The sequence below is a fragment of the Camelus bactrianus genome, chromosome X (genome assembly GCF_048773025.1).
Source record: "Camelus bactrianus isolate YW-2024 breed Bactrian camel chromosome X, ASM4877302v1, whole genome shotgun sequence".
In the NCBI taxonomy this organism is placed as follows: domain Eukaryota; kingdom Metazoa; phylum Chordata; class Mammalia; order Artiodactyla; family Camelidae; genus Camelus; species Camelus bactrianus.
In genome coordinates, this window is record NC_133575.1 from 79,902,944 (window position 1) to 79,975,032 (window position 72,089).

At 41.5% G+C, this 72,089-nt stretch overlaps 2 protein-coding genes across 2 annotated transcripts; one reads left to right on the forward strand and one right to left on the reverse strand.

Moving 5' to 3' along the window:
- The first annotated feature begins 2,393 nt into the window (after positions 1–2,393).
- On the forward strand, positions 2,394–26,945 carry SRPX2 (sushi repeat containing protein X-linked 2). Its single transcript, XM_010969654.3, has 11 exons — positions 2,394–2,772; positions 4,509–4,738; positions 9,115–9,195; positions 17,983–18,174; positions 20,252–20,428; positions 20,710–20,836; positions 20,996–21,117; positions 22,209–22,388; positions 22,735–22,868; positions 25,240–25,361; positions 26,415–26,945. Exons 2-11 carry the CDS (start codon positions 4,657–4,659, stop codon positions 26,593–26,595), a joined length of 1,398 nt encoding a protein of 465 aa, XP_010967956.1. The 5' UTR covers positions 2,394–2,772; positions 4,509–4,656; the 3' UTR covers positions 26,596–26,945.
- Positions 26,946–29,825: 2,880 nt separating this feature from the next.
- On the reverse strand, positions 29,826–55,254 carry SYTL4 (synaptotagmin like 4). Its single transcript, XM_045507008.2, has 17 exons — positions 55,231–55,254; positions 53,373–53,551; positions 52,909–53,124; positions 52,654–52,763; positions 52,327–52,429; positions 44,761–44,862; positions 44,208–44,283; positions 43,782–43,872; positions 43,565–43,668; positions 42,952–43,047; positions 41,687–41,865; positions 41,305–41,407; positions 40,627–40,788; positions 36,757–36,865; positions 34,370–34,469; positions 33,402–33,610; positions 29,826–31,473 (listed from the first exon to the last, which is right to left on the reverse strand). The coding sequence occupies exons 2-17, from the start codon at positions 53,480–53,482 to the stop codon at positions 31,325–31,327; spliced, it is 2,019 nt and encodes a 672-aa protein (XP_045362964.1). The 5' UTR covers positions 53,483–53,551; positions 55,231–55,254; the 3' UTR covers positions 29,826–31,324.
- Positions 55,255–72,089: the final 16,835 nt, after the last annotated feature.

The window sequence follows — 72,089 nt, forward strand, 5'->3', positions numbered from 1 at the left end:
GGTGCTGAAGAGGTGTTGGGTTTTTTAATCGACCCCACTTGTTTTGGGTAAGATCTTCATTTACTCATCCCAGTGCTTCATAGGGATACTGTCCCTCTTGTCTCATTTAACCTCTTACTTTGATCTCCCTATGATTTCCATAATCTTCCCCTTCACTTTCTTCTTTAACCTCTCTCTGTGACCCCTCTGTCCTGCTCCTTCCAGCTTTAAGTGGGACACAAGGCTTTATGCAGCCTCCTCATCTTAGCACGTGCTGGGCTCTGTGTTTGGTGCTAGGGGAATGAAGAAGACGAAGGCACAGTCCCTGCCCTTTGGGGACTCAGAGTCTAGTAGGGGATAGAAATGAGTCTGAGATGAACAGACTAGTATAGTAGGAGACAGAGCTTATCATTGATCAACAGTGACAATAAGCATGATAAATCCTATAATTGAGACATGCATAAAGTGATATGGTAGAAAAGGAAGGTGAAGTAAACCAGCTCTGGCTGGCGTGGGCTGAGGGAAGCTTCTCAGTAGCAAAAATGGATATAGTTTCAACAGGCCAGGGAAGAAGGGAAACGGATACAGGGTAGAGTCAATATGTCTCGTCCCAGCCGCCATTGTGTGAAAGGAAGAGCAAGAAGTTCAGTGTGTCCAGAATGAAGAGTTACGGGGTGAATGTTTGAAACTAGGCTGAGGACGTAGGGCAGGTTTGCTTGTACAGGGTATGGAATGCCCTGCTAAGAGCTCAGACTGTCCTCTTTGCCAAGGGTGAGCTAATGAAGGGCTTTTTTAGAACGAAAACAATCCAGGTAGAATTTATCCCTCTGCTTAGTCACTCTCCTCTCTCAACCTCTCTCTGTCCATCTCTCTCTCTCTCTCTCTCTCTCTCTCTGTCTCTCTCTCTCACACACACACATGCACTTAATCGATTCACTGTTTTCTAATACATAAGTTTAATGTAAACTCCTATATCTGATTTGAAGGGCCCCACAATCTGGCCCTATTATATTTATTCAACTTGGTTTCCTCCCCCCACCCCCGAGCCCTCTTATTGGTTAGCCTGCCTTCCCTCTGAGCTAACAGTGAGCACCTGTTGATGTCATCTCCCTTGCCTGAGAGCAGGCCAGGGCCCATGTCCACCAACAGAGTGCTCACACAGTCCTCATAGCATATTCTTTATCTGGTCTTGTACAATTTTCTAATGGTTTGTGCCCCCCTCCTCTCCCCTACTGGAACATAAACCCTCTGTGAGCTGGAGACTAAACTCCATAAGATCAGGAATCACACAGTTCTTACTCAGCATAGTCCCCTGGTTCTTAGCTTATAGTAGAGGCCTGATGAAAGTTAGTTCAATAAACACACACAATTGTAATTAAGAACATTTTTGTTGAACGTCTGTCTCCTCCATTCCAGGAGGGCAAGGATTTATGTCCATTTTGCTCACTGATGTCTCTCAAGTACCTCGAACAGTGCGTGGCATATAATAGATGCTCAACAAATATTTGTTGAATCAATTATGGATTAGGATGTCAGGGACTTCGTCCACCATTATTAACATAGTAAATGCTTAATAAATTTATTGAATGAACGAGGCCAAGACCATGTCTTTGGCTTCTTTATACAATGATCACTCAGTTGAACATGTGGTAGATACTCAATATATATTTGTGATGGGTGGACTGGAAATGAAGCATTTGCTACTGAAATTTTTATTATCATTAACACAAATCCTCCCTTCATAACTGAGAAGGGGTTACCAATTTTCTTGCACACACAAGGAAGAAATCCTTTCTATAGCAGCTAAAAAAAATTTTTTTCCACGACCACTGCCTTTTCAAGGATGGAAATGCAACTCTGAGGGGAGGGAATGTATCAGGAGCTGGTCTTCACCATGGTAGAACAGTCTCATTATCAGATACTAAAATGAAGAAAGCTTGCTTAGTGAAGAGACTCAGCTCTCCATCAGAGATCACCGGGAAACATGTCAGCAATGCCTATAACCTTGCCATGCCCAGACAGATCATCTAGATTTGCTTAAACAACCTCCTACTAAAGCCTCTTTCAGCATGCTTTCTCTCCACGCTTATGACAGGCAATCAGTTTTGATTCTGCAGGCTAGAAGCACATGGTATTTTTTATTGTCAACAACATAATCTTATCAGAAACTGAAGTCCATAGAAATTAGGTCATCAGAGAGGGTTTCAAAGTGGGACCCTGTGCCTGGGGATGGCAGAGCAACTCAGAGATGGAGGCACTCAGGAATGACAGGGGAAATCTCTGGGGAATGACAAAATCAGCTCCAGTCTTCCCCTCTCCTAGGAGTTGGTGGAATTCCTTTTCATTTAATCCTGATGTCATGCTGAGTCATTTAAAAAAATATGTTCTTCAGTGCGCCACATCTCTGGAGGCCCCTTAGCCGGCCTATTAGTCATTACTATACGCACAGGCTTGGGGCCAGCACCATTCACACATTACCCTGCTCTGCAGCAGACGGACAGAGTTGCTCTCATCCTTGTCTCCCTTCTCCCCTACTTCTCCAAAATCCTTCTCTGTGGGAGGAACAGCTATAGCTTTAGGGATAATATAGCTTTAAGGAAACTTTTGGCAGATGCCGATGTCCTAACATCTGGGCAGTGTTAACGGGATCCCGGAGGCCCGGACAGACCAGGAGCCACTCGTTCTAGGAATGTTAAAGTAAAAGTTTTTCCTACTGATGAGAGGAGCAGAAAGGAAGGAGAAAGAGCAAGAGAAGGAGAGAGAGCCGGACCCCTCCTCCACAAAATACAACAGGTAAGATGTGCTACTTCGCCCCTCCACATCACACTACCCCATTTCACAGCCTTGGGGGGTACAGGGGTGGGGGAGAAGTTATTTTATGAAACTGGATCATTTGAGTCGTGACCTGGCTGCAGACACACGTTCCCACTACCTTCCCAGCCTGCAGCAGAGGAATGGCTGACTCCGGTGGTGAGTCAAGTTGTCAGTCTGAGACTGGGGAGGAGGTGGGCAGGGAAGGGGTCACAGACTCAGAGCACTGGGTCTGAAAAGGAAAGCCCCTGTTCCCAAAGCAAGGAACTGGATGGAAGCTGCATGTGGGAGAGGGGTCGATGATTCGTGCATCTGAGCTCTTCATTCTCCTGAATCTCTTTAATCTCTCTCTCATCCTTTTTGTTCCTTCTTTCTGCTTTTATCTCTTGACTTTGGCTCTGGCAGATTTTCTTTTCTTGTTAAGCTTCCTTCCCACATCGTTTCACTTTCCTTGCCTCCCTCGCTTGCTCTGACTGTTTCTCTATCCTGCTTCCTCGCCATTCTCTAGACAAAATCTGAAGCCAGGTAGCAAGGCATTGGAAGATGAATGGTGCCATTCTTGGCCTTTTCACATTTCTTTGGGGTTCTGTCCAGAATCTGCCATCTTTTTGTTTCTCCATTTCTGGGACTGACTCCTTCCCTCAGCCTGGCATTTCATTGAAAGCATGTGGGTGAATGGGTGCCTGCTGAGAAGTCCAGTGGCCAGCTTATACCCATAGGCAGCAAGTTTTAATACTGTCATTTATGAAGTATTTGCTTACGGGGAACCACAAAACTCTCATCCCATTAGAGTGAGGACAGGACGGGAAGTGAGAGGGCACTTGGAGCTTGCTTACCCTCTCCTCACGTACCTCAGTAAGTTCTTCCCAACCTCACCAACTTCCCGCTGGCTCAGCAGGGTAAAACTAGAAGGTTAGGCTGGACCTGAAAGCCAGAAGTCACTACCAAACCACTAAGCCTCAAAACCCAAAGCTAAGAACAGAGCCAGGGTATAGTTACTGCCTGAGAGACTAGAGAAAGGAGACCTCCAGTCCTGTTCAAGATGGAGTTGGTAATAATAATAATATCTATTATATACTGATTGCTTCCCTATGTGCCAGGCAATAATCTATTCTATAAGGTAGATGCTATGATTATTCCCATTTTATAGATGAGGAAACTGAGGCTCAGAGAAGGTAAGGAATTTATCTAAGGCCTCATTGCTAATAGGGACAAAATCGGATACACATCCAGGTCTGTGTAACCCCAGAGTTCAAGCTCTCAGCCTATATATGCTAATGCTTTACCAGATGAGTGGTTAGGAAATACTAGTTAAATGAATGGAACCATCCACTGGCGCCTTTAAATTGCAGGATTCACTCTTGGTTCTGCATGATTTTATGTTGGCCCTTTCCTGGTCTTGGTACCTCAATGTCCCTCTCTATAACTTGGGCCATGGAATATTGGCATCAGATATCACCAGGGTCAATTGGTAATTGGTTGTTTTATGTCCCCTTCCTCCTAGGAGGAAAAGAGACCATAAATAATAAAGAGAGTCTTTTTATCCTATAAAGTGGGAGAGCCTTACAAGGCGCATGATGATACAACAGGCATTCACTAATTTTTTTTATGGCAGTACTACCCAGTGCCTCGTGCATGCTAAGCCTACACTCTACCACTGAGCTACACCCACCCCCTGTGGCATTCACTAATTTAAAAATCTCTTTTCTTCCTTGCAGATCCCACATTTCTGCTTCCCCTCACTTTTGGAAGTTTATTGATGGCCGATTTCTGAAAGTCATTCTCCTTTGCCCTGGTACTTCTGGCCACATACCTCTACTCTTGTCTCCCTAACCCACCCTTCCCCAGCTTCCCTGCCTTTCAAGGATGGCCATTCAACTAACTCGAAGAGGAGCTCTGTGTCTGCTGCTCTTCCTCACTCCAGTAGTGACACCAACGTGGTACGCAGGTAAGTTCTAGAAGCCGTTGCCCATCATTTCTGGGGAGAGCAGGGCCTAGACCAAGTCTTGGAGAAGGGAAGAGTTAGAATGCAATAGGAGGCACTTAAATTAGATACAGAGAGGAACTATTCTCAACAATAAAGATGTTTAAACACTGCAACAGGCTACCAAAGGAGGCTTTTGAGGCAACTGATAAGAGCTATTTGAAAACAGGCTGCATCCACAGAAAAATGAGGTTTAGTCAATATATCCTTGTAGCTTATTTGTACCACACAGGGAATATAGCAAATATTTTATGCTAACTATAAATGGGGTATAACCTTTAAAAATTGTGAATCAGTATATTCACATCTTTAATTTATATACTTTTATACTTCAATGATACTTCAATAAAAAAAATAAAATGAGGTTGGTCAACATGGCTTTTGAGGCCACTGTCTTACCTGCTTCTCCACTTAACTTTCCTCTCTCTCTCTCTCCCCCTCCCCACCCCAACCTTACTTATAGGATGAGATTTTTATAGCCCCTTTCTGCCAAAGATTGTTAATGACAATTCAGATCACATTCTCTTAAACAGGAATCCCTCTGTTTCTTCTGGCTTGTTTCTTATTTCAGAAGGGATGGAGATTTCAGGATTCACGAATGTTCCATCCTTTGCCCCTGGAGACCTAGGGAGCTCAAGAGAACAGACTTCGAGGAGAGGGGAAGGAGGAGGGGGAGGAATGAAGGAAGGATAATGAGGTGGCAGACAGAGGTTTTTTGATGGGGCCCGGCTGGCATTCCAAGTGCTAAGAATATTCTGCGGCCTGCAGTGTCTGCCTCCACCGGGCTGAGGGAGTAGGGGGAGGAGACCAGCCCAACTAACGGAGTTAGAAAAACATCCAGAGACGAGTAAATAACAAACTGCTTCCATCACAGCTGCAGTCATTGTAGCTAAAATTTTCCACATGCCCTTAGCTCCTGGTGGAGGCCTCTGGCAGGATCTCTGTTTGGAACAGCTGCATCAAGCTTTTAAACAAATATGCGAACTTCTTCCCCTCCTTGGCTTAACCTGGCTTTGTAGGGGGTGAAGCAGAAGGGCTGACATTAAGATGAAGAAATTCAAGTCAAGCCTTTGGCAGAGTACACACTGTTTGGGCTTGAAGGAACCCCGAATCCTCAGGAGACAATACGCACAGCGGTCCTCCCCAGCCTCCCCTCTAGCTTCAGTTCAAGTGCAGGAGACCGAAATCCAGCCAAAGACCGCAAGACTATGGAGCGGATGTTAGATGGCTCAAGCCCAATTTTGAACGCCTGTAAGAAACCCCATGGTATGCAAAGGTCTTTATGTTTCCCAGGGTGGGAGTTAGAGCTATCGGAGTCTTGAGGACAGTGCAGTTTAAAAAAAAAAAAGGCAAAAACAAACAAAAAACAAACCAAAAAATAGATTCATTTGAGGCTCTCAAAGGGCCATTTGCTAAGGTGGCCCCTCCCCACTTGCTACAAGAATCCCCATGCTCACCACTCGAGCCCAGGCTGATGAGGTCTCTGACAGTCCTGCCAACCCCCTGGTTCTGCCCTCTTCTGTTCTTAGGAGGCTATGTCTTGAGAGAAATTTGGAAATTTCCCAGTAATCCTCCCCTCCATCACTAGCTCAGCTGCCTGAGCTGGCTCTGTTCATTTGTTCATTTATTCATTCAGTAGATATTTAGTGACCACCCGGCACTATTTTGTTGGTGGCCATAGCCTCGTCCTCAATTGGGAACAGTACAAGGAAAGCAGCCAAGTGTGGATTCAAGGCTAATCAGAAAAAGGATCTAAGAGTAATCAGCAGGGGGTAGGAAGGGTTAAGAATACAAATAAAGCCAACAGTGGGTTAAAAGTGTTGGCATATCTGTGCAATTCAGGAAGTCAGACTGTATTTCTTATCATAATCCAAGCCTTAGTGTGGAGTCCTAAAATAGTCATCAACTATCAGTTACATTCCCAACCACACCTTTGCAAAGGGTAGTACTTAGAGGATCTGAGTGTAGTATGGAAGTTGGAGGAACCCAGACCACACAGCATCTACTGATTGACCAAAAGGAACCCCAGAATGTTGCCCAAACCTTTCCCGGCCAGGGCTGAAGGGGGAGAAGGAGATAGAACAAGGTGGGAAGGAGGCCCCTCTAGCCTCTTATATCTCATCTCAGTAACATGATCTGCAAAAAATACCCAAAGACAGGCGAAGAGGGGAAATGGAAAGGCTCACGGTGGTAAGGTGGCCCTAACCCATTCCCACCACAAAAGCAGACAGGGCACTGGGCCAGCCACCTCTGTACCATGGTATAGACTCTAATTATCTGACTGAGTCTTCCCCTCAGCTTTCCCACATCCCCTGTAATTCTGGAATGATGTGAAATGCTTGGTGGCCTTCGATCCCCCCCACACAGAGTAAAAACAGCTGAATTGCAAGAAAGTGTGGATTTTTATATCTGCTGAATGTTGTCCAGAGCTCTCCTTTACTGCCATCTTTAGTGGCATGTGTCTGAGTTTGGTATTGAGGGGCTTAAAGAGCCCTGGGTGGGAATGGCCACTCTGCTCCTTACTAGCTGGGAGAGCTGGGGCTCCTCCCTGCACAACTCTGAGCCTGTTTCCTCATCTGTGTATTGGAGAGCAATAAGGTTGTCTACCTCACTGAGATGTCAGGGTGATCTAATGAGATTACGCATATAACGTGCTGAACACAGAGTACATGCTGGACGATACACGCCGTCGTTGTGGTGGTGGTGGTGGTGGTGGTGGCGGTGGTGGTTCTTATCCAGACATGGGCCTCAGACACTCGTGTTCGCTCGTCTGGTAAACAGAGGCTTGCGCCCTGCTGGGCATCTCTTCACAAGCCAGCTCTGGAACAAGAGTGCGGGGAACAGATCCTTTAGAGAATCACGCACATCTGGCCTCCTGTTGACAGGCGCTGTAGGCGTTTGAGGCTAATACTAAACAGAAACAGCTGACAAGAATTCTGTTCCCCTCCCTCCCCCACGGCCCCACAAAGAAACCTCCCAGGTGAGAAATGAGCGAGCAAGGGAAAGGAGGCCTAAGGAGCAATAAAGGAAAGCCACGAGAAGAACCCAAATGGGAAAACAGGGGGAAAAAATAAATAAAGGGAAGGAGAAAATATGAACTCTTTCCTCTGGAATGAGGGCAAACCGACGGGGACATGATTTCATTGGGCAAACTTTCAGTTTGATTCGTTCCCTTGTTCATCAAGTTGAACTGGTTTCCCAACACCCCCCCCCCACCCCCAGTCTGGGCCCGTGGGGAATGGAGGAGACTCATCGGCAACCCTCCGCTCCACCCTTTAGTGCAGGGGGCCCTGCGCCTCTTCCCAGAGAGGAGGCTGGCGAGCCTGTTTACACAGGCCACAGGGCTTCAGCGCTCAAACCCAGCCCCGTCCTGGAAGCACACCCTCTCCTGGAAATGAGGGATCGTCCTCTGCCTCCAAGCGCGGCTGGCGGCTCTGTTCCTGTGCGTGCACTGGGGCTCTGGGAGGCTGGAAAGGGAGCTTCCGGAGAACTTCGCTCCGGAAAGGACCAAGTTGTACTCCAATTAGTTCGTAATCATGACCCGCTTCCTGCCGTCTGGTGGAACACACTGTTTAGTCTCCCAGAGAGCCGCAGACCGGCCTCCAGCAGGGGCTGGACCACTAAACAGAATGGGGGTGGATTCAGAATGTTCTCTAGCTCTGCAGCTCCCTACTAAGGCTTCTGCTGATTACAGAAACTGGTTATTTCTCCAAAGGACGCTGCCTTCTTTTTTCTCCAAACCAGGACAGACTGCTCGGGATGTGAAACCCTTCTCATTCCGCTCGCCTTTTGGGCCGCCCCCCCCCCTTTGCCTTGGCATGCCTCCCCAGCACTGGCAACCAGGTGGCAAAAGTCTAGTACCCTGCGGGCTGGCGGGAGCGTGAGGGATTGTTTCTCTCTGAGGACTGTGAGAAGGCCCCTCTAGAGCTGAAAGACCCTCGCTCAGGCTCTATTTTTGCCCATCCTTAGAGCTCAGTCATCGGTGTCTCACCAAGACTCATGTGTTGCATCAAGGAAATAGGTCATTTGTAGTCCAGATTGGCAGGATTAACGGTTAGTCAAGTATTTTTTTCCTTTTGCATGGGGGCTTCTAGTGCTCCCAGTAAGCCGCCCACTCCTCCATCATCATGAGCTCCCCCTCCATGCCCCTGAGGTGTTGAGGTTTGCCCACAATAGTTCTGCTCCTTCACAAGGCAAAATTTTCCCCACTAAATAGCCACCTAGCTCCTCACCCATGGAGTGTCATGTCCTCAGAAAGGGACCAAGTTGGAAAGGGGAAATGGTTGGGAAGGACTTGAGTGAGAAACCAATATGTCACCTTGATCTTTTCTTCATTCCAGGTTCGGGCTACTACCCAGATGAAAGCTATAATGAAGTATATGCTGAAGAAATCCCGCAGGCCCCCGCCCTAGACTACCGAGGTAATCCTCGCTGCTTCTCAGCCTTGGGAAGGGCCTTTTCTGGCCTAAGGCCTAGGCCCTCCCTGAAGCATCCTCACCCAGCTTGGCTTGTTTATGTCAAAACTGCAGCTCAGGGAATCAGGGGCTGTGATTTCCGGTCATGAACTTAACTACTGGCTTGCTGTGTAAGCTCACCTCTCTAGCATTAAGGTTGCCCATCTGTCATTAAGTATTGACTGAGTACCTACTGCATGCCTAGTCTGGTGTAAGGTAATCCTTGGGTGATACCAAATCTAAGATAGGGTTTTGCGTCCCTCAAGAAACTTACATTCAGCTGGGGGATATGGGTGAGAGGGCAATAAAATTAGCACATGTAAGGCAAGTAAGTGTGAAACTATGTGGTAGCAGTAAATGTAATAGGAGTTAAGAAAAAAAGTCAGGAAAGAGGTTATGAAAGATGACATTTAGACTAGGCCTTGAATGATGGGTGGATTTCGAGAACTGGAAAGGGGAGGGGAGGGCATTCAGCCAAGCAGATGGCCACAGACATACAGGTAAGAACAAACCTTTTAGAGGAAGGAGCTAGGGAGAAGCCAGCCTGACTGGAGGCGATGGGATGTGGAGGGAGTAGTAGAAAATAAAGTTGAATATCAAGAGACCAGGGGAGGTTGATATAGCTAAAGTGCTAAAGCACACGAAGTCCTGGGTTCAATCCCCAGGACCTCCTCTAAGAATAAATAAATAAATAAACCTAATTACCTTCCCCCCTCAAAAAAATAAAATAAATTTTAAAAAAGAATGAGGTCAGATTAGGGAAGGCTCCATGATCTAGGGACTCTTCTAAAGAGAGGCAGGAGGATTATCTGTGAAGAAGGCTGAATAGCGATTCCTGCATTAGAAGGAAAGTTAGACCAGGTGATATTTAATTTCCCTTCCATTTCTAAGATTCTTTATTTCTGTGCTTTGCAAGCCATGATGAAGAGTTTAACCGTTGTGCTAGGAGTTATAAGGAGCCATCATCTGTTTTTCCCTGGGGGAGTGACATGGGAAATGGTATTTTCAGAATATTAACCTCACTATTGCGTAGAGAAAGTAGGAGTTCGGGAGGGGTGGAGCCTGGGTCATGGAAATTCTCTAGGAATCAGTAACAGTAATGTTGGTTAGAGATGATTGAGGGGAGTGGAAGAGAAATGGAGAGTAAAATAAACCCAAGATGTTTCAAAGAAAGAGATGACAAGACCAGTACAGATTTGATGTACTAAGAGGTTAAGAAACAAAGGACTCTCTGAAAGCAACCTGTCTGAATACCTGTTAAGATCCCTCTCAGGGAGACAAGGTTACAAAAGAAAAGCGGTTTGTACCCTATAGGCAGTGGGAAGTAGAAAGACAGAGCTTTGTGAGTCACTAGGTTAGCTGGATGAGCTGTCTGAGGGAGCGGAGGGTGAATGTCAGAGCCTCAGAAGACACCTACAGATGTGAGTAGGAGAAGAGGAACCAACAAGGAAAAAAGAGACAGTTAGTGGTCAGCCATGGAGGAGGAGATCAGGATAGTATCTGTTATATTACAGAAGCCACAAGAGAAGAGAATTTTAAGGAAAGGGAAGGGATAAGAGATCTACTGTATCAAATAATGGAAACAAACTGAGGGTGTTTCAAACATATTTGGCAAGAAAAAGGTAAATGGTGACCTTTGAGGAAACAGTTTCAATGTGGAAATGATCAGAGTTTGGAATTCCTCTGTGCTCCTTTCTAGCTACCTTCTACCTATCTTCTCACTGCCAAATGGTACACACCAACTACCTCTCTGTCCCGACACCCGCTACCTCCCAAACTCCCCGCAGACTCTTTCCCACTCACCCACAGATCTCTATGCTGAAATGACAGCCCTGGAAGATCACAATTCTCTCCCAAAGCCCAAATCATATGGCCCCTTCTTGAGCTCAATCTCCCCTGTCTCTCAGCAACAATGAACACATCCCTCTCTTCTCACCCTGCCCCCTTCCTTGGGCTCCATGACATTTCACTATTCTGGTCATAGCTGAAGCCAAGAAAGGAGATGGGCTCTCTAGTGGTGACAAGAGAGAGAGGGAGGCATGGATCTGAACTTTGAATGACCCTGACCTGTCTCCTGAGCTCCTGGACTGCATCTCCAATTGCTGCTCCATTTGGAGATATCTAAGACTAAATTCTTTCATCTTCCCTGAAAACTGCTCTGCATCTGACCTTCCTACTTTTGATAATGATACCCTCATTCTCTTAAAAATACCTCAGTGGCATCTTTAATAGCCCCCATCACCTTTAATAGCCCCTTTTTCCTAATCACCCCTCACCAGTCATTCACCAAGAATTGTCATTTCTTAATTAATCCAGGGGATTAAGACTTTTATAACCTCACAAATGGATAATGACACTTGCCTCCTAACTGGATTCTCTGACTCTCTTTCTCCCTTCCCCAAACCTAGTGGCCCAAAATGATCATTTCTAACAGAATTTGGTCTCAGTCTAGCTGCCCAGCCTGACAGCTCATTGTCCCTTCTCCCCACATGAAATCTAGCTCTACCCTGTTCCCTGACTGCTTTGGCCCACACTGAGCTCTCCCTCATCCATTCATTCTTTCATTCATTTATTCAATGACTGTTTATTAAGTACCTACTATATACCTCTTCATTTCTTTTTAAGGGTTGGGAAATACTATGTCAAGTTTCTTTTTTTAATGAAATATAGTCAGTTTACAATGTTGTGATAATTTCTGGTGTGCGGCATGGTGATTCAGTTATACATATATATATTCCTTTTCATATTCTTTTTCATTATAGGCCATTACAAGGTATTGAATATAGTGCTATACAGCAGGACCTTGTTGTTTATCTATTTTATATATAATAGTATATGCAAATCTCAAACTCTCAGTTTATCCCTCCAGCCCCTCCTTTCCCCCCGGTAACAATAAGTTTGTTTTCTACGTCTGTGAGTCTGTCTCTGTTTTGTAAATATGTTTATTTGTTTCCATTTTTTTAGATTCCACATATATATGACATCATATGGTATTTTTCTCTCTGGTCAAATATGCCTGCCCTATACCTCTTCTGAAATAAATGTTTATTGTCTGGACCACTCACTTGGCATTCATTATACACTGCCTCTTTGGTTTACTTTTCATTATCCTCAACACAGGAGTTACCTATTTAACAGAAGGAGCCATGTATGACACCCCATAGAGCTTCGTAGAAAGTAGATGCTCAAGAAATGTTTACTGGCTGATTGGCATTCTGGGAGCAGAAGCCAGATTATAGGAGACTGTAAATGGGAGAAGTAGATGGGAAAAAGCAACAGACACAGAAGATACTTTAAAGGGGTCCAGCAACTCTTAGTTAATATTAACCTGCCTCATTGGTTATTTTTAAATGTTCATAAAGCCATTTTTTAAAAAATATAAGCCATATGGGGGCCTTTGGCCTTGGGATCAAGTGTCTCATGACTATCTTTGGGACTTAGTCTCGGGGCATAAAACTAATTGAGTGAGGTTATCTATGTTGAGGGGTGAGGAGGTAGCCAGGAATGTACAACCTGAGGTCCCAGCCTTCCTTATAAGGTCTTGTGACCTCATAATTGGCAGCTCTGCAACCATAGCGCTTAAGAGACTTTCTGTAATTTGGGGATGGCATCTCTAGGAGGCAGCAGCGTGTTGTTGCTTGAAGCAGTATGAGCCAGCATCTCAAACCCAGACACTGATTCAGGGAATATCATTCCCATTCCCAAGGCTAGATCTATTTCACACATGCATTTTCATCTGATTCTCGAAACAGTCCTATGAAACCAGCTTATTGTCCCCACTTCACAGATCAGGAAACTAAGCTTAGGGAAGCTTAATTTAGAGAATCACAGAGCTCAGGGGTGGCAGAGCAGGAATTTAAACTCAGATCTGACTCCAAAGCCATGCTTGTTCCAGCTCTTTCATAAAAAATGTAACCCACTGTTTAAAAAAAAAAAGGAAAAAAAGAATAGTTAACCAGTAAAAATCAGATCATTATTTTTGAGCAAACTGCCTGTGTACTTTGGTGCCATTTTCACTAATCTTGCACTTTTGTTCCCTTAAACTAACTCCCAGCTTGGAGTCAGAAAACATTCTCTGCAGTATGCCCCAGTCCCCTGAGCCACCACTTTCCCCCCAGATTGCTACAGCTCTGGGCAAGCTGATAACTCTGCCTGCTTGAGTTATCTGAAAATAATCACAAAGAAGGCACTTTTCAACCCTGTTGTCAGCACATCGTTTCCTTTATAATCTCTAGAAAGAGATAGATGGATAGCAGAGGCCGTGGGCCTAAGTTCAAATCTCAGCTCCTCTGCCTTCTAGCAGCTTTGACCCTGGCAAACACATATCATGGGCCAGTCACTGTGCTGTGTATTTGATAAATGTTATTTAAATTAAATAAATGCTGTGCTTGCTATGCAGTGATATGGGAAGACCTCTAAAACATACTGTTGAGTTTATTTTTTAGGAGTGGAACTAATTAGGTTTATTTATTTTTAACAGAGGTACTGGGGATTGAACCCAGGACCTCATGCATGCTAAGCATATGCTCTACCACTGCGCTATACTCTCCCCACCACCCTGTTCAGCTTATTTTAAGAAGTATTGGTGGGAACAGTGGACATAACATGCTACTGTATGTGATAAAGAGGAGGGGAAATAAGATTTGCTTTATATGTATAAATAAACTACTAATAATTGTTAGTGGGGGCACTAAGGGGGATTAGGTGTGGGGCAGGGGTGGGAGGGAGAATTTTACTGTGTAACTTTTTATACTTCAGCGGTGGCTAAAGTATAAAATGTGGCTATATTACCTATTCAAGAATGTAAATGTATACTTCAAAATAGCAGCCTAACATGCTGCAATGACAGATACTGTGGTTAGGGAAAAAAAGGGTTTTAGAGTCAAAGCTTGGGTTCAAAGGCCAGCTCTGCCCCATGCTTGCTGACAGATCCTTGGCAAGTTACTTCCTCATCTGCAGAATAGGGATAAACCCCTACATACCTTACAGGGCTGTTGTGAGAAGTATATGGGATGATGGATGGAAAAATGAAAATATAAATCTGGGTGCCTAGCACACGGTAGCTACTCCGTAATGACTGACACATGTCCTACCATGTTCTTAGTTTCAGTTTCCCATGAGCATTCTTTGGGTAAGTTTGTTCAGCCAGTTATGAATCTCCATAACTGTACTGGCACCTCTCCTGTGTTTCTTCATCTGATCCGCATCAGTGGCCTGAAAGGCGTGGTCACGTGCCTCACTTACTTCCACATAGTATACCCACCATTTCCCCTGCTCCACCAGTCTGGTGACCATACCCAAAAAGGAAATGAGGTCCACCTGGAATTACTTGTTCTTGAGATCACTTGGAGATCATCGCTTCTCTTTGAAACTGCTCATAAAAGTATGTTTATTCTAGAACATTTTGTTATCTGTGCTGTCAGTCTCACCAGTCTATAGTTCCCAGAGGCTGCCTTCTTCTTCCTTCTGGGGATCTAATGTACAGCATGGTGACTGCAGTTAATAAGTCTATGTTGCATACTGGAAATTTACTAGAAGAGTGCATCTTAAGTGTTCTCACTACAAAAAAAAATGGTAACTTTGTGAGGTGATGGATGTGTTAATTAACTTGACTGCGATAATCATTTCACAATGTATACATATATCAAAACATCATCATTAAGGTTGTTCACCTTAAATATATACAATTTTATTTGTCAATTATACCTGAATAAATCTGGGGAGGGGGGAAGAAAATTGGAACAGTGTTTTTTGCTCTTTCCAGCCTTCCAACATGTTCTTTTTTTTTTCTTTTGGTAAACTGTCATTTCTTATGGTTAAGTCTTTTTTTTTTTCCTTCCAGTTTTATTGAGATATAATTGACATACAGCACCATGTAAGTTTAAGATGTAGAGCACAATGAGTTCAGTGAACATCCATCATCTCAAATAGATACAATATTAAATAAATAGAAAAAAATTTATCCTTGTGATGAAAACTCTTAGGATTTCCTCTCTTAACAACTTTCATATATAACATACAGCAATATTAATTATATTGATTATGTTGTACATTACATCCCTAGTATTTATTTATCTTATAACTGGGAGTTTGTACATTTTGATCACCTTCATCCAATTCCCCCTCCCACCACCCCGTGCCTCTGGTAGCCACAAGTCTAGCATGTTCTCTTTATGCCAGTATTCCTCCAGGCCAGCAAATACGAACTTATTCACAATAGCTAGACCCTTTATTACTGTCTCAACATTTATCCTGGGGTTTATATTTCCCTTTACTATGCTTGCTTGTTCTTTCCATTCCAATTTTATATGTATTTTCCTTGACAGGATATGAGTGAAAAATAGGGCAGGAGTGATTGTTGAGGTCCCAGCCTCCCATGTAAAGTCTTGGTGATATGTGTTGTGACCATATAATCGACAATTCTGCAGCTATAGCGCTTAAGAGACTTTCCGTCATTTGGAGATGGTGTCTCCAGATGGTAGCTGTGTGTCACAGCCACAGGCTCAAAACGAACACTGGATCTGTTAATCCCAAACTTCTAATTTATCCCTCTGCTCCCTACTTCCCCTTTGGTAACCATAAGTTCGTTTCCGATGTCTGTGAGTTGGTTTCTGTTTTGTGAATAAGTTCATTTGTATCACTTTTTAATTATAAATGTATACCTCAATCAAAAACAAAACAAAACAAAACTAATGCTGGAAATCACAAGCCCATTGTGGCTTAAAGGATAGTTTTCTCTCTGTCATCTGTCTTCATTTTCCAGCTACCCTCATACAGAAGCTCTAGCCTGTCTTTGTTCCTTTAGCTCCTGATGAGCTTTTTAAAAAAATTTTTTATAGCTTTTTGGGGAGGGGATAGTTAGGTTTATTCATTTACTTATTTATTTTTTACAGAGGTACTGGGAATTGAACCTAGGACCTCATAAATACTAAGCATGTGCTCTACCACTGAGCTATTACCTCCCATCCTCTGATAAGCTTTTATTCAAAGCTCTCCTTTTTTTTTTTTTTCCTTAGGATTTAGGAACCAAATGAGCACATATAGGGCTTTAGCCTCCCCGATCCTAGGCTAAAACATCTGCGTCATCCTATGTATACATCCTTGGGCAAGTGGCCCTGTTCTTGTTTATACGTGCCACTTTAAAATCTGAACCCACTGAAGAGTCGTTTATTTTGTGTAGCCAATGAGGCATCGTAATGACGCTTTTATGATTTAATGGCCCTATTACCTTTTGTGCTCAGTACTGAACAGGGATCAGACTTTCATTCCTAAGCAGCCTACTTTGAGATCACATTCCCTTCCTCTCTCACAAAGCTTCATTCTTTGTGTTATTTTTTAAAGTTACTGTAAATGTATCTACTATATATAAAATTCACTCTTTTTGGTTTACAGTTCTATGAGTTTGGACAAATGCATAGAGGCGGGTCAGCAGTACTACAGTACCAAACAGTTCCATCACCTCAAAAATTTGCGCAGGGCTGCCCCTTTGAGGTTATCCCCGCCTCTACCCCTGATCTCCTGCCACCACTGATCTGTCTCAGTACTTTTTGCCTTATCCAGAATGTCACATACATGGACTCCTACAGTCTGGAGCTTTTTGAGTCTAGCTTCTTTCACTTCACAAACTGTTTTGGAGATTCGTCCAAGTTGTTGCATGTATCAGCACTGCTTTCTTTTGTATAGATAAACCGCCGTTAGTTTAACCATTCACCACAGAAGGACATTTGAGTTATTTCCAGCATTTGACAATTATGAATAGAGCTACTTTAAACATTTGTGTACAGGATTTTGTATGAACATGGGTTTTCATTTCACTTGGGTAAATACCTCAAGTGGGACTGCAGAGTCACCTGGCAAGTGTGTATTTACCTTTATAAGAAACTACCAAATCATTTTCCAAAGTAGCTGCATCATTCTGTATTTCCCCCAGCAACGTATGAGAGTTCCAGTTTCTCTGCATCCTCACCAACACTTGGTAGTGCCAGGTTAGTTTAGTCATCCCAATGGGCATATAATGGTATCTTGTTGCAGTTTTAATTTGCACTTCTCTAATGACTAATGATGCTGAATATCTTTTCATGTGCTTAGTTGCCACCACTATATCCTCTTCAGTGACATGTCTGTTTATATCTTTTGCTCGTGTTCTAACTGGATGTTTGCTTTTTTACTGTTGAGTTTTCCGAGTTCTTTATATATTCTAGATACTAGTTCTTTGTTCGATATGTGGTTTGCAAATATTTTCCCCCAGTTTGTGGTTTGTCTTTCATCTGTTAACAGTGCTTTCTTCAGAACAAAAAATTTTACTTTTGACAAGTTTCATTTCCTTGATTTTTTTCTATTATGAATTGTGCTTTTGGTGTCATGTCTAAGACCTCTTTGCCCAGCACTGAATCCTAGAGATTTTTCTCCGATGTTTTTTCCTAAAAGTTTTATAATTTTACTTTTTCCACTGAAGTCCATGATCCATTTTGAGTTAATTTTTGTGTAAGACACCTAGGTTGAGGTCCTTTGCTTTGCTTTTGTGTGTATGTGTGCCTATGGAAGTTCAGTTGCTCCAACATCATTTGTTCAAAAGGCTATCTTTCCTCCATTGAATGGCTTTTGCACCTTTGTTAAAAATCATTTTGGCATATTTCTGTAAGTCTGTTTCTGGGCTCTCTACTCTGTCCCATTGATCAATGTATCTGTTTTATCACCAATACCACGCTGGCTTGATTACTCTACTTCTAGCTTACTTTTCTTCTATTGCTACAGTCCCCCGATGGTGTTATACATTAAATATCCAGGATGGAGAAGCCACGTGCTACTCACCGAGAGGAGGAAATTATCACAGCAGCCTGGGCACTCGTTGCGAGCTCTCCTGTGACCGGGGCTTTCGACTGATTGGACGGAGGTCGGTGCAATGCCTGCCAAGCCGCCGTTGGTCTGGAACTGCCTACTGCAGGCGTAAGTGGCATGTGTGCATATGCTGACGGGTGTGTGGGAGAGAGGCTGACTGGCCAGCCACCCAGGATATATGCCTGGAGGTGTTACTATGCCCTCTGTCAAGTGCATATGGAGAATATTCCCCCAGGCTCCCAACAAGGCCTTTCCCCATTCTAACATTCAGCTCATTGTCTCTCCCTATGGCTGGTACTCAAGCAATGTGGGCATTTAAGTAGCAACCAGCCCTTCGGGCTCCAGGGGGCCTAGGAGCGCATGGAAGGCTTCCACCTGGGGCCTGCTGTGGACTTGGGCCTTCCCCTGGTGCTCTGAGGGTGTGTGGTCTCAGATTCTTGTAGTAAATGGCTGTACTTCCTGGCGTAAGGCCTTAGAAGGCCTTGGCAGTGAAGCTATAAAACATCTGCTATTCTGCATTTTCTCCTGAAAGTCAAGATGGGTCCCTAAGGCTAGAATGTGGGGATGCTAATACACACATTTCACAACACATCCCCTCAGCTCCCAAGTCCCGACCTCTTAGTTAAGCCCTACAGCCTACCCTCTTCTGGCTGCTGGGCTTGTCTGTCCCTATGTCCATCGCTGAATGCCATTTGTAGAACAGCCACACGTGCCGAGCCCTTGTATTGGTCATTTGAGGAACTTACTCAATCTCTCAATTACCAGGCTGCTTATAGACTAAGGGGATGGAAACCCCAGTGTGTGCGCATGTATGCAGTATAAGTGGATGCCAAGTGCTGAGCATTCAGGGAGAAATGGGGTTGATCGGAGAAGATGCTGTGGAGGAGAGGAGAAGCCTGATAGCCAGAAAGAAAGAAGCCCCCACACCCCTCTAGGTGACTAATTCATTTATTTTAGGACTTAGACCCCATCGTTTCCAAAATGAATTTGAATTGGCTTTCCAAAATGAATATAAGTCTATAAGTGAACGTAAAACCAGTGTAAAGACTGGAGAGGTACATATTCCCAGGTGCCTAGCATGAGTTAATTACTATATTGAAACACAGAGTCTGGCTTTGTCCTTCCTCATAAGAGACACAAGGGCAAACCTTTTGGATGTGTCATTTTCATTGTCATATAATACTGAGAAAACAAAGGCATCTGGAAAGACAAACCTTTTTTCTTGGCCCTGATTTCAAGGAGGTCATTTTTGCATAGATCTTTACATAAAGGATACTGAAAAACATAAAAGGCAGTAATCTTCAAGTCTGGTTCAACCCAGAAGTGAAACGAACACAGCTTATAGAATCTTTATTCAAAGTTCCAGTAATTGAACTTAAGGAGGGTTAGAACTTAGACAACCTGAAGGAATGGCTGGCCTACTTATTTCATTTCAAACTAGACTTTGGCAAGCATGGGCTCACAATCAATTCATGGGAGCGGTCTCCGCTCCCAGCCCATGTGATGTCTAGAGCACATGGATTCCTCTTTCAACAAATGCCACCAAAGCTGGCCCTGCAGGCACTGGCCTGATTTGCATTCTCACCCAGACAGAGGGCCAGCCTGCTTCCACGTGGAAGTGAGCTTCAGCTGAGGAGTGCTTGTGGTAGCACTGAAATTATACTCAAAAAGGAGCTTTGAGTTTGTTCAAGGGCATCTAGCATTTGAGGAATGAGAGAGGAAATCTATCAGCTGCCGAGGCCCTAAATAAGCCCAGAGGTTTATGTGTATCGTCTCCTTCATCCGCACTACAATCCCACTTCACGGTATCCACATTTTAGTGATGAAAACAATGAGGATTAGAGAGATGAGGTAACTTGCTCAAGTCACAGAGCTAGTACGTGGTGGAGCTGGGATCCAAACTTAGGTGCGATTCTCAAGTCCATATACTTGGATGAGTAATTTACTTCTTTAAGACCAACACCCTGCCCCCACCCACCTAGGACACTACTGTACTTTATAATATCAAACTAAGAAGGCAATTAGGAAAAAGAGGCAATCAGGCACAAAAACATCAGAGCAGTTCAGGGTAGAGTTTTCTGGATTTTATGCTGTCTCTGATACGGTTCTCCTTGTGCTAGATACCCAGGCATCACCTCCACATGGTCCCACAGGCCCCTGAGCTTGCCACTTGATTCTCTCTTAGAAATGAGATGCCACGCACTGCCATTCATCACGAGTGGCACCTACACGTGCACAAACGGGGTGCTTCTTGACTCCCGCTGTGACTACAGCTGTTCCACTGGCTACCACCTAGAAGGTGACCGCAGCCGAATCTGCATGGAGGACGGGCGATGGAGCGGAGGCGAGCCTGTATGTGTAGGTAAATGCTGGGTGCTCCCAGTCGTCCTGCTGCAAAGAGCCAGCCTGACATTCTGTCCACCGCAGAAGGCATTCCCATTCACTGTGAGGGTGGTGCCCTGAGCCTGGGCTTAACAAAAAGATCCCTTCCCTTGGAGCCGTACTTCCTTCCCCAGTTTGGTTGAACATGTTGAACTGAGAGTGCATGTTTTGCCTACCCAGTGGTGTGGTATTGCTTCTACGGGTTCCCTCCAGGGAAGGCAGGGGACCCACTAGTCAGCACTTGATTTCTGGCCTTGGCAGACATAGATCCTCCCAAGATCCGTTGTCCTCACTCACGTGAGAAGATGGCAGAGCCAGAGAAGCTGACTGCTCGTGTATACTGGGACCCACCCGTGGTGAAAGATTCTGCTGATGGGACCATCACCAGGTGAGTAACGGATACCTCTTTTGCCTCCCACCGGCTTCTCCCAGGCCCTCAGGCTGCCTACACTGAACTGCACAGGCTGAGGGTACAGTGATGAAGTGCCCCAGACCCTGGTTCTAAGAGTCACTTTCCTCAGTGGCTCTCTCACCCTGTCCCATGCAGGGTGACACTTCGAGGCCCTGAGCCTGGCTCTCAGTTTCCCGAAGGTGAGCACGTGATTCGTTACACTGCCTATGACCGAGCCTACAACCGCGCCAGCTGCAAGTTCATTGTAAAAGTACAAGGTCAGAAAGAAGTCTTCCATTTCTGCATCACTTATTATTCCTGTTCTTCCCTGATCCTCTGGATGCCCATCACAACCCTCTTCTCTGTAGGGCTGAAACAGACACCTCAGGTATATCAGGAGAGGGAAAAGACAAGTTCACTAAACAGGTCATTCAGGAAGCCCATGTTACATGTGCATACACATGTTTCAGAAACTCTACTCCCCAGCAAGACTTTCTCAATCTCCTAAATCTAGATAAAATCCAGAAAGATATTCTGTATCCATTTCTATTCTTGGTCTTCTAATAATCAAATCTAATCAGCCTTCATTCTCAGTCTTTCACCTCGGCTGAAATTGGTGATGTTGGCTGCCTGATTCTTGCTCTTTGTTTTGTTTTGTTTTTATCATAAAATTAACTCATGCTTGTTGTTTAACATATGGGAAATAAAGAAATAGACAAAGGGGAAAAATCTATTACCCTATTGTCCAGAGGCAATTGCTGTTAATCTTTTGATATTTTCCTTCCAGTATTTTATTCACATGGACTTTAAAAAAGATATAGTTGAGATCATACTGAGTATCCAATCTTAGATTACCCTTTTTCACATTTCATTATAACACAAGTAATTTTCTCATGTTCTTTAAAATTTCTTCAGAAGTATTTTAATGACAGTATAATAATCTACTTCTAAGAATATAGCATAATTTGCTTAACACTTCTCCCACTGATGGATATTTGTCCCCTCCAATTTCTTTTTGATATTAAAAGTAATTTTGTAAGGTGGTCATCTTTATGCAGTGTGTCTCCAAAGTCCAAACACAAAAGTGGCAATTTTTTTTTACAGATTAATAGTTTTTTGATGACAACATGTATACTCATCTGTGCTTCCACACTTTATGAACACCTTTGCCTACATTTCAGACGTAATTCTATAAGAAAGGAAGATCCTGGCTCTACTCCTGGCCATTAGAAACACAGAGAAGTCATTCATTTTGATCATCCTGGGTCTGCTGATCTAGAAAACCCAGCATGGGCACCCTCTTAGCCTTCTTTTTTTTTTTCCCCCTAAAGAGCCACCATAGCCTCTAACTTGAACTCCTCCCTGACAGTGAGACGCTGCCCAACTCTGAAACCACCACAGCATGGCTACCTCACCTGCACCTCATCGGGGGACAACTATGGTGCCACCTGTGAATACCACTGTGATGGAGGTTATGAGCGCCAAGGGACCCCCTCCCGGGTCTGCCAGTCCAGCCGCCAGTGGTCAGGATCACCACCCATCTGTACTCGTGAGTGAAAGTAGGAAATGGGGAGAGTGGACATATAGATCGGGGCTACTTTGGAGTAACTCCCAATGTTTATGGCACAGGGGCCAATAGCAACGTGTATGATGTGGAAACAGGGGATTCTGAGATGTGTTAAAGGGCCAGTGTTCCCCATAGACTACTCCTATGCCAAGAAAAATGGTTTAAAATCTCCAAGTTCTCCAAGTGTTCTTTCAGGATTTCCCCCAAGGAGAGGGAGAGACAACCAAAAAGTGTTAACCCTAAAGCCTGGAACTTCTCAGGATGTTGTTGCCCATGCTGGGATGAAGGAGCCGGCCATACTCTGACTAGCCTCGTGCTTCTGCCCTAGCTATGAAGATTAACGTCAATGTCAACTCGGCTGCTGGCCTTCTGGATCAGTTCTATGAGAAACGGCGACTCCTCATCATCTCAGCTCCTGATCCCTCCAACCGATATTATAAAATGCAGCTCACTATGCTACAGGTGAGAGCCACTCCCCTAATTAGGACTTCACTCCTTTGCACGCCCCCAAACCCCACTCCATTACTCCATCACCTCTTGGAAATCAAAGACTTGCTCTTTCTGCAGCACAAACACTTCTTCCTCAGACTCTTTGGGGACAACATTTGATCAGTTTTACTGTGGACAAATTTAGCACATTTTAAAAACTGCTGTTTTTACTGAAAAGGCAGTGAGTTCACTGGAATGATGGGTTGCAGGGGGCTTGGTGAAGGATGAGAAGGGAGGGGCAAAGCACTCTGGAGAGATTTGTGAGACGGGTAGGATCAAATGTCCATGTGGGGAATTAATTATGTTTGTGTTTTCGAGGAATAATAGCACCTAACAAACTTAGTAAGTGCTATAATAAGTACCAGGTATGTTGAAATATACGTGCTTAACACATGTTCATTGAATTTTCACAGCCACCCTTATGAGGTAGGTACCATTAATATCCCCATTTTATAGGGCATATGTGGTATAGAGAGGTTAATGGTTTGCCCCAAATCACTAGCTAGTAAGTGGCCGAGCCAGGGTTGAACCCAGGCAGTCTGACTCCAGGATCTGTGCTCTTAACCACTGCTGGTAGCAGAAGAGAAGGAAAAGTGTCGTGATATTTCAAAATCAAATAGGGGAGTTGCGTGATGATTTTTAACATTCTATGAGATACTTAGTTAAAGCCACTTGCAGGGAAAGGAGAAGCTATGAGCATTGGGACCTATAGAAAGAACAGACTAGGACCTATCACTAGTCTGTCACTATGGTAGTACACCTGACACTTAAGTCAGATTGTAAATCAACTCTACCTCGATAAAAAAGAGAAAAATAATATTGAAGAGAATTCAGGGTATGCTGGCAAGACTATGAGAATCAGCTCTGAGGAGATGCAAGGGGTTAGATATTCAGGTAAAAGAAGCTATTTAGGGGCTCTCTAAAGTTTGAAACTTACAAGTTGCCAAGGCAATATTCAGAGGCCAATGATGAAAGCAACTTTATCAAAAGAGTGACCCTGGGTATCTAGACCAAAAAGGACCTAGTTCCAGACAAAAGTAATACCTCAGCTTGAACAGAAAGCAACAACAATAACAGGAAGCAGCCAGGGAGGACTGTGACCTTGAGAGCCAAGACTAGAGAAGTAGCCCAAAGATGAAACAAGGGGTGCGGCACCAGGGAGTGTTCTCTGCTGCTTTAAACCTCCACCCAGGTATCTGGCTAAGAGGCAACCCTGCCGAACAAGGCAGGACAAAGAGCCACGGGAGGGTTACAGGATGTTCAGCCCGGTGGGAAGAAGGCAACACAGGGTAATGAAAAGAGCACTGGCACTGTTTTGGAGAAATTCTGGGGACTGAGAGAAGACTGTGGCCATGTTGCCTAGTGGTAGGGAGCACACCCTTGGGCAGGCAGCCTCAGCCCTCATTTTGAATCTTGCCTCAGCATCCTATTGTCATGCAAATAGGGGCAAGTTAATTTCTCCTCTACAGAGAAAGAACCACCTATGTTGTTAGGGGTGTTGTGCTGATCAAATTAGATTATTCCCACAAAGTATTAGGTATGCATGTCAATAAACAATAGTCATTATTGCAGAAACTAACTACTACATATAAAATAGATAGACAACAAGTTTCTTCTGTAGAGCACAGGAAATTATATTCAATATCTTGTAGTAACCTATAATGAAAAAGAATATGAAAAGGAATATATGTATGTATATGTATGACTGAAAAAAACATGCTGTACACCAGAAATTGACATGACATTGTAAACTGACTATACTTCTATTAAAAAAAAAAAACTCTGTAGCTTCCAGTTATAAAAGAAATAAGTCCTAGGTATGTGATGTATAGCATGGTGACTATACTTGTATATTTGAAAGTTGCTAAGAAAGTAGATCTTAAAAGTTCTCATTGCAAGAAAAAACTATGCGTTGTTGAGTGTTAACTTGAATTATTGTGGTGATCATTTTGCAGTATATACAAATATGAAATCATTTTACTGTACCCCTGAAACTAATATAACGTTATATGTCAATTAGTATCTCAATTTTTTAAAAAAGAACCTATGTAGTTTAAAACCTATGCAAAACTAAGCAAGGAGAGATTTTGTTCCTGCAATTTATCAATTACATTTTTCTTTTCTACTCCACATGGTGTAACCAGTTTCCACACTTGGTTAGAATAAAGGAAACACTGTTAGGGCAAGTGCTTCAGAAATGACAGAGGGAAGAGTTCGTAGACCCCCTGATGTGACGGTTGGGCGAGAAGCCCCTCCTTTCCCACACTGCCCAGGAGGAATCAGCTAAGTAACCTTAGATTTGAGTCTGACAGCTTATTATCAAAAACCTTCTCTCCCCTCCCAGCAATCTACCTGCGGACTGGACCTGCGGCACGTGACCATCATCGAGCTGGTGGGGCAGCCACCTCAGGAGGTGGGACGCATCCGGGAGCTACAGCTGTCAGCCAACCTCATCGAGGAGCTCAGGTCCAGGCTGGGAGGCGAGCGGGAAGGGGTGGGCAGAAACCCTAGGCAGGACACTGGCACTGGAAACAGGAGGGTTGTGGGACCATCAGCAGACACTACTCTCTTGGGGCATTCCTTCTGTTTGAACTCTTCGGATACATTAGGTTAAGACCAGAGAGTGGCAGGGTGTCAGAATCAAATGGAGGGGTGAGGGGAGGTGCTTAAAATACAGATGGCCAACCCAAACCACCTCAGGACTGTGCTTTTATAAGGTACTTCAGGTGACTCTGAAGCATAGCCAGGGCTGAGGCACAGACCCAGACATGACAAGCCTCAGATTCTGGTGCCTTATGGCTTTATCCCTCTGCCTTTAGTCTCCAAAGGTGCAAAAAGCATCTTTAGGCACTGAAATCTGAACCATACCCATCTGCCCCCCGTGGGGAGAGAAGACTATGAGAGGCAGGTGGCAGAAGTGGACTTTTCTCATTATCTATCTGTTATCACATTTCCAATGCTTCCACATATACTCAAAGCCAATAAGGCCGTCACTGCTATCTGTCCTATAAACAGTAGACCCCTTGGGGTTCAATCTCAGTAGAGACAGACAGATTCAGTCCCAGGTAGAGGAGAGACTGTGAAACACTCAGAGGAAAGAGACTGCTGACTTGTGGTTACCATTAGAAGAGTTGACCAGGTGATATTGATCCCACAACCTCAGGGCTGTCATGTAAGGCTGTGTGGGTTATGCCCACACTAGGAATCACTAGTAACATCATGTGATAGCCAGCTTAAGGTGGCCTATGAGGCAAGCACAGTCTGGTCATAACAAAGCTGTTTCATCTGGGGTGCAGAAGGGACAGCTTAGCTGAGCTAGACGCACAGGGGCAGCAAGACTCTGGTCTGAGTAGAGAAAAACATAAGGGCTTGAGATAGGTGGTGGAGGGGATGGGGACAAGGGATCAGGTGGGAAAGGAATTCGTCCATCAGTGGAGCTGTGAAAGGTCAGAGGGTTGTAGAGCCTGGCGGAATGACGCCCAGATAAGTTCTCACACCTCCTTGGGCTCCTCTCTCTAGGCAGTTTCAGCGCCTCACTCCCTCCTACTTCAACATGGTGTTGATTGACAAGCAGGGAATTGACCGGGAACGCTACATGGAACCTGTCACCCCCGAGGAGATCTTCACATTCATTGATGACTATCTACTGAGCAACCAGGAGCTGACCCAGCGCCGGGAGCAAAGGGACATGTGCGAGTGAACTGGAGCCAGGCCGTGGTCAAGGTCAAAGGAAAAGGTCCCCTGGTCAGCCAAAGCTGGGGCCTCATAAGAGGAGAAAATGCTTTCCCACAGCTCTAGGGACAGGACTCTGAGGTGGCTGAGGTTCCTCGATCCTGGGACATTTCCAGACACCATTTTAGGGCTGTGTAATAGTTTCCTTAAGCAAGTCTCTGCTTTCGGTAGCACTGGAGGAGCATGAGAAGCTAGGTGGGGACTGAGGACAGGCCCTGGGCAGCAGGTCGTGGCTAGAAGATCTGGCTTTCCTAACCTGGGCCTCTGCCCGGCTCTCCGAAGTCTTCTAGATAAGTAAATCCTAAATTCATTCACTAACCGGCTGTGTTTTACATAGTTCCTCTACCATGAGTGACAGCAGAGGGCAGCACCATCCCAACAGACAACCAGGACACTTGAGCAAGTGTAGCTGGATTTTCCTTACAGGTTAACTGTGGGATTGGAGGGTGGAGGGGGAGCCACAAAACATTCCTGAACTTGTTTGTCGTTTCCCCCTTAGGGTATTGGGCTACAAATGCTATGTTAACTATCACTTCACCTAAGAGTTACCAAAATGCTGCAGTGGGAGGGAGTTTGGGAAGAAAAATCAGGCCAGGGCAGAATGCTTTCTCTCGCCCCTCCAACTAGCTCATGGGCAACAGTCTCTTCTTACTGAGCCTCCGGTTCCTGTAGCAAAAAGGTAGGCAATGCGGCCCCCTCCTCAGAGAAGCCCCCAGTTCGTGATCTCGGAAACCTCAAAACCACCAACTATAAACTAAATCAGAGAGAAGGAAAAAAGACAGACTCAGCCTCCCGTATTCACTTACTCAGACATCCACTTTGAAGAGATGAGCATGGAGCAGGTGGGAGCTACAGCAGCACAAAGGCAAGTAAACTGGGGCTTTGGGGGCTGTTGTGAAGCTGATCCACATTTGGACCCTTGCTCTGGCTTCTGCTGCACTCAAGCATGCGCCACTGTTTCAAAGAAAAGTGTTCTTCCCCTTGCTGCCCCGGGAACCTTCTTGTCTACACTTGTGGAACCCTGTGTCATGGTTAAGACTCAGCAGCCATTCACCTTCAGCTTTACCCAGAGGGGTCATCGGTGGAACATTAGAGGGGAGGAGGAAGTGGGCTAGGTGGAGAGGCAGAGCTAAAATGCTCAAGTACTCACTCTGTGCCAAGTGCTGTTCTAAATACTATCAATTGACTGAAATCTTCAAAAGAACCCTCTAAGGTCGGTCCCATTATGAGCCCCATTTCACAGATGCGGGGATGGAAGCACAGAGAGGTTAGGCAACTTGCCTAAGATCACACAGCTCAGAAGTGGCAGAGTCAGGATTTAAACCCCACCTGCCTGGCTCCAGAGTCAGTATCCTTAAACATAATGCTTTACTGCCTGTAATTCTTTTTCTACTTTTCATTTAAAGATAGCAGATAGCACCAAGCAAGGAAGGAGGAAGATGTCCTCTTCTGTAATCCCACTCAGACAGAAGACTTAGAGTGTGCCCAGGAGGAAAGAGAGAAGGGGGAAAAATAATCTCTCAACCCAAGGAAACTCCCTCTCCCAAGCAGAGTGATGGGACGGAAGTCAGGAGCCCAGGACCTATAGGTCGGGGGTAGTAGTGCGTCACAGAGAAGCTCTTTCCACTGGGCAGTTAGTGGAAGTCTTATTTTTAAAATGTTACATTAAAAGTCAGGCAGTTCCTGGCTGGAACGGAACATAGAGGAAATGATCAAACTTAAAGCAAAAAGGTCCCTTCTTGCCCCTTCCCTGCAGGGAAATACAGGAGTTCTGAAAGGCAGGAAGCAAGTTATGGGCAGAAGGGAAAATACAATGAGTTAATGTGGGAAATCTCTGGTCAGACAGGGTCTGTGGTTCCAAAGGCAAAGATTGCACATCAGGCAAAATGAATGCCCTTCCTTGTCTTTATCACAGACACTTCATGTGGCAAGCCAGGGCATGCCCGCGGGTCAAAGGCCCGAGTGAGGACATGAGGAGGCCCACTGCCTCCCGAGCAGGGTTCCCACCTGGGCCTGACACATATAAATGCTCCTCTAGCTTACAAAAAGTTGAGACACCTTTTGTTTCACTTTATTGAGTAGGCAAGGCAAGTCAGTCTTGCTTTCTTCAGGTCAAGCTTTACTGTTACGTTCCTCGGATTATGATTCAAGAAATCCCAACTCCCAAAATAGGGGGAGGAGACAGCAGTGGAGTCAGGCCCACAGCCAGACCCAAAGGGGCTAGCCTGACCCCGACCCTGTACTACCTGTTTCTGTGTCACTCTGTCCTGCCCTACCTGCAACCTTCCTTCTTTCCTCCCCCTCCCTCCTTCCCTCCCTGCCTCCCCCTACACACACGCACACACGCTGTTCAGTCAGCTGACCAGGTAACATCCAAAGCATTTTGACTGTCCTACTAACTAAACTTATTTCTTTGAGATACTTTAGAAGGTACATCTCATCCTCACAGGAGGCAGCGTGGCCCAGGAGAATCAGATCTTGATTCAAATCCGAACTCTGTTCCACGATAGTGGGCTTGACTTTCCTCACCTGTAAAAAGGGAAGTTTTCCTACTTCATAAGGTACTTGGGGGAAATTATGGAAATAAGATATGCCTAGCAGAAAGCCTTGTACACAAAAGGCATTCAGTATATATTCATGCTCTTTGTGCAAGAGGTCAAGAATCACTTAGGCTCTACCTAGAAGCCCAGAGCCTTATATCTGAGATGGATTACTTGGCATCTGGGTTATTTCTCTCTCAAAACTAAATAGCAGTCGTTAAGAGGGAAGGAAAAGGCCCTAGCTCCTAGAGAAAGTGAAGGACCCAGAAAGAAACAGCAGGGACCGGCTCCCCTGCCCTGTGCACTTCTCTCCTGTTCCTGCAGCACGTTGTGGTGGTGCGGGGTGGGGGAGGGGGTGGGTTACAAAGGTAGAGGAGGAGTTCCTTTGGTACTTTACAGAGGGAAAGGAAAGTGGTGGCACTTTTAAGATGGGTTTTCATTCTCTCCCTGGACACCAAACACAAAGGTCAATGGATCACAGCTTGGCGGAGGTCTCAGGCAGTAATGTGGAGACAGGGAAATTTTCTTCCAATCAGCACAGGATGGTTAGGGAAGGGCATTTGTCACTTTGGTTCTTACCCTTCCAGCCATGTGAAAAGCAACAACAAACAGTAAGTCAGGACATCAGAGACAAAAGCATTTATAGAACTAACAAATGTAAAGGCTTGGCAAGTGAGAAAGCTTTATTGAAGCACACACACATTTCAGGGTGTGGAGAACAAAGAGGCACGTGACAGTCTGGGATCCCAGGTTACGCCTTCCATTACAGTATCAATCCACACCAAGTAAACCTTTTTAAAACACTCTTCCATTCGCTTCACACATACAGCAGAAACTGCCGTGGCTGCCTTCAGTCCAGTAGCCTTAGAGGAGCGTCCACTAGCACCCGACTCTACTGAAAACGACTTTTTCTCCCGTACAGGCTCCTTTTGCAAATGACTTTGTGTTGATACAGTGGTGAAAATAAAAAGGTCAGTTTGGAACAGTGAGTTTTGGAGAATGAACCTTAGACTACTAAACTGAAATTGGAAAGGTCTCAACCCACCACACCTAGGTTACATCTAGGTCAAGATTAGGAAAAATAGAAAATATAGGAACTGAAACCACTTCAAGAAGGAAGTCAGAAAAACTGGGAGAGTCTCGGAACACGTTCTCTTGGAGCACTGACAGTGCCCAGGCTGGAGAAACACTGGACTGGTTTTAGACCATCGTGGCTATTCTGGCTACATGACAGTATAGAGACCACATTCTGTGTGGTAGCACATGGCGGACACAAACGCTAAGGAAGGTGTGGTTCGTGAGAGTGAAGATGTCTTTCATTAGAGAAATTAGGAGCTCTCTAATAACCACTGCATCAGTTTAAAATGCAATGAATTCAGCACAGCCTGGGAGACATTCACCAGTCCCCAGGGACCACTGAGAAGCCCTTACTGGGCATGCCCACGTCCCACTCCAAAGGCCGTTATCTAATTAAAGTGCTTTTCTAAAGCAGCACAATTCTAAGGGTCCCCCAAAGGTCTAGTGAAGGTGTCCAGAACTGGAAGCAACTTAAACATTTTCTTAGCATTTCCAAGAAAGCCATTAGACCCAAGCAAGGTGGAAACTGCTAAAAACAAGAGGAGTTAAAAGCCTAGTTTCAGAAATGTGTCAAGGTAAATAATGGAGTTAAAAGCATAAATTGGAGAGGAAAGAAAGGACCTACTCACTTCTCTCCCATCTTCTTTCCTGGGTAACCCACCCCTGCTTCCCAGAGCCTTGCCCTCAGACCAGGCAAATCTTGAAAACACAGACAGGTATGAGTGCCAAAGGCAGTCAGGGCTTCCCAGGGAAGGAGTGTCCAGGATAGCAAGGCAATAAAAAGTTGTTTTGAAAGATAAGTTAATTAAATCTCATAAAGATAGAAGAAATTGGACTCTGAAAACACATACTAGTTTATGCACAAATAAAAACATTTTGAAGAGATTCTTATTCTCGAGCTTGCGTTAAAAAGGGGGAGAAGTCTGCTCACTCTGGTATGATGAGATTTGTAGAAATCCACACTTATACACACACATACATAACACACACACATATTAAATTATAAATCTTTGCTCTTGGTTTCTTCACTTCCTCCGACTTGCCCTGGACAGGGCTGGACCTGCAGAGAAGGACAGGGGCTCACAAGCCCAGCTTCTGCTTGGCCATCGAGGAACGGAGCGGCAGAGTCCCTTCTGCCCAAGACCCTGGGTACTGCCGCATCTTCTGCCACAGGCTCACTTCTTCCCCAGTCGAATCCATCCAGTCCACCACTTCCCCGTTACTGATTCCTGAGGAGAAACACCAGAGGAGGCTGAACAGGGACCCCACTTCTCAGCTCACCAGCAAAGATGGTTTCTGCACCAAGGGTGGCCACCGCGCAAATGACAATGTACTACGGAAATGGGCCAATGGGGACAGCAGTCTGGGAACGGCGCCCTGTTGATTCTGCACAGCCACTTCTGTGCTCCTGAGATGCTATCAAGATGTCAAGTGGATGAAATGGGACTCCAAACAGCACACAGTAGCTCAAGACCTCTTATTCTGAGGCTGTTACAGCTACTGCCCTTCTGTTATTGTCAATTTGACTTGTAGTGGAAGGGAGGGAAGGAAAGAAAAGATGGAAGGAAGGGAGGGAGGGAGGGAGGAAGGGGTGGGAGAAGGAAGCCAGCGGAACACCTTTTTTTTTTCCCTAGCTGTAGACTCCAGGCTTGAAGTTCAGCTTATATGTGGCTTCATTCCTATTCTCTTGTATATTCATTCAATAAACATTTACTGAGTGCCTACTATGTTCCAAGTACTCTTCCAAGTTCTGGAGATAGAAGGGTGAACAAAGCAGAAAAAGTCCTCCCCACAGGCAGCTTCCATTTGAATAGGAAAGACAGAAAATCTACATGTAAATCAATAAGCGTATTTCAGATAGTGAGGTAAGGGTCATGAAGTGAATAAACAGGGTGAGATGTAGTGCGGAGATCAGGGACTCCCTTAGATGGAGTGGCCTGAGGGCCCCTCTGAGACAGAGACATTTGAGTCAAGAGCTGAAGGGTAGGAATGAGCCAGCCTTTCCAGAGGGAACACAAATTGCGGAGGTTATGAAGTGGGAAGGAGCTTGGTATAGTTGGAGAGTAGAAAGAAAGTCACTGTGGTTGGAGCATCGCGAGCAAGCAGAACAGTGCTATAGGATGGGTCATGAAGGAACACAAAGTCCAGATTACACAGGGGCCTGTTGGCATGGTGTGAACTTTGGATTGTTTTCTAAGTACAGTAGGAGCCACTGAAGGGTTTTAAGCAGGGGACTGACATGAACCGGCTTACATTTGTAAGAACATCATTCTAGATGCTTCGTGTTAAATGCTTTGTATGAATTATTAATGTACCAGTACTATTTACACCCACAGGAATGCAGAGTCTGGAGAGAGGAAAGAGGATTCAAGGCTAAGTTTGCAGAAGCACCAATATTCAGAGTTTGGGTAGAGAATGAGGAAGCCACAAAGGAAAGTATGGTGTCAACAGAAGCTAAGTATTTCAAGAAAAAGGGAGTGTTCAGCTATGTTAAATAGTATGAACATTTGAGGAAGATGAGAACAAAATTTCAGCATCAGCAACTGCTCAGTGGAGGGGTGGGACAGAATAGCACAGTGGAGTGAGGACTAAAGGAGAGGTGAGGATATGGAGATGACTCTTTTTAAGAAATTGGATGGGGGATGTGGGGTCAAGGGAAGGTTTGTTTCTGTTTATTAAAATTGGAAATACTAGGGCATATCTGCTCTCACCACCAGTCGGGAGGCAGAGAGAATGAAACTGATCAGACAGGAGAGAGAGGAGATTCCAGCAGTGAGGTCACTGAGAAGGTGAGAGTGTGATCCAGAACACTTGGAAAGAGCTCGGCCTTTGCTAGAAAGGACCCTTCTTTCATTGTAAGGTGGAAGGTGGAAAGCAGAGGGACAGATATAGGTAGGTCTTTAAATGTTTTTGGTAGGGAGGTACTGGTGTTCCTGGGAATCGGGGTCCTGTTTATCTGTACACATAATAGGGCAGGGGCTCCGCCTTCCCCAACCCTGCACATAGTAGGCACTCAGTAAATACTGGTTGAACATTAACTGAAAGGAAAGAAGACAACTCTTGACATAGAGGAGATGTGGAGGGAAGGGGATGGCTCTATTTGGAGTGAAATATCGAAGAGGCCTGGAAGACACTGAGGATGAGGGGAGGCTCTCACCAGTTCCAACACCCAGCCTGACCCCCCCCAGGAAGTCATTGCTGGCCAGGGGCTCCCGGTCCCACACTGTCAGCTCCAGGCACATGTGCTGGAGATCTTCAAGCCTCACGCCATTGTAGACAAATGTATGGTTGTAGTGGGGATTCAGGGTCTTCTTCATCACAGGAGTTTTCCGCTTACTGGCCTTGTTCCTCATGGGAAGCAGGTATCTGGCAGAGGGTGGGGAGGAATCAACAAACTACAAAAAGCTGGCAATATCTATTTAAATTCCCTTTTCCCCTACCACAGGCCCTGCCCAGGAAGCTGAGGCAACATGCAAATCCAAGGACACAAACTCCCTCCTTTGAATCTGCCGAAGCAGAGTTCCCACTTCCTCCACTAGATCATTCACCCAACTCAATTCCTTTAACCTGGAGAGAAAATTAATACAATATTATTAGGGAGCTGTTGTCAGTATTCTACTGAAAATGGGTTTTAAGTAGTTGGTTCCACTTCTATTGGGCAAGGTCCTCTTTAATAAAACCAGGAGTAATTATCATAGGGATAAGCCAAACATGATTTGCTAGAGAACTTTAGTCAGTGGGGTGAGCTCTAATTTGGGGAAAGCTGGCATTGCTTCAATATTGTGAGGAACAAAGTCCTGAGCCGTCAAGTCTTGACAGTCAGGAGACACAGATTTTTATTCAGGATTAATTAGGAGCATAAGTCGATAACAAAGGAAAAGTCAGACCTAACCGTTCACCACCCTCGTTTTTGGAAATCAACACCACAGCCCTGTCCAAACTGAGCCCAGAGCAGAGCAAATTGGTAGTGGAGGTTGGGCCATCACCTAATTTCAGGAACAAAGCTGGATGCTGGAGGTGGCAGGACACAAAGGGATAAGATCCACAGAGAAGGGTTAAACTGGGTTCCTCTCTTAGCTTTTGTATCCTGAAACTGGTTAGTTTGGTGCTGGTCCCGGGACTCACCCCTTCACAAAGCTGTCTGAAGTCCCTCCTGATTTGGCGGCCATCAGGTTCTTGGCTTCTTTGATCCACACCTGGAGCTCTCCCCCTTCCCCGCCTTTACCTGGAAGGGATGTCAGTCACAGCAAATGAGCCCTGACACCCTCCAGATTTCTCTCAAGCTTTATCTACCCAGCATTTACTCTTCTGGTTCCTGAAGACAGCAAGTGCCATGACAGCTGGACCACACCTGCCCTGTATCCTCAGTACTGAGCATAGTGCCTGACAGCAAGCAACAGGCACTCAATTCACAACAACAACAATAGCGAGAAAAATATTGAAAACTGGCCATGTGCCAGATTCTACATGAAGTATTTATTCCTCAAAATAACCCTAGGAGACATACACTGTTATTTTATATAATAATAATATAATTATTTTAATAATGTTATAATTCTATAATAATGTCTTCATTTTCCAGATGAGACAATTGTGGCTTAGAGAAATAAAGTTGCCTGACATTCACTGAATGATTAAAAAGGGCACTCCCCCACTTGTGTTCTGGCTCCCATCCGCATGTCAACAAGACTCATCAGGCATCATCAGTTTCAACCCCCATCCCCCATTTTTAATATCTTGTTCTCTACTGGTCCTATCCTCTCAGTCTAAGTAAGTGCTAATCTCACCTCTTTTTTTAAAAAATCCTTCTAAAAGAAAACCTCCTTTCAACCTTATCTCCTTTTCAAGCTATCCTCCATGGCTCTCCTTTCCATATAAATGTTACGATTATTTGTTCTAGTTCTGTGAAAAATGTCCTGGGTAATTTGATAGGGATTGCATTAAATCTGTAGATTGCCTTGGGCAGTGTGACCATTTTAACAATATTGATTCTTCCAATCCAGGAGCATGGAATATCTTTCCAATTTTTTAAGTCTTCTTTAATTTCCTTCATGAATGGTTTATAGTTTTCTGTGTATAAGTCTTTCACCTCCTTGGTTAGATTTATTGCTAAGTATTTTATTTTTGGGGATAAAATCTTAAAAGGGATTGTTTCTTTACTTTCTTTTTCTGATATTTCATTGTTAGTGTAAAGAAATGCCACTGATTTCTGTATGCTAACCTTGTAACCTTCTACCTTGCTGAATTCTTTTATCAGCTCTAGTAGTTTTTCATGGCTCTCCTTTCTTTCTCCATCAATTATCCTGGAACAGAGTCTACACTCACCACCCCTACTTCTTTGCCTCATTCACTCAGCCTAGTTCCTAGTGAAATCTGGCTTCTGCTTCCACTAATCCACTGAAAATGTAATCTCAGGCTGATGAGCTGTGTCTTCCCATCAAGCCTGATATCCCAGTAGCATTTCAGTACTGTTAACAACTCCACTCCCTTCTTCGAGCTCTCTCCTGGTGATGCTCTCCCCTGATGATAACCCTCCACCTCACTGGCTTCTCTTCCCGTGTTCATCCTTTAAAGTGTCCCCTGTGGTTCCATCCCTGCCTGTCTCCTCTAGTCATTCTTCACACCTTCCTTGGGGATCTCATTGAATTCCCCAAACTGTATAGATGAGACTTTGCTGCAGGTAACTTTTTAAGAACTTGGGCTTCCCATTGCCAAGGCATCACGTTCAACTCCTTACCATTACATTCATGGCCTTTTTCCGCCAAGCTCCAGCCTCATCAACAATTCCAGCCCCACTCCCACATCTACATACCATAACTGCAGTCCCACTGAACTAAGAAGCTCACTGCCTCACACTGACATACAACCCCACATTTACCATTCCTTTTTAAAACCTTTGCTCATGCTATCTCCTCTTTTGGAAATGCTCTTCTCACCCCATCATCTTCCTCTTCTGCCTGGTAAAGTCTTAAGTCCACTATCACTATTACTTCCTCTTTAAAATGTAACCAGACAGAATTCATCATTCCTGCATCTGTGTTCTTTTAACATATGACTGTCATTCTTTCTAAAAAATGCTATGCAAGGGAGGGCAAATATCATGCCTTATTCATCCACACACCGACCGTCACTAGCACAGTGCCTGGTGTGTTGATTTACTCCTTCTCAGCCTTCAACTTCCTGTTGCTTACACTTCACCAGCACTTCCAACCACCCTCTCTCAGTCTTGAAGTTTCTGTTCTGTTCTGATCTCTTACTAGTTTGCCAGAGCTGGACCAAGATCAAGATAGTTTAATGGCCTCAAAAAAAAAAAGGAATTCCAACTCTAAGGCATTCCTTTCTAGCTGAAAAACAGAAAAGGCTTACTTAGTAAAGGAATCTTCCCTAGAAGGTGATCCAGTGCACTTTGCAATCTGGTCCTTCCACCAGTGCTAGCCACTAGCCAGCACGGCCTCACACAGATCTGGTGCAGAAAACTAAGAGCTAAATCCAGGGCCCCCCAAAAAACTCACTCTTTTTCCGGTTACCTCCAACAGAGAGTTTGGAGGCTGGGATGTATTTCAACGAAACCACCAACTCGCCTTTGTGTGATGGCAGGCTGGCTGGGGACTCGGCACTGATCTGAAACACAGGGAAACGCAAAAGGTCAAGCTGGGCTGCTCAGGAGCTGCTGAGACCTCTCGCTGAGGAGATTCTAGAACTGCCCCCAAGAACAGCTTCACAGCATAAAGGGATTCTCCTCCTTATGAATACCATCCAGGATCCCAAGGCCACGGCAGCCACAGGGTTCTACGGCAGTGTCTTCAGAAGGAACTGCAGAAGAAGTAACAAACAGTCTTCCACAGTGCCCATTATTTTGCTATTTTGGGGACAGAGTGACTAGATTCCAAATACCCTCAAAGGTCTTCCAGCAAGGCTGCCATACAAATTCCCAGGGGACTGACACCATGATGAAGAATCTTGCTACCAGCATTGTTAGTAACAGCCCCGAAGTGGAAACAACCTATGTCAATCAATATGGGAAAGGTTAAATGAGTGATTTTAATGCCTTCATATGATACATGGCATGCGATCATCAAGAAAGATGCAATGATACATATATATATTCTTTTTCATTTTAGGTTATTATGTATAATTGAATCACTATGCTGTGTAGCATACAGTGACACAACATGGTAAATCAACTCTTCTTCAATTTTTAAAAAAGGATGCAGTGAATCTCTACATGCTGACATGGAAAGATATCCAAGATGTCCTGTTAAGTCAACAAAGCAAGATGCAGAAAAAGCATCCGACTTATATTAAAATACACTCATATTTGTACATGTGAATATATATGTATATAAATAATGATTACTATCATTATCACTTATTTAGTACTTACTGTGTGCCAGGCACTGTTATCAGTACTTTACCATTTTGTTTAATCCTCAAGATAGTCCCTATGAGACTGTTATCCCCATTTTACAGATTATGGAACAGAGAAGTTAAGTAACTTGTCCAAGGTCACACAGTCATTGGCAGAGCCAGGATTCAAACTCAGACAGACTGATTCCAGAGTCCATGCTTTTAACAACTATACTACACTGCACAGGAAAACCCAGAAGGATACAAACTTCACATTTTTATCTTCTAAGGAGGGAAGTAGAATGGGGAAAGGATAGAGGGCTTTCACTTTTTTACTGTCTCTATATCTATAGTGTCTTTTTTTATGAGAATAGCACATATCATGTGTATGGTTTTCAAAGATAAAAGGTCTTTTTTAAAAGAGAGCTTGCAAAGATTTGCGGTCTAGGTGAAACTCTGTTACAAGGACTGAATATGCCGCAATTTTTAATTTTACGTTTGTCTCTCTTCCTTTGATTAATGACTATCTCTCCCACTAGAATCTAAATTCCAGAAGGACAGGAATCAAGCCTTTTTGTTGTTTTTGTCCATCCTAGTATGCCCAACACTTAGCAAAGTACCCGGCACATGGTAGGTGCTTCACAAACACTTCTGAATGAGTGCAAGAGTGGATGAGCGGACGTCTAGGATGAGCAGCAAATGGCCGTGGGCAGCAGGACTGCTTCACTCCACTGGCCCTCCCGGCACGGCTCTGCTGCTCGGGCTTTGCTGCCCAGAGTGTGAGCCGGTGTGGATCAGAGGTGCTCTTTCACCTGCCCGTGTTCACTGGGGGTCCTCTACTTTAGGGCCTCAGCACCGAGCACAGCAGTGCCAGGAAGGCATAATCCCCATCAGCTTGGGAAAATGTCCCATATGCCCAGAATGCACAGAAGTGTAGTATATGGGAGAGGTACAAAAGAGAGGGAGGTGGAGGCCAGGAAGAGAAGACTCAGTCTGAGCAAATGAATCATTAGAGCAAAAAAGAAAAATCAGAGACAATAAATGTAGGATGTTTTCAGTTAAAATAGATATGTCATACTGGAATGGTCTTTTGCTGTTTATAAAATGTCTACACCATTTATTAGTCTCTAGATTGTGAACTTCAGTGGACTCTTAAAAACCGGAGTTTAGCTGTAGCTGGAAATTGGTGTAATTGGCGTATTTGTTTCAGTAGCATGTTTTCATTCTGGCTCAAAATAATTGCAAAGAGCAAACAGCTCCATTATAGTACAGCTTTTTCTTTTGATGTAGGACTTTTTTTTATTGTCAGTACTCTGTGACTGTTTATAGTGGCATTTCCAATTTAATTATATAAACTGTAGGACCCTGAGAGAATGATTTACGTATCAAATGCTTAAGAAATTCCAAATTTCTAATAATATGCTATAGTTTGGTGATAACTGCTTTCCTGTTTTTATTAGTACTTAAAGGGACAGATTTAATATTGTTACTATTTTTTTGGAGGGCAGTAGCTATCAAAATACTGGATGTACATTTCCTTTGACTCAGCCATTCCACCGCCAGAAATTTCTCCAACAGTTACGTTCACAAAAGAAGGCCAAGATATATTACAGCATAGTTTTAAGAGCCCCCCAAAAGAGGCAAACAATTTAAATGCCTATCGGTGGAAGAATTAATTGTAAATAAATTATAAAACAGGCACATGAATAACACAATTCCAGCAATCAAAATGAGATAAATCTGTAAGTGATGGCATAGGGAAAAAATGTTCATGGAAAATGACAAATTGTTAAATGAAAAATATCAAGATATATATACACTGTGAGGTTCGTATCATCCCATCTGTGTAAAAAGGAAAAAATATACACCCATATGTGTATATCTGTGCTGCTTAATACAAAATTTCTATAAAGATATCCAAGTCATTGATAACAGTGGTTATTTCTAGGAAATAGAACCTATCTTTCTTTCTATACACTTCTAGTTTGTTTTAATTTTGAGCCATGTGCACATAAATCCTTTTATTCTTAATTTTGTTAATAAGCAATATATGCAGACATGGTAAAAAGTTCGAACATTTATAAAAGGGCATATAAAGAAAGCTAAATTGCCCTCCCACCTCAGTCTCTCTTCCTAGAGGCAGCCACTACTACTAGTTTCTTGTCTGTCTTTCCAAAGGTATTCTATGTCCCATGTATTATTTTTAGCATTAAAAATGCTAGTGTAAAAACACCTTCCAGAAGAACTTTGCCATTGAAGAGTTCTGATAATTTCGTCTTAACCAGATTGACAATAATTTCACCTTAACCAGAATGACAGTAACCTACTGAATGTCCTTTACGTCCCAGGTACTGATTGGTACTTTGTATACAATCCTGCAAAAGAGGAATATTATTATCATCTCCATTTTACAGATGAAGATGCTAAGGCTCACAGAAGTTAGGTGACTTATGTGAGTTATTTTTAAGTTAGGTGATTTACCTCGCTGGCAAATCACAGAGCCAGGATTCAAATCCAGGTCTGCGCTCAGCTCCCAGGCACTATTATACACATTGCTACATTCTCACCTGAGATGCCATCTCCTAAGTAAAACTGTCCCTGGCTTGTGTGAACAAGAGCACGGCAGCTGGAACTCAAATGAATTCCTTTATATTCCACTTCCTTCGTGAAAAAATTAGCTTGGAAAAGGAGTGCAGATGACGCTAACTGAAAGGCTAGCTTGGAGAAGATGCACAAGTTAGGATGATGGGACATGCCCAGACTCTGGACAGTTAGGAGGCAAAGCCTGGCACATGTATTAAAGACTTCAAAGGGAAACCATAGTTTCTCCTTCACCTGGCCTATACAGAAGAGATTACTCCCACTTGCCATCCAAGTACACCTGAAATTACTGTTAAACTCAGAAACCCCAGCAGGGGGCGCTAGAAATCTACAGAAGACTACATTCAAAGCTGCTACCAACAAGTCCCAGCAGAGGTCACTGCAGACAATTCTACCTCAGATCCAAACTGTAAGGAGCTGTTAAATCAGACTACCTTTCCATGTAAAGGGAGGCAATGATCCAATTTCCTATCAACCGTCCAGGAATCCATCTGGACCTCTGCCTCTCCAAGGAAAGTGTTTCTCCCGAAACGACCATGATGCCAAACCGAGAACTGCAATGTCCTCTGAGCCAGGAGAGATTCTGGGATCTCATACTGTGAAAGAAAAGGAAAAGCCGAAGATGATTAGTTCAGGGTAATTCCTCCAGAAACGATTATTCCAAAGTCCGCGCAACCATACCCATAGTCCTGAATATCAAATTACATTAGTCCCTAACCACTCTGAGTCTCACTTCAAGTTTCCACTTACCCCATTTCACGAAAACCTATTATAGTCCACGGGAGGACCTGGAATATTAATTTTTCCTTCAGTGGGCAAGAAAACACTGGAATATTCCAAAAGAACTGCCAGGCAGACTCCTTATCCCAAATGACTTTTTAAAATGAATTTGTGGCCACATGGATCTCCAACTTGACAACAATCCAAGAAAGCCAGATCAGCTTTGTTCTCTTCTCTGAGAGGTGGGGATATGAAGAGACACCCACAGTGTATCCTCAAACACAGCCATGGCCACTGAAAACCACATCTACCAGCCACGTGGCAGAGGAAGAGCTACAGCTGAGCACACAAGACAGAACGAGCTCTCCTACTCTCGGGCTCCAGATACTTACTTTGAGAATCTCATCATATAGCGGATTAATGGTGTCCCGCTTGAGGCTGGTTTTTCTTTTCCCTTGGCGGGATTTGTCAGGCAGAAGATAAGTCTTCACGTATCTAGAAACCAAGGAGAACACTGAGTAACTCGCTGTCTTTTCTGAAGCCCATTCCTAACTGCCCTGCTCTCTCCATATACAGATCTCATGACAGGATGAAAATGTCACATCAAGCCCTCTTAGACATGCCATTCTTGCATTTTCCCAGTCCTGGTCCCTTTCCCACATCTCCTCCAACCACTCTCAACCACACCTCCCTGTCTGCCCAGGAAGTGATAACCTCAGTTCAAGGATGCCCAGCGAGACACCAGGGTCTGAGCCCTCCTCTCCGAGCACTCACGGGTTTGAGCGCTTCTTGGCTTCGTCAGCATAGGCCAGCTGGTGGCACTCCTTCACGTGAATGACCAGAGTCTGTGTTTGCTGCTCATACTTCAGGGAAAAGGCAACCTTGCCGGTCACGAAGATGTTCCCAAAATCGCCAGCTTCGCTATAGATGCTCATCATGCTGCCAATGGTACTCTGAAGATAAAGCCCCCACAAACATCTGCACACTCCCCCTCCCACATTGCTCACGTTTTCCCTCACGAGAAAGGCAGTCACTGAACAAGACAAAAGCCCCTGCAACAAGCCAGTACTGCCAATGGTCTTGTGCCCAGGGTACAGCAGATGCCAGGACACACCCACCGTTGTTCAGGTTCATCAGTCTGCACATGACTCACCCAGGCCTCGAGCTGCTTTTCTTCCCCTCTTTTTACACATTTTATCGTTAATTTTGAACTGCCCAAAAGGTGGCCAAGGAGGAGAGGTAAGGTTCAGCTGAGTCCGATTTTGGTATCTGTTATATATGCTACAAGGTTGGTTAGAAGGGGTCAGTTACTAATTAAAACAAGGTGCCTTAATTATAGGTGGGTTTCTTTTATCTACTTTATCCCTCTCAAGAGTTACAGAGAAAAGTGACTGCATCAGAACTGGGGGAAAACCCCACCAGAGGGGAAAAGACATCTTCCTCTTGGTAATAATCAACTCGGCAAGCCCACCATTCTCTTCCTTTGTGTGAGTGGGAACATCTAATCACCCTGCTTCCTGACTCTGTTTCCCCTAAACATCAATCTTTATACTTATGACAGAACTAGGCTCTGATTTTCAAATGTCCCTTTAACTTCACGATTCTGATTGGCACTGTTATCCCTCAGTCATATCCTGATGCCAATTAACCCTGCCAAGCAAGGTCCTTCCCATGACACTCACTGCCCTTGAACATGAGATTTCCAGTGTGCTGTGATGAAGAAATCTGATCTTGCTCACTTCGTGGCTTGGGTATACCTTTTTAAGGGAGAAGTTAAGGGTTACTGTTCACTAAGCTGCGACAAAGAACATCTCTAGCCCCAACTACCTGAGGTAAGACCCTCCAGGGCAGAGGCTGAGAAAATCACCTAACTGCACTAAGCAACTATGGTTTAAGTTGAGGAAAGGAACAAATGCATCTCACTTACCTGGAAAGGGTGACTAGGAGAATTTCTCCAGGTCCTGACCAGCTCTAGAGAGGCACTTCCATCCTTGCTGGTACCCCAACATGTCTGTAGCCACAAAACTAACAGAACTTACCATGGACGAGCCACTTCGCATGCTGCTTCTGGCTAGCTTCTGACGATGTAACTTCACCAGGTGGTCGATGTCTTCTTCTTCCTCCTCTTCCTCTTCCTGGAACAATAAATATAGATTTCAGAATTAATAAAAACAAGAAAAAGTTCAAAGACGGATATTCTTGCTTCGGTAGGGGCCATAATTGCCGCTGAGCTCTGAGGTGTCATGTGCACATGTACATACTTAGCCTTATTTTTATCTTTCCCCATTTCAGGCTTCCCAACTATATTCCAACCATCTTTCTTAAATCTCAAAATAATAAGATAAGAATAGCTCTTTCCCATTTGCCTGCCCCAACCCAGCCAGCTCTTTACATTTTAATCAAAAGAAGTATTTATTTGAGCCCCCAACCATATATCAAGCAATGTTTAGAAAATAAGAGATGGTGAAGACAGTCTTATTTTTTTAAGCAATTCAGCAACCAGATTTACTTTAGAAATGTGCGGGAATCAAGATTCATGTTACCTTTTCCTAAAGAATTAAACAGATGAATTCAGAGTATCAGGTACTCAAGTCAACTCTAGATATATAAATTTTCATATAGTGACCAAGTGAAATATACAAGGGTACTTACCAAATCCACACTGAGGCCTGGGACAGATTTGCTTCTGTCTCCCAAGGAGCCATCTTCACGCCCTACATCTTCCGGGCGAAGATCGATCACAGATTTAGTGTATTCTGAGTGGAACACCAAAAACCCAAATCAAAAAGAACCCACTCTTCTCCATACCAATGACCCACCAAGTACTCAGAACTTCAATCTCAAAATGCCACAAAGGGAAACCAGCTACCTGAAGGCCTGAGGATTTTTCTGGTGTTCTTCTTGAATATCATTTCACTCTCATCCACAGTTAACACATTTTGACCCCCAGGCTGAGTTTCCTAGGAAGGAGTAAGGGCAAGGAAAAGGAAAAGGACAGCTGGGTAGGTAGAAAAGTGGAATAAGGAAGAAGGCTCAGATTTTCACTAAACTACGAAAAACTTCAAGGAAAGATTAATTTAATCTTAGGAATTTAATCCTAGGAAGTAGTATAAAATCCATTTTCTCACATGTTTCAACCAAAACCTTAGAAAATGCTCCAAGGGGATCTGAGCTAAATTTGTTTACATGAATTCTTGATTTAAATTCTTCCTGAGAAAGGAAGAAGAAAGAAAAAGAGGGACAGACACAGACAGAGAGAAAGACAGAGACCGACCAACCAATAACTAAAGCTTACCTTTTCTACTTGAGATTTGGGGGCAGACATCTTCTTCCATTCTGGAAAGAGGCCAGATTTATCGAGAGAGTCTCTCCTGGAGGCAGATACAGATGCTAGAACAAAATCACTTCCTCCCCTTCCCCTTCTATCTAGGGACCCAAGCTCTAGGGAAGGAGAGCCACTGGCTTGAGGTCACTGCAGTGACAAAATCCAGGAGGTAAACTTCACATCTGATCTACCTTGAAGGAATGCCAATGATGAGGTAAGCCATTCTGCACAAATACAGACACTCACACCCCATTCCCAAGGGGTAGCAGCAGGTGCTGCTGGTCCAGGAAGACTCCTCCAAGGTGCAGCAGCCTATGGAAATTAGCATGTTCCAGAAGGCTGTGCCCAGAGCCAACAGAAGTGCTACCAGGAGACTTGTGGCCAAGTCAGAGAAAATACTTTGTTCTCCTTGCCAAGGACAGAAGTCAGGATCACTGAAGGCATAGGAATCCCGGCACCCTGGTGCTAGAGAACAAAATGGGAGCTCGGTGGAGTGGAGGGGCAGGGACTGGGGGCATCTCACCTGGACGTGGTATCCGAGTCAGCCGTGTAGCTATCCAGACTCTCGCTCTCTGCCTCCAGGGCGCTCTTTCCACTTTTCAGCTTGGACACTTCAAATGGCACACTAGAATCAAAACCAAGAGCCAACACATAAAGGAAGTGGGCTCTCCTGCCAGGAGTCAGGCTTCCTTCCAACCCCTTCAACGATGGTAGCTGAAGTGATCTTTCTAAGAGCTGAGCATACTTTAAAAACTGCTCAGCGGTTCCCCATTGCTCTGGGGATTGAGTTCAAACTCCTTAGCGTGGCAAGAAAAGCCTTATGGTTGGACCCTGCGCGTGTCCTCAGACTCATCTTTCCCCCTCCACCTCTCCTCACACTTTACATTCCAGAATGATGAAGCTCTTTTGGGTCCCTGAATACGCCAAAGCTCTTCCTCTCCTCTCTTTTCTCTGCCTGGATGGTCTTTTCACAACGGCCATTTTTCATCACCTGGCTATATCTACCCCTTCCGGTCTCTCCTTATACGTCATTTCCTACAGATCTCTCTGGCCATGCCCCCACCCCAAGACTAGATTAGTAACTTTCCTATGTGCTCCTAAAGCACCCTGTTGTCTTGGTAGCAGTCATCATATGTATGATTTTATGTGTGTGTTTATGTCTTTTAAACAAATTATTTAATTTGTTCAATAATTTCAACAAATGATTTATTTAATGTCTTTCTTCTCTATTAGACTAAGTTCCAGGAGATCACTGACCACATATTTTGTTCACTGCTGTGTTCCCAATGCCTAGAAGAGAAGCTATCATAGAATGTCTAGAAGAGAGCTAGCACTCAATTATTTGTTGACTGAATTCTTGACTAAATGCCTTCAGTGGGGCTTAAAGTATATATATAAATAAGCAGTATGCTTTGAAGATATTACTCAGGAGACCAGAATTCTTTCCAGCTTAATGAAGGATGACCCTGGGCATTCAAAACAGCAATCTTCATCTCTAAAGAGAAGGACACAATTCCTGGACCCCATACCTCAAGGAATTTGTGAGGACAAAAAAAAGGGGAAAAAATCATTCTTCCTGAAGTACCTCAAGTAATTTCACTTGGTTGCCAGGATGCCACACTCTCCTGGTCCTCTGACCACACTGGTCCTCCCCAAAACTTACTCTTCCCTCAATTTCATCAAATGACAATTTCATCCTTTCGCTTCTCAGGTCAAAAATCTTAAGACTTATCCTCAACTCCCCTCATTCTCTCAAAATACAAATCCAATCTGTTAGCAAGTCCTCTTGGCTCTTATTGTCAACGTATATCTAGCATATGACCAGTTCTCTCCCACTCCACTGCCATTACTCTGGTCCAAACCACCATCACCTAGCTCCTGGATGGTTGCAATAGCCTCCTAACTGAACTCCCTACTTCTGCCCTTGTCTGCATACAATCTATCCTCAACACAGCTACCAAAATGAGCTTTTAAAATATAAATCCAATATAGAATTACCACATGACCCAGCAATTCCACTCCTACCCAAGAGAACTGAAAACGTTTCCACATAAAAACCTGTACACAAATGTTCACAGCAGCATTATTTACAATAGCCAACAAGTGGAAATAGTCCAAATGTCCATCAACAGATGAATGGATAAAGGAAATGTGGTACAGCTGTACAATGAAATATTATTGACAATAAAAAGGAATGAAGTTCTGATATATGCTACAACATAGATGAACCTTGAAAGTATTATGCTAAGTGAAACAAGCCAGACACAAATGACTACATTCTGTATGACTCCATTTATATGAAATGCCCAGAATAGGCAAATCCATTGAGACAGAAAGCAGATTAGGGGCCAGGGGAAATGGGGAGTGACTGTTTAATGGGTGCAGTGGAGTGATGAAAATGTTCTGAAATTAAGATACTGGTGATGGTTGCACAACGTTCTGAAAGTACTAAAACCACTAGATTGTATACTTTAAAATTGTTAAAATGATTAATCTTATGTGAATTTTATCCCAATTTAATAAGAGACAAAATAATATCATGTCACCAGAGCCTTCCTTCTCTCGGAGTAAAAGACAGAGTCTTTACAGGTGCCCACAACATCTTACATGATTTGCTTCTTGTCCCATCTCTGTCTGCATCCCCTCCCCTCCCCTCCCCTCCCGCTCACCAGTTCCAGATGACTCATACATGCCAAACACCAACTCACCTTAGGGTCTTTGTATTTGCTGTTTTCTCTGCCTAGAAAGTATCTTCTTCCCCCAGACAGTCTCAGGCTTTGCACCCTCATTTGCTTCATGTCTTTTCTCAAATGTCATCTTACTATTAAGACTTTTCCCTCCACTGGCCTAAATAAAGCAACCTATATACACGCCTGCTTTCCTGGCACTCCCTCTCCCTTTAGTCTACTTCATTTTTCCCCATAGCACTTGTCAACATCTGATATATGCTATATTTACTTGATTATTCATTTATTGTCTGTGACCCCAACTCCCACGTCAAAGCTCTTCAAGTAAGGGACTTTGTTGTCTTCACCTGTGGGTCTCACTACCTAAAACAGTGCCTGGCAACTAGTAGGCATTCATAGATATTATTCAACAAATGAACGAACCAGTAAGAAATCAACAAAGAATGAAGTAACTAAAATCTATAATGTCTTAGGTAGTAGAGAATAAACTTTCCAAGTTATCATAATACGATGATGGAGATGACTATGAAAACGGACAGCAGGGGTTGGAGTCCTAGGGCATGCAAGAGGTGAAACAGTGGTCATTTCTTGAGAGATACAGCAGGGAGCTTGATTTCATTTTTAGTTTAGAATCCTTCTTTTCCTCCCTTTGCTCCAAAGAATAAAGAACCCAAAGCAGAACAATTCCTCTAGACGGGTAGTTTAATAATGGCCCATGGAGAGTGTTTTCTGCTTGTATTTTTTTTCCTAAAGATTATACGTACTGATCCAGAGCTGATACAAACCACCCGAGGACCAAAAAGCAATTATTTGACATCTGTGCAATAGAAAAATAGACTAAGAGATGGGAGTCCTGGGCTCTTACTATCTGTATGATCTCAGGTAAATCACTTATCCCACTTTCTTTTCTGTAAAAATAAGAGAGTTAAATTAGATTATCTCGGAGGCCCCATAAATTTAGGGAAAATATCATTTATATCCACTTAATCTGTTTCCATGTTTAGGATAAATAGGAGTCTTCTGGGTCCAATGAGACAAGAGGTTATAGACAGCCAAAAGCAGTAGGTTTCAGAAATTACAATCTGACCAATGATATCAGATGTGTTAATCAGGTTCCGGAAATAAAAGCCATTCTTATCCTTATCCACAAAGGAAAAAGGGGGCCTCATAACGTAGAACAAGTGAGTCACCCACCCAAGGCTGTGTGGATAAAATCACAGTACATACATACAATGAAACACCACACAGAGAGCAAAAAGAATGAGGTAGACCCTTGGTGCTGACATGGAAAGACATCAATGTTATGTTTTTCCATAATTTTTTCCTTTTATACCTTGAGCTACAACTGACATGAGTAAACTGCACGTGTTTAAGTGTGCCATTCGATGAGTTCTGACATATGCATACACTTTTAAACCATCACCACAATTAAGTTAGTGAAGATATCAATCACTCCCCCAGAGTTTCCTCGTGCCCCTTCATAATCCATCCCTCCCTCTCCATCCCTGTCTCCAAGTAAGTGCTGATCTGTTGTCACTGCAATTTAGCTTGCATTTTCTAGAGTTTTATATAAATAGAATCATATATAGTCTGTCTTCTTTTTTGTTTGGCTTCTTTCACTCAGCGTGATTACCTTGAGATTCATCCATGTTGTCACATGTACCATCAGTTCATTCCTTTCCGTTGCTGAGTAGTACACCACCATATAAACAAAGCACAGTTTATCCCTTCACCTGCTGATAGACATTTAGGTTGTCCCTAGGCGCTGGCTGTCACCAATAAAGCCACTATGAACACTCACGTACAAGTCTTTGTATGGACATATGCTTTTGCTTGAGTAAATACTGAGAAATTTAAAGGCTGAATCACAAGGTAGCTGCATATTTAACTTGTTGAGATACTACTAAACTGTCTTTCAAAGTGGCTGTACCATTGTACACTCATACCAGCTCTGTATGAAAATTTCCATTGCTCTACATCCTCATCAAAAATTGGTATGATCAGTCTTTATAATTTTGGTCTTTCTAGTTGATACACAGGAGCATCTGATTGTAATTTTAATTTGCATTTCCCTAATGACTAATGATGCTGAGTATGTTTACATGTGTTTATTTGACATCTGTATGTTGTCTCTGGTAAAATGTCTGTTCAAATCTTTCGCCCATTTTCTATTGGATTATCTGTATCCTTGAGTTTTTAAAATTCTGTCTCATTTTTTTTCATTTAATATACATACAGTAAGATACATTTGTAAAAGGAAATTAAAATTTTAAGAATCCAACACATATTTGTACATTTAGACAGTCTGGTAGTCCATACACCAAAACTATTAATGACTATTAATGATAATTGTCTGCGGCATAAAGTAGTGAGATTACTGGGGACTCATTTTCTATATTTCTATATTGCTTTTCCTCAATCATATAAAACATGATAAAGTCACTTCTCTTTGGCTGAGGTAAAGTTAGAAAAAAAAACCACACAAATAAAGAGCCAAAAATTCGTCAGCAGCAACCAAATGAGGGAAAGAACAAAGCTCTAAGTGCCAGAGTTCAGAAAGTCATGGCAAAGGAAACAGAAGAAATATTTAGCTCAGCAAAACTCCTTCAAATGTGGAGACATAAAGATTAAGTGAGTGAGTAGACAGTCCTAGGGTGAGTCAAGGAAAACAAAAATCCTCAAGATCTGCAGGTATCACAGGTGGACCCCAACAGAGACAGACAAGCCTGCTGGAGGATGTCTTCTCTCAGGGCACTGATATGAGTTAGAGGATGTATCCAGAGCTGAAGTGAGTGAGCCCAGACATTTAAGAGAATTTCAGGAGACTGAAACCAGGGATTCCCAAGTTACCTTTTGCCCCTCCTCTCAAGTTATAGAAAAGACGTATATAGAAAGCAATTTCTATCATTAAACTAAAGTATAATTGAGTGTGGGGAAAAGATAATTGTCTCAAATTGAAATGAGCAGCCAATCAGGAAGAATCCACATACAAACAAAACATAGAAGCAGAACTTCCCAAGTTAAATATTAGAATGAAGAGAAGTGGTCTGGTAGATATATAAATATGCCACAGGGTGGGGAGAAAGAGAAACAACTTGCATGATGGACAAAGAACCCATTCTGGAGAAGAATATAACTGTAGGAAAATAAGTAGTTTTCTTGCGAATGCTTTACACTTACACAGGAACTTAATAAGGACAGAGATTTGATAAAGCACAAGAGCTCAAACACAAGATGATGAAACAACAAAATTATAGAGAAAAAGGAAAGCAAAGAAGAAATTAAAACCTAAACAAGACAATTCATTCAAATATGTGAATTAGATACAGCAAAAAGGAAGGGAGGGAGGGGAGAAGGAAGGAAAGGGAAGAAAGAAGATGGCTGAAAATCAAAGTGATAGCACAGAGGAAAGGGTTGGGCTCCTAGGGTTAATTGTTTTCCCCTTTCTCTTTTTCTTCTGCATTTGATAGTAAAAGGAAAGGACAGAAATGGAAGATAGAGAAATCCAGTGTCCCTGAAGTGGAGAACTTAACTAGTGAAATAGAAAGAGTTCAGAGGATACAATATGGAAAAATTTTCCCGCAATGAAGAACTCAAGGGTACACCTCATATTAGAGAAAAATGATACAGGATGATTAGCAATTGAGATCTATCCTTGGTAAGTTACCAAACTTCAAGAAAAATACAAGGAATTTTTCAGGTACACACACACACACACTGAGTAAGTTAACTACAAAGGAGAAAAACAAAGGGCTAGCTGGCCTCAGACTTTACAGTTACATTCAGTGGCAGAAGACAATGGAGTAATGTCTACAACATTCTGATGGAAATAAAGTGTGACCCAAGAATACAATATCCAGCCAAGACATTGTTCAAACATAAAGGGACTAGGCAGACATTCTTAACATGAAAGAGTGAAATAAATACAGCACTTACAAGTGCTTGTTGAAGGAAATTCTCAATGATGAAATCCACAAAACCAAGAAATAAATTACAGTAAAGGATTCAGAAATATAGAGAAGCCATGGTCCAAAGCCTGGCTGTAAGCATACAATCCTTTTAAATATGAACTAAAACTAAACAAATAGATAAAATAAGCAGATGATTTGCGGTTGCATAACAATATAAATCTTGTAAGTCCTGACACAGTAAAAATAATTTGATTAATAAAAAGTGGGAGTAGGGGACAGTGTTGGGAAGAAGTGCAAGAAAGCTAATCTCCTCTTTCATAGCAGAGTCCACTGATAATGTTTAATATTGAAAAAGGTAGATTTTAAAAATGACTAAATGACCCAGCAACTCTACACCTAGGTATCTTCCTAAGAAAAATGAAAACATATGTCCACGCAAAAACTCATAACAAATGTTCAAAACAGCATTAATCATAATAGCCCCACAGTAGAAACAATCCAAATTTCCATCAATAGATGAATGGATAAACAAATGTGGGTATATACACATGGCAATAAAAAGAAATGAAGTACTGACACATGCTACATACAACATGGGTTACCCTTGAAAACAGTATTATATGATTTCATTTAAATGAAATGTCCAGAATAGGCAGATCGTGATTGTTTAGGGAAGGGGAAAGACATGGAGAAGGGGGAACAGTGATAGCTAAAGGATACAGGGTTTCTTTTTAAGGTGATAAAAAGTTCTAAACTCAATTGAGGTGATGGCTGCATAATTCTGTGTATATACTAAAAACCTTGCACTGTACACTGTTAATATGTGGATTATATGGTCTGTGAATTACAGCTGGATAAGGCTGTTACCAAAAAAGACAGTACAAAATAAAAAATGACTAACTGCTCAATGGTTTTCATAATATTTTTTCTTAAGCTTAGAGGGATGTTAATGACTAATATCTTCTATAGTAAAGAATCATTCATCTGAAGATTAGCAATTCCTGTATTTTATTTCAGTGTTTTATTCTGTTAAATTCAAGTAAAATTAAACACAGCTTTTATTTTAATACATTATGATCCAATATGATGAAGGTTTTTCAGTCTATCCACCCACCCATCCCTCTATCTACATATATGCACAAAAGATATGTGAAGTAATTTTTACATAATGTGAATACTAGGGTAGTAGGAATTTGGGTGATTTGTTGCTTTCTTTATAGTTTCCCATACTGGTTAAATTTTTAATAATGAGTATGTGTTATATGTATTTGTCTTCAAATTGTTCTTAAAAAGGACTAAGTAAATATGCCAAAATGTTAATGTTTATATGTGGTTAGCAGGATTAGAAATGTTTTTTTCTTCTTTTTTTTTGTTTTCTGTACTTTCCAAATTTTCCTATAATGAACATCTATTATTTTATAAATAGAAGTAAGAAAATAAAAGAATTAAAGGAATGTGTAGCATTTCTTTAAATGATTGCTTGGTTCCTACCTGGGCTCCTTCTGTTGCTCCTGAATGATCTTTCTTCCTGGCCAAATATCACCCATCTGTGGCTGATGAAGGAGGGACTGTCCCACTGTCTCTCTTTTATTCACTTAAAGACAAACAAAAGCATGGCAGAGGGGCAGTGGTGAGAGGGGAAGGGAAACACAGCACACCTGCAGAAAGGATGGCGACACAATCTTCACGTTCCCCAGCAAATGGGCTGAGCCCAGGAAGTGAAGACACCACCACTAAGAACACACTAGGATTCCACAGTAGAGGATCTATCACTGAGGTCAAGCACCTCCGGGAACCATTTCCCGACAGGTCTGGTACCTGCAGGTTTGCGACGCAGGGACATCCTGATTATCTCACTGCCTGTGCGGTAAGCAAAGCGGTTCACTTTCTGGTCGTAAAACCAGTCTCCAGTTGCCTTCTTTAGCTCTCTGGGAAGGAATAAAAGAAAATGATAGATGAATGAAAAAAAAAAACATGGTCCTTGACATTCAACCAACAAAGGCCAAGGAGAGAAATTCTAACCACAACTGGGGCCCCATTTTTTCTCTCTACTCAGCCGTAAGTAACACTCACATTTCCTTGGCGCACACCTTACACCTCCAGGTACCACTGCTTTCCTGGATACGACAGTCCCGACACACCAAGTGATTACAACCCCGACAAGTGTTGGTCTTGGGAGTCAAACGGCCCAGGCTCTCCTGGCACCGGGCACAGGTCCGATCACTATAGTGTTGGCTGCCCCTCTTGGCCCCTTTCCTTTTTATCTCCAACAACTCATTCTTCAGTCGCCTGCCAAGACCCAAAAGAGAAACACAAGTGATTCGGGATCTGCAGAGGTTGGATGGAGAGGGAATGAGGGACAGAGACAGTAAGACCATTTGGTTCTGTGAAAGCAACCTGCTCCAAGCCCACCCTGACCCAATGAGGAGCTGCAAACCTCATACACAAGTTCCTCTGAAAGTCAGATGAAAAGAAGTGCAAGTCCAGACATCTTTGGTTAAAGGTCTGGGAACCCATGCTTGTTCTGGGACTCTCACCTAATCCGCTTCTCTTCTGCTTTCCGGAGCTCCTCATCCCGTTGTAGAACACTGAGGATCAAATCTCTTTCCACTTCAGACAGAAAAGAGAGGTCAAGTATCTCCGACATGATGATTCTATTTTCTCTTCTACTCTTCTTTCTTCAAAGCTACCAGACCAGGAGAGCTACCACAGTTGCCTGAAATAAGATAAGAACTAATTTCACATAGATCATTTACTCCAGGAGAGGCCGACACTCCAGGGACTTTCGGTAGGCCACTTTCCCCTTAAGCCAGGCTAAAGAAACAACATAGAAGTATCTGGCCTTTTTATTATACCTACTCCCATCTGAATCCTACCCTGAAGATAAAAAGAGGCTTTGATTTTTCAAGAATAAAAACTTATTCACGACTCTGGCAAAGGGTTGGGTCTTTCAGCATAAGCATCTTAGTCTGGAAAGAGCACTGAACAGCTGAGTCAAACTCCCCCTCCACCAAGTGGATCCTCAATCATCCAATTGTCAATACTTTCAGTGTTCTCAAGTCACAAGCCTATTAAGCCAAATAATCAGACAGCTAGTCTCTGCAGTGAAGAAAACCACACAGGGACCTCTGCCAGCTGAATCCCCATTCCTCCTTTCCTGACCAGCTTCCATGTTCCCAGGATTCAGTCAGCTTCCTGCTACACTTCCAAACTTCCATCGCCTGCTCTATTTCCCAAAGTTCTTATTGCTAACACTACCTCAAGAATATCTTCACCCATTTCATGCACACTTGTTGGGCACCTGCTCTGACAGGCATTGTGCAAAGTGCTGGGAACACAGAGATGAGTAAGACACAGTTCCTGTTCTTCACAAGTTCACAGAGTAATAGGGGAAACAGATATACATAAATACAGTACAGGGCACTGAGTTCTATTAGAGGGATAAGAAATTGTTATGGGAACTTAAGAGGTGGGAGTAACTAACTCTGTCTTGTATAGAAAGGGAAGAAAGAGAACTATACATGTGGAAGGTTTTACAGAACAGGTGGGTTTTACCTTATAGAACAGAGTATAAGTTTGTTGGCTGGGAATATAGGTTGGGATCAGATTATGTATCTCTCAAATAGTCTCAAAAATTAAATTTTAAATTGACTACATAGACAATATAACTCAATCAAACATCTTTGTTGTTGCTTTGTTTTTGATATTGGGAAAACACATGCTCAAATTCATTTTACAAAGATCTTTCTAGCTATAGTATCAAAGACTGATTCAAAAGATAATTTGAAATACAATTGGTAGTACATAACACACTGTAAAATATGCATACTCCTTAGGCAAGCAATATCACTTCTAAGAATCTACCTAATAGAAATATTTACATAAATATGTACTCAAGGCATATGTGTAAGAAAGTTACCGCAACATTATGCGTAAGAGCAAAAACAAGTTATTTAACAGAGAAACCTTTAAACAAAACAATACTTTCATATGGTGGCGTACTATGCATCCATTTTTAAAATGTGGTAGATCTGTATGAAAATATGTTCCTGAGTTTTAAAAAAAGTTAGTTCAGGACTACACTTGAATGATCTCTTTGGAAAAGTATTTATCTACACATTTGCATATGTAAAGAAAAAGGTCTAGAACAAAACCCATTACCATTGGTTTCTCTAGGGGAATAGAGTTGGAAGGGGGTAACTTTTACATTATACTTTATACAGTTCTGATTTTTTAATAAACATGTCTTACGTTTAAATTTCAAAGAAGACAGAGGAATTATTGCAATAATCCACACAAAAATACAACCTAGGTTTACTAACTATGCCTCTAACCAACTGGGCAAGTCATTGTATTTCTTTCATCCTCTGGTTTCTCATCTTCAAGGTGACCTACCTCACAAAGTTGTCCAGAAAATTAAATAATGTGTTTAAGGGCCCATCACAATGTTTGGAACACATGTTTGGAGTACACGTAGTTGCTGAATCTGCTACAGGGCAGGCCTAAACGAGAAAAGCAAGAGGGAAGAACAGAGAATAGGTATGAGGAGTAGAACTGACAGAACAGTGTGGTGACTGATTGAGTGAAGAGGATGAAGACGGTGAAGGCAAAGATGCCTACCTCTCATGTCTAGGTTAAACAACTGACTGGCTGGTGACAGTCCTAACAGTGATAAGGGCTGTAAGAGAAGAAACAGGTGTGGAAGTAAAGCAAGAAGTTTCCTTTTAGTCATATTGAGTTTGTGCTGCATCCTCCATGTGAACAAGATAATTAGGTTCCAGAGGTAGTTGGCCATAAGGCTGGACCTCAGGAAGAGAGACTGTGTCTGAAAATAGATATTTGGCAGTCACGGGAGTCAAAGAGCCCAGGATGGTCAGAGGGTGAGAAAGAAAATGAGGATCATACTTACCGTCTCTACTCTCCCTTGAAACTAGACAACAATCCCTTTTCACTTTTAAAACTAATTACCAACAGGACAATAGAGGGTATAAACAACACAGCAAAGCTATACAGGTTCCTGAAATCTCAACATTTTCTTGACTTGGCTATTTCTTGGTTTTTATTGAACTATAAGATGCTAAGCCTCTTTCACAGGCTCTTTCTTAGGCAGTCTTGAGGAAATCTTAGTTCTTATCCTCAAGGAGAATATATACACTCCATATATTCTCAAACAAGGACTTTTTCAGTATTCTTCTATGTATCTCACCCAGTACCGAACCCAATATTCGGCACATAGTGTTACATATGCCACCACTATTATTGATCATCATCACTGTCATCATCACCCCAACAGTTCCATTTATTGAGAATTTATTATATGCCAGGCAACAAGCACTTCACACACATTAACTGATTTAATCATCACATCAATGCCAAGAATAAGGTACTATTATTATCCATCGTTTATAGATGAGGACTCAGGAGAGGTTAGATTAACTTGCCCAAGAATAAACAGCAAGTAATTGCAGTTGCTGGGATTCAAGCCCAGACAATCTGATTCTAGAGCTGGTGCTCTACTGGCTCTGTCCCAGGCAGGATCATGGCCAAAGCAATTATAAAATACTGAACACAGCAATCAAAAGCACTGTGAAAATGAATTCCCATATGTGTGATTATAGCTGAAGCACTGGCCACAAAATCAGTGCCTCCTGGATAAAACAGGTATCACCAATTGCCTGGCAATTCAAGACCAAGGATGGCATAGGCACACAGGAAATGAGAACAAAACCAGATTTTTTAGAAAACTGGTGTTTGTAGAGAGGCAGCAGAGTTCTGTGATGAGACAGTCACGTTTGCACAATAATGAGACCAAGTAATAGTAAAAGACAAAGAATTAAGAACATGACTGAGGAAACAAAGATAGCACAATAAGAAAATACACTGTACATCTCCCCTTTATTTTTCACTCATATACTTGACCAACCAGAACTGCCCCCACAACTGAAATCTTAAATTCAAGAATCCCTACTTTTCAGGGTGGAGGGATAGATTAGGAGTTTGGAGTTAACAGATACACATTACTATATATAAAATAGATAAACAACAAGAACCCACTGCATAGCACAGGGAACTGTATTTGATTTCTTGTAATGAGCTGTGATGGAAAAGAAACTGAAAAAATATACATAAATATGTATGTATATGTATAACTTCAATTCAATTGACTATACTTCAATTAAAAACTAAAAAAAAAGAATCTCTACTTTTTGGTCACATCTCATTCCCACTATACCTGCTCTTCAACTTCATCAAGACCACAGTCTCTTGAACCCACCCTCCATTGTCCCTTGGTCTACTTGCCTCCTGCTGATCTATCTTCCTTCCTTACCCATCCTAGACTTCAGATGGCTCAACATCTGAACCAGTCTCACCAATATCTTCCATATCCATGTACCTTCATCCCTCTGCAGCAACTGCCCATCAAAACCCAAACCTATACAAATGCTACAGTCTGCCTTGTCTGCTCCTATATGCAGGTCCTACATAATTCCTGGTCTACAATCTGAGCTGGACCCTCCTTGTCACCCACAAACCTTTTTACATACTTTAGTTCAGTTCCCTTACTAGTTCCTTCAGGTTCTATTTTAAGCCTTCATTCATCTCACACTCCCACTTCCCCTTTCCCCAGTTCCTATCAGACATCCTTGTTTCATACTTGTCAAAAAACATTTTCAGAATCCATCAGCCATGACTTCCATCAGCTCTCTTCCATTTCTCCCCATCACTTTCCAATCCGGCTCCTTTTAGAAAAGCACATCCCACCCCCAACCCCACCCTCGACCATGGGTTGCTATTACTAACATTAACCCTGTTACCAGCCAGCTCACTTGAGATGCAATTTTGCAAAATCAGTAGTGGGGAAAATAAAATAAGAAAAAAAATTTTGAAGACAAGGAGAAAAAGCGCAGAAAAAAGTGAAGCAAATAAAAAGCAAAAGTTAAGATGGTAAAAAAAAAAAACAAGCTCCAATATATCAATAAACATAAAAAACATATATGAGCAAAATTCATCCTCTAAAATACAGAGGTTAACAGACTATATAAAATTTAAAAATCCAGGTATGTGACATTTCACAAGGGACACATCTAGACTGGGAAAGATTGAAAGTAAAAAAGATACAAAAAAGATATACCAGGTAAAGGCTAACCAAGAGAAAGTTGAGGTAGTTATATTAATACCTAAAAAATAAAACTTCGAGACAATAAAAGCATTATAAAAGATTAGATCACTACACAGAGTAAATTAACCTAGTATGTTTTATTAATATGCACTAATGAAACACCTCCAAATATATAAAGGAATATTATGCACAACTAGAGAAATTGAAAAACTGACCATCAAAATGGGAGATTATATAAAGTAAGTTACAAGGATATATTGTATAATATGGGAAATATAGCCAATATTTTAACTATAATTGGAGTATAACCTTTAAAAATTGTGAATCACTATATTGTATACCTGTAACTTACATAATATTGTACATCAACTATACTTCAATTTTTTAAAAACATGACTTAGTATATGTAAATTATCTAGCACTATACCTATAACTTGTAGTCCACAAATAAAATAGCATAGAATTTGTAAAAAAAAAAAAAAGAGAGAGATTAACATACTTCTTTCAATTATTAATAGTACAAACAGATAAAAATTATTAAATATATAGACAGTTGAAAAACAAAGTAAGCTTGATTTAATGAACATATGTAGAATTCTATATCTAATTGGAGATCACATTCTTTTCAAGCATATGGAACATTTACCCCCCAAAATGACCATGTACTAGGTTATAATGCAAGTCAGTAAATTTCAAAGAAACCATTCTCAGACCATGGTCTCTGACCTCAAGGAAACCGAATATGAAATCAATAACAAAAGATAATATTTAACCCCAATCCTTTTTGGAAATTTAAAGACATTTTTTGTAGTTTTTTTTGGGGGGGAGGAGGTAATTAGGTTTATTTATCTATCTTTTTTAATGGAAGTACTGGGGATTAAACCCAGGACCTTGTGGATGCTAGACATGCACTCTACTACTGCCATTATTACCCTCCTCCCAAGGACACTTCTTAATAACTCACAGGCTAAAGAAGAAATCATAATTGTACTAAATCTATCATTAATATCTTGAAGAAGAAACCTGCTGCCTGCCTCACCACCACCACCATGCCTTTATCATAAGAGAGAATGTCTTCTAGAAATTCAAAAAGGAAAACATGGAATAAAAATAATGCTTTCATATGCAATGAGTTAAGTGCTACATTTTTATGGTAAACGGCATGTCACATTCTAAAAAATATAACTCAGAAAAATAATGGAGGCACAAATAAGAAAACCAGGCAGATTTGAGGTTAGAAAATATGCGATCTTTCATATTCTCCCAATTGAAAGATACTAGGACTTAGTGAAGAAATTAAAGCCCAAGAAAACTTGTGAAAGCCCTTCACTGAAATTCAGTCACAGGTATGTGGTCAAAAGGGTAAGGATTATCTACTGAGAAGACCACAGCTAACATGAGTGTCCGAACCCGAGCTCTAATGGACAACTGGTTCCATGTTAGTCCTGGGGTGTCAAGACTCAGATGAAACTTCATGCTCACAAGAAGATATTTTAGAAAAGACGGTTTGTTTAGTTAGAAAATTACACGTATTTATTGCTTAAAATTCAGGATACTATTTTAATGCAAATACTTACAAAAGTTAAGAGGTAACTGAAAAATCTACCATCAAAATGGGAGGTTAATATATGCCTCTCTCAATTACTGATAGTACAAACAAATAAAAACTTGGTGTGTGTGTGTGTGTGCATGTGTGTGTGTGTGTATATATACACAATTTGAACAACACAATAATTTTGATATAGTGAACATATGTAGAATTATTTATCCAAATGGATATATCCAATTTATACCCTAATCCTGTAGATTAGGAGATAATAATTAATATATAAACATTAACACCCACACTAACACAGCTAGTTTTCAAGAAGGAGTAGGGAGAGTGTTCTCCAATTATTTTAAATTCTGAAGACCAGTTGAATAGAACAGAGATATTTATTAGTTATATGACCTTGGGCAAGGGCCTAAAATATAAAAACAATTTCAAAAATATAGAATTCCTTGTAAGAACAGTACCTAGCTTTAAAATCACTGTGGTGTTCCCAAAAGGGAAACTGATGTGAATTAGAAAAACACCAAATAATGTTCCTGCACTGGGCAGCAAATAAAAAAACAGATTTTGCTATGTTTAATTTGTTGGGAACATTGGTATCCCTTCCTCTCCCAAACATGCAGTCCACATATAAATGTGAAGATGGTTAATACTCATGCTCAAACTCAAACTTCTACTAGATGTGGCTTCCTTGAAGGCAGGCACTGTATGTGGAATTCACACCCCCAGGAGCTTACTTGGCAGTGTCTGATACACAGTATGAGTTCAATAAATGTTTACCGAATGTCTTCACCAAGAAATCTATTTGTATTTATATGTTTAAACTAAAACTCACAGAAACTGAAGAGTGGTAATAAAGCTGAGAGAAAAATGTTTTTATGTTCCTGAGGCAGTATGGTGTCATGGTTAAAAGCATGGCCTCTGCAGCCAGACTGCCTGAATCTGAATCCCAGCTTCACCAATTTCAAGCTCTGTGACCTTGGGCAAGTTACTAAACCTCTCAGTGCTTCAATTTCCTCATTTGTAAAAGGAAGATAGTAACTGTACCTACCATCTTGGGCTTGTTATAAAGATTCAGTGAGTTTCTAAAATATGTAAAGTGTTTAAATTAATGTGAACACAGAGGGTGAGCTATAAGTTTTAGTTATTTTTATTTTGTCAATTTTTATATGTGCACTTGTGCTTTAAGGCTTTACTCAGTCTTACCAAATGACATTTATTTTCTATTAAAGAAAGCAGATGAATTGGGAGTTATACTTCATTTAGGCACCATTTAAAGTTTCAGGCATTTTTTTTTTAAAAGTAAGAAACTGCTGACAACTTTAGAGATGACAGAGAATTCCAGAAAAATTGACCCATGCTCAAGGGCAAAAAGGCTGAACTGGTATTAAATTATTCCTGTAAACCTACAAGCAGTAATTATGTGATGGTTTTGCAAACAAATTCTATTCCATCATCAGTCATGTTCCACTAAAGTAATATGATAAATGCATTTTGCTGTTTGGGCCAAGGGCAATGGACAATTTTAGTAAAATTTATACCTCACTGAAAATGAAAAAGTGAACCAGTGTCTCTCGAAGGATATAAGTTTAACCAAGAATCGCTGAATTAAGTTGCTGCTATTAAGCAAATGATACTATGTTTTACACAGAAACTGATGAGTGATGTGAAAAGATTTACATTGCTGCATGTCAGATTCTATATACTTTTGAGCAGATATTTAGAACTGATCTAGCTGTATTAAGAAACATGATGGTGTATACATTTTTGAAAGATGAGAATTAAAAATGGGCTACAAATTCTAATTAGTCATGAAAATTTGGGATTATAAAATGTCAGTGGCCTTCTACTTCTGGCCAAGGTTGGATCTTTACCCTGCCCAAACTGCCCACCCTGCTTCAAATGGATAAAATATATAAAATAGTGGTTTTCAAGACACTGAATATCAAGCAATGGAGGACAGTGATCCCTGAGAAACAGAAAACAAATAGGGTAGGCCTTCTGATTTTCCAAGCTTACCGTCTTGAGAGAGTTCCAGACCATCGTGCAGGGAGGAGGAATCCAGGCAGAGCCTGGTGAACTCCCTGAGTTGAGGTGACAGAGCTGAGAGTCTGGCCAGAATACGTGAGAGAGCCACACAGAGAGAGGTCTTCAGAGAGCTGCACAGGGTCTCAAGTATTCAGCAAGGGACTGATCAGCACATGGCATGCTTGTGAGGAAATTACCCTAGGCCAGAGAAAGAACTAGCTGAAAGGATTCAAAATAACAGTGCCCGTCGCTTACACAGGACCAGGAGTAGTGCCTGTTCCACCAGTCAAACTGGAAAATCTCATGATTCACAGGGCACTGGGCAGAGTACTCAAAAGGGTCTTGCCTCCAATGGGAAATAATTAGCCCTAGACTGTGTACTGCTTTGGTCTTGCCCAACAAATCTAAACAGAAAAGCCTGAAAGGATCAAACTGTTTCCAGGTAACTCAAGTGCATCCTAGAACAGAGCTCAAGCATATTTGTAGTAATATAAAAATATGCAGCATTCAACAAGGTAAAATTTACAACACCTGATACCCAATAAATTAACAGGCATGCAAAAAAGTAGGAAAATGCAGTCCATGGTGAGAAAAAAATCAATCAAAAATAAATGAAGAACTACACAAATGTTAGAATTAGCAAAGTCATTAAAACAGTTATTACAGCTGTATTCCAAATTTTAAAATGTTAAACACATGAAAGTTATTTTAAAAAGATCCAAATCAAACTTTGAGAAAAAAACTACATGTCCGTGATGAAAAAATACACAGAATTGGGTTAACAGAAGATTATACATCACAATAGAAAAGATTAGCAAACTTGAAGACATAGCAATAGAAATCATCCAAATGAAACAGAAAGAAAAAAAAAAGATCAAAAAAAAAAAAAGAGCATTAATGAGCTGTGGAACAACTTTAAGCTGCCTAATATGCATGTAATTGGAGTCACCAAAGGAAATGGGGGCACTAAGAAAATATTTGAGAAAATAATGGCCAAAATTTTTCTAAATTTGGTGAGCACTATAAACTCACAGATATAAGAAGCTCAGTGAACTTCATACACAAGAAAAAGAAAGAAAACTACACCATTTAGCACACCATAGTCATTTTTCTTAAAGCCAGAGATAACGAGAAAATCTTAAAAGCAGCCAACGGGTAGTAGGTGGGGGAGAGGAACAACATGTTACATACAGAGAAACAAAGATGATGATGAAAGCAAATTTATCACTGAAAACAATGCAAATGAGAAGGCAGTGGAACATTTCTAAAATACTGAAAGGAAAAAAAAACTTGTCAACCTAGAATTCTAATCCCAGTGAAATATCATTCAAAAACAGAAGCGAAATAAAGACTTTTTCAAACATACAAAACTTGAAAGATTTAATCACCAGCAGACCTGCAACTACAAAAAATGTTAAAGGAAGTCCTTCAAACATAAGAAAAATAATACCAGATAGAAATATGGGTCTACAAAAAGTAATGAAGAACACATTTTATAGTTAACTATGTAGGTAAAAATTTTTCTTATTTAAATTTCCTTAAAAAATATAACTGACTCTTTAAAGCAAAAAAATATATATATCCAATATATTGTGAGGCTCAAAACATATGTAGAACCAAGTTGTAAGACTTACACAACCTGATTTCAAGACTTACTATAAATCTACAGTAATCAAGTGAGTGTGGTAGTGGCATACAGATAGATAAATAGATGATTGGAAGAGAATAGTCTAGAAATAAATCCTTATGTTTACAGTCACTTGATTTTTGATAAAGATACAAGGGAATTCAGTGGAGAAATATAGTCTTTTCAACAAATAGTGCTGGGAAAACTGGATATCCATATGCAAAAAAATAAAGATTTCTTAGATATGACACCTAAGATATGGTCCAGAACTTGCTAAAATAGACTTCATTGAAACTAAAAACTCTGTTCTTTGAAAGATGCTGATAAGAAAATAAAAAGACAAACCATATACTGGAAGAAAATATTTGCAAATAGTGTAACTGTTAAGGACTTGTATCCAGATCATATGAATAACTCTCGAAACCCTATATTTTAATAAAAACAAATAACCCCAACTTTTTAAATAAACAAAAAAATTAAGCAAACACATCACCAAAGAAGATATATAAATAGTAAATAAGTACCTTAAAAGATGCTGAACAACATTAATCATTAGGGAAATGCAAACTAAAATCAAAATGAAATACTTCTATGCACTTATTAGAAAGGTTAAAATTTAAAATGTAACAAATGTTGGCCAAGATTTGAAGCAACTGGAACTCAGTGGGAATGCAAAATAGTACAACCACATCAGAAAACGTTTTAGTAGTTTCTCAAAAAGTTAAACATTTATCTGCCATATGACTGAGCCTTTCCACTTTTAGGTATTAACCCAAGAAAAAGAGCATACGTCCATGCAAAGACTAGCATGTGACTGCTAATAACAGCGTTATTCATAATAGCTGAAAATTAGAAATAATTCAAATGCCCATTAAGAGGTGACTGGATTTTTTAAATTGTGGTATATCCACACAAGGGAATACTACTCAGCAATAAAAAGGAATGAACTACTGATGCACACAGCAATATGGATGAATCTCAAAATAATTATGCTGACTGAAAAAAATCAGAAAAAAAAGAATGCATACTACATGACTTCATTTACAGGAAACTCTAGAAAATGCAAATTAATCTATAGTGACAGAAAGCAGATCAGTGGTTGTTGGAGAAGAGGGGTATAATACAGAGAGGAACAGGAAGGAAGGATTACAAAACGGCACAAGGAAACTTTTGAAGGTGATGGATATGCTTCCTATCTTGGTTTTGGTAATGGTTTCATGGGTATATAAAGATGTCAAAATTTATCAAATTGTATACTTTAAATATGCACAGTTTATTGTCTGCAAATTATACCTCAATAAAGTTGCTTTTTAAAGTGTTAGGATTAAATGTAACTAAACCTTCTTGTAATCAGCGGTTTTACAATCTCAGAATACCTATAAGGCAGTAGGAGATTTTAAATGCATTCAAACAATAAAATGTTGTTTTATGTCAAAGAGGCTTTTTATAAAGAAGAGATAATACAGAGTAGATTTGAAAATGTTTCCAAATATTATTTAATTTTGTTGCCTAAGAGATGTATTTTAAGTTCTAACTCTTCCAGATGAAGAATTTCAGTGAGTTTCAAACCATTTGTTAAAAACCATTTGGGAAAAGACAGCACACTCAGACCTAGGAAGATGGAACAGCAAAAAAAAAAGTTTGCGTAACTGTCTCCTGAAACTATAATATGGGTATCATTATTTAGTAAGTGCATCCAACAATGCACTTCTTTTATTTTAAATCTATGCTTTGTGAGGTATCTTTTTTTCAGCTATAACAGTCATTAAAATCAAGTATAAAAATAAACAACTTAGAATAAGACCTTCAGGTAGCTGTATCATAAACCAAGATTTTGTTTAAATGAAGAACACAATGTCACTGCTCTCATCAAAATGAGAGCAAAGGTTGTTATACCATTAATAAATATTAAAATTAATCTTAAACAGTGTTCATTTCATCTCATATCCTTCTTTATTTCTATTTTTTAAATGCCTGACAATATATAGTATTAGTACAGTGGTAAATATATAGTTTGTAAGTATATATATATATATATATATATATATATGGGGTGATCAAAATTTTTGGTGGTAAGGGAAAGTGATCAAAAAAGTTGGGAAACGCTTTACTTAAAGGAGAGTGAGGAGAAACCATTTTTATGAATTGTCATGTGTTATCGAGATTCTGCTTGCATATAGTTATGATATATGTTAGTTAGGAAAGAATAAATCATTCTGATGACTCTAACGCAGTTGCCCTGATGCAAGTAGGGCAGAATAATGAATAAGGATTTGGGCTGCCATAAGGTGCATTTCGAAGTGGACTCTATTAACTAGTTGTGACCAAGGCAATTACAGTATCTGAAACAGACCAATCGAGCACTGTCAGAATTAATACCTATCTTGTGTATGGGTTTCCAAAACATGAGTGAAGCATAACTAGCAAAATCCATCCCACTTTCGGGAAAAAAAAGACATAATTATTTGAAAATCTAAAGGTAAAAGAGAGTGGATTTTAGAGCATAGAAAAATGAAACCAAAACAAGTTATGTGATGAACCTGCAGAATTCACACACACACACAAACACACATAAAAGATTCCATGTAGAAAAGAAAGCTTCCAGGGGTGCAGGGCTTCCCTAAATCCCCTTGTTTGGATCCAGCCACCTACACACAAAGGCAGCAACTGAGAATATCTTTTTGGTTGGTAATAGCTGAGTGAGCATGCAACATTGCTTACAGTCAACAAAATGTTTACACTGGGATACCATGTTGGTTATTTTACCAATTGTCCCTTTCAATTTTAGGGTGATGTCCTCCAAGAAAAGAACTTTAAATCTGTTTATTAAAATGTGTCTGTCTTCAATATCTAGTCAAGGCCACTCAGGCAAATTTAAGGTAGATTCAAACTGCAAAGCTTTTAGGTCTGGTTTCTCAGATCTTTTCAAGTTCTCTTGGATACAGACCCCACTCCCACTCCTTCAAGTCCCTTCTGGCCCCTAGATTAAATAATGCAAATATATCTGGCCCCAAAGGTTCTTCTGTGAGACTTCCCTCTCCTGTCCTGGGAGGTTTATGTGGTTTCAGCCCTTCAAAATCCTACTTTTTCCCCTGACCTGGAGCTCTGTATTCTGCACTGTTTACAGAATGCTCACTAGGTAGGAGAGCCAACTATGGGCTAAGTGCTGTGCTAGCTGGCTAAGGACAAAATAATGCAGAGCACCTGTCCACAAAGAACATATGGTCTATCAAAGGAGATACTTCAATAGATAATCATAAAGGAACATGGTAATCAAAGAAATATACACACAGGGTATTATGAAAATGCCAAGGTGGGGTACTTAGTCCAGCTTGGGGGAAAAGGACTAGAAAGAAATACAAGCAGTAGTACAGGAACTGGCTGTAAATAATGTCTATCAGTTGGTTAACCAGGTAGAGGGCACAGCATTTACAAAAGCAAAATCTCAGAGGCATAAAGCAATGTGGTATAGGCAAGCAGTGAGACTGTATAGCAAATTGTAAGAGAGGGTGTGGAAGAGGCAGGCGGGGATCATATCACATAGTGGGGAGGACCTTGATATGCTACGCTCAGAAACATGGATAATTAGCCTTTGACAATGGGAACCACTGAAGAGTTTTAGGTAAGGCAAGGACTTGTTAGATCACTCTGGCAGTTATGCAGTATATAGATTTGAGGAGGTTGTGGTATAAATCCAGGAGGAAGAGGATGAGGGCCCAAAGTAGAGGGCAGCGGTAGTAGAGATGAAAAGGGTTCAACACTAAGGTAAAACCTACAGGACTTGTGAATGTTCTATAACACAGAACAGCCTCTTCTACTAGGACGTGGAGTTCTGATGTGTTAGATTTCTAATTAAGAGCAGTATAGCATAGAATAGTGCCTACAAGCACTAGATTGGGAGCTAGGTTCAGATCATAGCTTCACTAGTTTTTTAGCTGTGTGACCTTGGGCCAGTTATTCAATCTCCCAGAGTCTCAGTTTCACCGTTTGTAAAAACGGTGATTAATAATAAGAGTTCCTGCCTGAGGCTGTGAGGATTCAAGTATATATATCATGAGTACAGGGAACAGCATAATGGTTGGTCTTGAAAAAGTAGCCAATTTGGGTAGCTGTTTAGTTTTATTATTGGTATCCATATGCTTTGGAAAATATATGAGCATATTGCAGTTTTGACATCTTACTATGAAATTTGAGAAATCTAGTCAGTATTCTTGCCCAGATGGAAAGTCACCATACCTCTCTGCAGGGAGGTAGCTGACAAGCATAAATATTAAGCAAATGTTAGTAATTAGACATGATCAGTTTAAAAGATATTTATTCATATACTGTTCCAGACAGAATTTAAAGTGGCTTACAAAAATACATAAAACAAACATACAATTTAAAAATAGGATCAAAAAGAAGAAAAACAAGAGTGGACACAAAGTAGAGAGAGTCCAGGCTCCAAAAACAAAAGGGCAACTGAGGCTTCGCATGGGTCAGCTGGGGTCCAGACCCCCACAAGCCCACCCATGAAGCAAATCCATGCCTCAGACAACATGCCCTGGCCTGCCCATATTGGGCTCCGTTCTCAAGTGTTGTGGTAGCCAAGTTGTTTTTTTATGTTTCCCTAACAATGAAACTATAACTAGCTGTCAAGTTTACAAGATTATGCTTTTGGTTTTACTCTAAGGTTCTCTTGTCACCTTCAATCCTTTTCAAAATAGGTTCTACAGAAGTGGAATTTGCATGTACTGAGGCATTTTGCAGTTTCAGCTCCTTTTAATATATCTACCAACTGAGGAAGATGAAAATGAAGAAGAAAGCAGTTAACATTTCCATAATATTTACTACGTACCAAGCACTTTTCTAAGCATTTTACATACATGAAGTTATTTAGCAGTCCTCAAAATCATATTACAAGGTAGGTACTATATTATCTTTTACAAATGAGCAAAATGAGACACTCTTCGAGCAAATAACTTGCCCAAGGTCATATGCCCTATAAGGAACAGTCTGGTTTTGAACCCAGGCAGTCTGATTCCAGAGTCTGAGCTCTTAACCCTGTGCCATACGGTCTCTTCGTATTCCGATAATATTGCCCATCCATGATAATATTTGAAAAAGGGGACATTCTTCCCTCAGGAATTGGAAGGTAGAGTTTTTTTTAAAGTCCTCAGCTAGTAAGAGATGAACATTTGAAAGGCCCATGGGCCAGCTTACTTTCTCAATCCCCTGACCTCCCCACACAACAGTGTGTACCAGGCAGAGCAACTCTACACATGGGAAAGGACCCATTCTCCTCATCCAGGACACCCCTTCTAAAGGATGACAGGAGCATATGCAGGGGGAGTGACTAAAATATAATCTTTTGTTAGCTCTTAGAAACACAGGTGGGGACAGTTTTCTCCAGATTGACTCCACATGGTTACCTTTCCATTTACCACCAAATTTTGTTCATAAATGGTTTGAAGAAATTCTCACTTAAAATAATATATATTTCTCTAAAGTAAGTTCCAGAGGGAAGCGGGATGTCTTAATATATATATTTCTCCTGCAGAGTGGTTATTTGGATACATGGAAATGTGGACTTATTTTCATGATGTCACACCTTTTTTCCCTCCTCCTCAGCAACTCCAGGTGTCTTAAACCTACCACACCAATCCTAGAAGGCAGATTTCCATAAACATGGTCTGTAGAAGTAAAATATGAGATCATGTGTCCAAACACTCCCCTCAGCAACAGGGGAAATGTATTTACTAAGACAAATCCCACTTGGCTTTCCAGCTTGCGAGACCTACACTTGAAGTTTCCTCTCATCGAGCCAGGCAGGCTCAGAAGAGCCCCATGAGGTTAATGGGGTGAACAATGGACAGTTTATCCTCTTCTCTACCAAAGTCCCTTTCCTTAACAGCCCAGAAGCTTAAAAAGATCAAAAATCCCCAACTAAAAGAACAGAATGCTTTAAAATCCAGGTCATTTATATGCATAAAACACTTTTTTTCAGTCTGGTGAGAGCTGGTACATTATTATTTTTTAATAAGCCTCACCATCATGTGAAATGCTACTATTTTTCCTTGGTCAACAAGCTTTGATAAACCAGCACCCCCGTAGGGAAGACCCTCTTCTCCTGTCTGGGTCACAGATGGTGAGGATTTCTAAAGTGAATTCTAGCAAGTATCTAATTCTTTCTTGCAGGACACCACCTGAAAATCACCCACACAGTCCCCTTAAATGAGAAATCAGGATGGTTTATGACTAATCCATCCCATCTTCACACATAACTGTGATTTCATGCATTCGGTTTCTTTTTTAATTTTAGGGATGCTGTGATTTAGCTATGGCCACAGAATCCTTAAACACAGTAAAATAACCTGTGGCTGAACTTAAATTGAACTGTACATGTGGCAGATAATTTTAAGGTTATTTAAGGCCTATAAGACATAAAACAAATGCTAATTTCTTACAAATAAAACATTAATAAATATACACGGGTATATGTACACAAAAGAGTAGGTATAAACTGGAGAATGTAAAAAAGATACAAAGGGGAAAAGGGGAGGGATAAATTAGGAGTTTGGGATTAGCAGATACAAACTACTGTATATAAAATAGGTAAACAACAAGGTCTTACTACATAGCATATACAAGAATTATAGCTTGTAATAACCTATAATGAACTCACAGACAGAGAATTCAAACTTGTGGTTGCCAGGGGGTGGGGGGTGGGAAGGGACAGACTAGGGGTTTGAGATTTATAGATACTGACAGGTATATATAGAATAGATAAATAAGTTTATACTGTTTAGCACAGGGAAATATATTCAAGATCTTGTAGTAGCTCACGATGAAAAAGAATATGAAGACAAATACATGTATATTCATGTATGACTGAAAAACTGTGCTGTACACCAGAAATTGACACAACATTGTAAACTGACTATAACTCAATTAAAAAAAAAAGGAATATGGAATGAGCAATCGCTCTTAAAAACAAACCAAAAAAATCCAACATATTATCAAAAATAATTTTTACCAACTAACTTTAAGAAAGACATTTGGTTGAAACAGATAAGACATACTACAAGGAGGCATAAGTGATCTTGTTTTAAAATAAATTCTATGTTGTAAAAATTTGTAAAAAAAATAAAAAGAATATATAAACATATAACTGAATCACAATGCTGTATACCAGAAACTAACACAACATTGTAAATCAACTATACTTCAATTTAAAGTTAACTATTAAAAAAAACAAAGATAAAATATTAATGTACTGTAAGCTCTCTTTCCCTCCTAAACTGTTTAATCATAATTACTTTACACATTACATCAAATCCCTAGAACAAGATTAGTATATGTATTATCAACATCTGGTCTACAGCTAGAAGCAATGTCCTAATAATTTTTAAAAAATACTTAAGTATAAAAAATTCAAGACTGCTAAAATGTTTAAATTGCATGTGTATGTTTGTTTTATCTTCAATTATGACATAGCATATAAAAGTACCTTAAAAAGTTCTAAAGGGGGAGGATATATGAACTTTCATAATTCAGTTAATACAAACTTACAATAAAGCAAGGCACTCAAAATGTCTAGATGGACTTTCCTAGCCTCACATACATTACATAAATATTTGACCTTGGAATTATTATTAGTTCTAAATAGAACTACATACTCAGTCATCAGCATATCAATGAGGGTGCCCTTTTATTTTATAAAAATGAATAATTTCCCCCACTAGATAGTAAACTGCATAAGACAGGGGACTTTGTTTTGTACATCTCTGTACCCTTCAGTGCCTAGGGTGCTGTCTGGCACATAATATGTACACAATAAATATTTGTTGAATGAATGAGCTGGCATCAAAAATGCCATATATCATATTCAGCCACACCCAAGAGCTTATGTACCCAGGACTTCTCCACATCTGATATCATTAATTCAAATACTCCACACTGACTACAACCCGCTGTCCTAGCCTGTTCACTCAATGACCTTCTCCAGCCCCATGCTGGTTCTCAGACCTCATGGCGGGGAGGGAGCCCTCCACTGACCCTTTCACTTCTGCTGTCAGCTCCTTCCTGTCTTCACTTCCTTTCCTAGACAGTTTGGATTCTTTGTTTCAACTGCACTCTTTTCAATATTCTCAAGAACCCATTTTCATTGCAAATATCTAATAAAAACATAATCCTAGAAGAGCCCAACTATTGTGCTTTATGCCCACACTGGGACTACTGAGATTCACTGGAGAAAAAAAATCACAATCTGGTAGATTGCTATCCATATGAATCCTTGGCCGCCAAGTTCACCTCAACACCGCTTGACACTTCAGCTATGCGTCCCTGGTCCTAGATTGCTCTCAGGTTCACCACAATAACTATTTCAAACCTTCTTCAAGCACCTCAAAGCTCCAACCCATGCCCTACCCCACCTCAACCTGTGTTCTAAGAGGATGATCTTTCCTCTTACATCACAGGAAAATATACATCTATTCACTTTTGTTCTTCCTTTCCTCTTATTTAAAGGTAATCCTTCCGCTTCATTCTGGATCCTCTCCCACCTGGCATAAGGACTTTACCCTGTAAGGACCTTGCTCTATCAAATTTCCTTCCCTCCCATCAGCCTTTAGAGACATCTAAGTCCTACTAAATTAAAAAAAGAAGAAGAAAGAAAGATAGAAAAAGAAGAAAAGAAAAAACTTCTCTGGATCTCAATCCTTCCCCTACTACCACCCTCTCTTTGCTCTTCAGAGCCAAATTTCTCTAAGGAATTGTCCATATTCACCGCCTTCACTTCCTCATATCCCCAATCATTTCTCAACCCATCGAAGTCTACTATACCACCCCTTACTCCCCTGAAATTGCTCTAAGGTCACCAAGAACCTCCTAAACCCAATGGACAGTAGTCAGTCTTTATCATCATAGACCTCTCTGAATCTTTAGCA

Coding starts and splice junctions, on each gene's coding strand:
- SRPX2 (XM_010969654.3), top strand. CDS start 4,657: ATGGCCATTCAACTAACTCGAAGAGGAGCTCTGTGTCTGCTGCTCTTC. Junction 9,196..17,982: donor CCCCGCCCTAGACTACCGAG/GTAATCCTCGCT, acceptor CTATTGCTACAG/TCCCCCGATGGTGTTATACA. Junction 20,837..20,995: donor GCTGATGGGACCATCACCAG/GTGAGTAACGGA, acceptor TGTCCCATGCAG/GGTGACACTTCGAGGCCCTG.
- SYTL4 (XM_045507008.2), bottom strand. CDS start 53,482: ATGTCGGAGATACTTGACCTCTCTTTTCTGTCTGAAGTGGAAAGAGAT. Junction 40,789..41,304: donor TATATGATGAGATTCTCAAA/GTAAGTATCTGG, acceptor TTTCTTTCACAG/TATGAGATCCCAGAATCTCT. Junction 36,866..40,626: donor GCCTCCCTTTACATGGAAAG/GTAGTCTGATTT, acceptor CCTGTGTTTCAG/ATCAGTGCCGAGTCCCCAGC.